This window comes from Oncorhynchus gorbuscha, linkage group LG05 (genome assembly GCF_021184085.1).
Source record: "Oncorhynchus gorbuscha isolate QuinsamMale2020 ecotype Even-year linkage group LG05, OgorEven_v1.0, whole genome shotgun sequence".
Classification (NCBI taxonomy): Eukaryota; Metazoa; Chordata; class Actinopteri; order Salmoniformes; family Salmonidae; genus Oncorhynchus; species Oncorhynchus gorbuscha.
In genome coordinates this window covers 30,091,111-30,163,199 of record NC_060177.1, presented here as the reverse complement: position 1 = coordinate 30,163,199, position 72,089 = coordinate 30,091,111, and the positions used below count along the sequence as shown (strand labels likewise).

General features: G+C 46.4%; 1 protein-coding gene across 1 annotated transcript; it reads left to right on the top strand.

The window, feature by feature from the left end:
- The first annotated feature begins 23,604 nt into the window (after positions 1-23,604).
- On the top strand, positions 23,605-71,231 carry LOC124035813 (malonate--CoA ligase ACSF3, mitochondrial-like). Its single transcript, XM_046349579.1, is given in 10 exon segments — positions 23,605-25,014; positions 26,753-26,908; positions 40,968-41,122; positions 44,422-44,567; positions 47,688-47,785; positions 47,958-48,084; positions 67,761-67,808; positions 67,811-67,894; positions 68,122-68,233; positions 70,513-71,231. Coding segments are annotated over 10 exon segments (1,749 nt in total). The 5' UTR covers positions 23,605-24,309; the 3' UTR covers positions 70,631-71,231.
- The last annotated feature ends 858 nt before the right edge of the window (positions 71,232-72,089 follow it).

The following is a 72,089-nucleotide window of genomic DNA, read 5'->3' as shown; positions in this document are numbered from 1 at the left end:
ATGGAACACTAGGCACATTAATAAATGGAACACTAGGCACATTAAGAAATGGAACACTAGGCACATTAAGAAATGGAACACTAGGCACATTAAGAAATGGAACACTAGGCACATAAGAAATGGAACACAGGCACATTAATAAATGGAACACTAGGCACATTAATAAATGGAACACTAGGCACATTAAGAAATGGAACACTAGGCACATTAATAAATGGAACACTAGGCACATTAATAAATGGAACACTAGGCACATTAATAAATGGAACACTAGGCACATTAATAAATGGAACACTAGGCACATTAAGAAATGGAACACTAGGCACATTAAGAAATGGAACAGTAGGCACATTAATAAATGGAACACTAGGCACATTAATAAATGGAACACTAGGCACATTAATAAATGGAACACTAGGCACATTAATAAATGGAACACTAGGCACATTAAGAAATGGAACAGTAGGCACATTAATAAATGGAACACTAGGCACATTAATAAATGGAACACTAGGCACATTAAGAAATGGAACAGTAGGCACATTAATAAATGGAACACTAGGCACATTAATAAATGGAACACTAGGCACATTAAGAAATGGAACAGTAGGCACATTAATAAATGGAACACTAGGCACATTAATAAATGGAACACTAGGCACATTAATAAATGGAACACTAGGCACATTAATAAATGGAACACTAGGCACATTAATAAATGGAACACTAGGCACATTAATAAATGGAACACTAGGCACATTAATAAATGGAACACTAGGCACATTAAGAAATGGAACACTAGGCACATTAATAAATGGAACACTAGGCACATTAAGAAATGGAACACTAGGCACATTAAGAAATGGAACAGTAGGCACATTAATAAATGGAACACTAGGCACATTAATAAATGGAACACTAGGCACATTAATAAATGGAACACTAGGCACATTAATAAATGGAACACTAGGCACATTAATAAATGGAACACTAGGCACATTAAGAAATGGAACAGTAGGCACATTAATAAATGGAACACTAGGCACATTAATAAATGGAACACTAGGCACATTAATAAATGGAACACTAGGCACATTAATAAATGGAACACTAGGCACATTAAGAAATGGAACAGTAGGCACATTAATAAATGGAACACTAGGCACATTAATAAATGGAACACTAGGCACATTAATAAATGGAACACTAGGCACATTAATAAATGGAACAGTAGGCACATTAATAAATGGAACACTAGGCACATTAATAAATGGAACACTAGGCACATTAAGAAATGGAACAGTAGGCACATTAATAAATGGAACACTAGGCACATTAAGAAATGGAACAGTAGGCACATTAATAAATGGAACACTAGGCACATTAATAAATGGAACACTAGGCACATTAATAAATGGAACACTAGGCACATTAATAAATGGAACACTAGGCACATTAAGAAATGGAACAGTAGGCACATTAATAAATGGAACACTAGGCACATTAATAAATGGAACACTAGGCACATTAAGAAATGGAACAGTAGGCACATTAATAAATGGAACACTAGGCACATTAATAAATGGAACACTAGGCACATTAATAAATGGAACACTAGGCACATTAATAAATGGAACACTAGGCACATTAATAAATGGAACACTAGGCACATTAATAAATGGAACACTAGGCACATTAATAAATGGAACACTAGGCACATTAAGAAATGGAACACTAGGCACATTAATAAATGGAACACTAGGCACATTAATAAATGGAACACTAGGCACATTAAGAAATGGAACAGTAGGCACATTAAGAAATGGAACACTAGGCACATTAATAAATGGAACAGTAGGCACATTAATAAATGGAACGCTAGGCACATTAATAAATGGAACACTAGGCACATTAAGAAATGCCCCTTTAAGAATGTTTACATATTTCGCATGACTCATCTCATATGTATATACTGTGTACTACACTATCTATTCTTTACTGTTTATTGCATCTTAGCCACTCTGTCACTGCTCATCCATATATTTTATACTTATATATTCTCATCCCATTCCTTTACTAGATTGTGTGTATTAGGTTTTGCTGTGAAATTGTTAGATATTAACTGTTAGAATACTGCCGGATCTAGAAGCATAAGCATTTCGCTACACTCGCAATAACATCTGCTAACCATGTGTATGTGACCAATACAAGTTGATTTGATTTGATATATTAGCAAAATACAGGCCCAGATATCTACATCTGTGTACATGGAGTCATGCACACGCTGTATGTGTGCTCTCACACCTGCTTTTACAAGCGCACATTCACATGCACACCACACACACACACAACAACACTAACACATACTCTGTCATTCTGTCTCCTCCTCGTTGTGACGTGTAACTCATCCATCTGCAGTGCTCTCTGGTCTTTTTCTCCTGTCACCATGGGGATCCACATCTGCTGGAGCAGGAGAGGAGATGCAGCATTGCTGCAGAGCAGAGATACAAGAACCTGTGATCAGGGTTGCAAAGGGAGGGTATATTACTAGTAAACTACCAGAATGTTGGTATCTTTCAGGGATTTTATGTAATCTATCAGACATCTAGTGGCCCTTTTGGGTACTTTAGACTATCACAGGTGTCTGTAATTATCTCTGGACCTCTGTGTGGCTGTATCACGTGTGAAATATATTAAATCATTGAATAAGATGATTTGAAAAATAAAAAATGGAATGACAAAGCTGTAAAACCTGATCCTAAATATAAACCATCAACTTAGTGAATACCATCGGTGTTAAATATGAGGGTTTCAGCATTAAATATTCTTTATGTATTTATTTTTTTACAAACATATTTTTTTTACTGTGTCAATAAGAATTTTCTTGTCAAAGTTTAGGCGTCAAACTGGTGACAGTTCTGAAAAAAGTCAATAGTTGGAAGAGATGCAGAATTAAATAAAAATAATGCTATTGTTCAATAGATGCTTTTTTCATTAATTAGGCCATTTTCTCTTGAACCACATGGTCTATCTACTAGAAACTCATGGACAATATGGACACAGATATAAAGAAATAAATACTATATATTAATCATTGAAAAAAAAGTTAAAGTATAAATTGCCAAAGTTAAAATAGATTGCCATATATTTTCTGTTAATTTCCAAAATTACTGACGATTACAGTAATTTTGGTAAATTACCGGTAGAATTGCAACCCTACCAGTCATACACAACTCTGTCTCACCCTTCAAGGTGTGGCAGAGCTGCATCTGACGCTATGTCTGATCTTTATGTCTTATCTTTTCTATTAGGCAGTGAGAATTGTTCATGTATGTGCGAATCAAATCAAACTTTATTTGTCACATGCGCCATTAAATTCTTACTTACAAGCCCTTAACCAACAGTGCAGTTCAAGAAAGAGTTAAGAAAATATTTACCAAAATAAACTAAAGTAAAAAATTATAAAAAGCAACACAATAAAATAACAATAACGAGGCTATATACAAGGGGTACCGGTACCTAGTCAATGTACAGGTTAGTCAAGGTCATTTGTACATGTAGGTAGGGGTGAAAAAGTCAAATTTATGAATTGTTCAGCAGTCTTATGGCTTGGGGGTAGAATCTGTTAAGGAGCTTTTTGGTCCTAGACTTGGTGCACTAGTACTGCTTGTCGTACGGTAGCAGAGAAAACAGTCTATGACTTGGGTGACTGGAGTCTCTGACTATTTTTGGGCTTTCCTCTGACTAGTATATAGGTCCTGGTTGGCAGGGAGCATGACTCCATACGCACCACCCTCTGTAGCGCCTTGCGGTCAGTTGCCATACCAGACGGTGATGCTACCGGTCAGGATGCTCTCGATGGTGCAGCTGTATAACGTTTTGAGGATCTGGGAACCCATGCCAAATCTTTTCAGTCTCCTGAGGGGGAAAAGGTGTTGTCGTTGTTATGCAGGTGAATGAGGACCCAAAAGCGACTTAGCGAAAACAGAGTCTTTATTCCAATAAAAGGCAAAAGTAATAATCCTGGAAAACTCAAGACGAAAACAAAACAGGAAAAAACTTAAATCCACTCGTAGTAACGAGGACAGACTGGAGACTTGACCATTGACTGCAGGTTGCTTCGGGAAGGCACCGACCGTAGCAGACTAAGACACCTGCTCACACGCAGCATCTGAAGGAGACAAGACACGACAGGGCGAGACAAGGACACAGCACAGCGAACATCATACAAGGATCCGACAAGGACAGAAGCGGAAAACAAGGGGAGAAATAGGGACTCTAATCAGAGGACAAAATAGGGGACAGGTGTGAAAAGACTAAATGAGTGAGTTAGGAGAAGGAGGAACAGCTGGGAGCAGGAACGGAACGATAGAGAGAGGAGAGAGAGGGAGGGGAGAGAGAGGGATAGAAAAAGGGAACGAACCTAATAAGACCAGCAGGGGAAACGAACAGAAGGGAAAGCACAATGACAAGACAATATATGACAAAACATGACAGTACCCCCCCACTCACCGAGCGCCTCCTGGCGCACTCGAGGAGGAATCCTGGCGGCAACGGAGGAAATCATCAATCAGTGAACGGTCCAGCACGTCCCGAGATGGAACCCAACTCCTCTCCTCAGGACCGTAACCCTCCCAATCCACTAAGTACTGGTGACCACGTCCCCGAGAACGCATGTCCATGATCCTACGTACCTTGTAAATAGGTGCGCCCTCGACAAGGACGGGGGGGAAGACGAAAGGGGTGCAAAGAAAGGGCTTGACACAGGAGACATGGAAGACAGGATGGACGCGACGAAGATGTCGCGGAAGAAGCAGTCGCACAGCGACAGGATTGACGACCTGGGAGACACGGAACGGACCAATGAACCGCGGAGTCAACTTACGAGAAGCTGTCGTAAGGGGAAGGTTACGAGTGGAAAGCCACACTCTCTGGCCGCGACAATACCTAGGACTCTTAATCCTATGTTTATTGGTGGCTCTCACAGTCTGCGCCCTGTAACGGCAAAGTGCAGACCTCACCCTCCTCCAGGTGCGCTCACAACGTTGGACAAACGCCTGAGCGGAGGGAACGCTGGACTCGGCGAGCTGGGACGAGAACAGAGGAGGCTGGTAACCCAGACTACTCTGAAACGGAGATAGCCCGGTAGCAGACGAAGGAAGCGAGTTGTGAGCGTATTCTGCCCAGGGGAGCTGTTCTGCCCAAGACGCAGGGTTTCTAAAAGAAAGGCTGCGTAGTATGCGACCAATCGTCTGATTGGCCCTTTCTGCTTGACCGTTAGACTGGGGATGAAAACCGGAAGAGAGACTGACGGAAGCACCAATCAAACGACAGAACTCCCTCCAAAACTGTGACGTGAATTGCGGACCTCTGTCTGAAACGGCGTCTAACGGGAGGCCATGAATTCTGAACACATTCTCGATGATGATTTGTGCCGTCTCCTTAGCGGAAGGAAGCTTAGCGAGGGGAATGAAATGTGCCGCCTTAGAGAACCTATCGACAACCGTAAGAATCACAGTCTTCCCCGCAGACGAAGGCAGACCGGTAATGAAGTCTAAGGCGATGTGAGACCATGGTCGAGAAGGAATGGGAAGCGGTCTGAGACGACCGGCAGGAGGAGAGTTACCTGACTTAGTCTGCGCGCAGTCCGAACAAGCAGCCACGAAACGGCGCGTGTCACGCTCCTGAGTAGGCCACCAAAAGCGCTGGCGAATAGAAGCAAGTGTACCTCGAACGCCGGGATGGCCAGCTAACTTGGCAGAGTGAGCCCACTGAAGAACAGCCAGACGAGTAGAAACAGGAACGAAAAGAAGGTTACTAGGACAAGCGCGCGGCGACGCAGTGTGAGTGAGTGCTTGCTTAACCTGTCTCTCAATTCCCCAGACAGTCAACCCGACAACACGCCCATAAGGAAGAATCCCCTCGGGATCGGTAGAAGCCACAGAAGAACTAAAGAGACGGGATAAGGCATCAGGCTTGGTGTTCTTATTACCCGGGCGATAAGAAATCACAAACTCGAAACGAGCGAAAAACACCGCGCAACGAGCTTGACGTGCATTAAGTCGTTTGGCAGAACGGATGTACTCAAGGTTCTTATGGTCAGTCCAAACGACAAAAGGAACGGTCGCCCCCTACAACCACTGTCGCCATTCGCCTAGGGCTAAGCGGATGGCGAGCAGTTCGCGGTTACCCACATCATAGTTGCGTTCCGATGGCGACAGGCGATGAGAAAAATAAGCGCAAGGATGGACCTTATCGTCAGACTGAAAGCGCTGGGATAGAATGGCTCCCACGCCCACCTCTGAAGCGTCAACCTCGACAATGAATTGTTTAGTGACGTCAGGAGTAACGAGGATAGGAGCGGACGTAAAACGCTTCTTGAGGAGATCAAAAGCTCCCTGGGCGGAACCGGACCACTTAAAGCACGTCTTGACAGAAGTAAGAGCTGTGAGAGGGGCAGCAACTTGACCGAAATTACGAATGAAACGCCGATAGAAATTAGCGAAACCTAGAAAGCGCTGCAACTCGACACGTGACCTTGGAACGGGCCAATCACTGACAGCCTGGACCTTAGCGGGATCCATCTGAATGCCTTCAGCGGAAATAACAAAACCGAGAAAAGTGACAGAGGAGACATGAAAGGCGCACTTCTCAGCCTTCACGTAGAGACAATTCTCTAAAAGGCGCTGGAGTACACGTCGAACGTGCTGAACATGAATCTCGAGTGACGGTGAAAAAATCAGAATATCGTCAAGGTAGACAAAAACAAAGATGTTCAGCATGTCTCTCAGTACATCATTAACTAATGCCTGAAAAACAGCTGGAGCATTAGCGAGACCAAACGGCAGAACCCGGTACTCAAAATGCCCTAACGGAGTGTTAAACGCCGTTTTCCACTCGTCCCCCTCTCTGATGCGCACGAGATGGTAAGCATTACGAAGGTCCAACTTAGTAAAGAACCTGGCTCCCTGCAGAATCTCGAAGGCTGATGACATAAGGGGAAGCGGATAACGATTCTTAACCGTTATGTCATTCAGCCCTCGATAATCCACGCAGGGGCGCAGAGTACCGTCCTTCTTCTTAACAAAAAAAACCCCGCTCCGGCAGGAGAGGAAGAAGGCACTACGGTGCCGGCGTCAAGAGAAACAGACAAATAATCCTCGAGAGCCTTACGTTCGGGAGCCGACAGAGAGTATAGTCTACCCCGAGGGGGAGTGGTCCCCGGAAGGAGATCAATACTACAATCATACGACCGGTGAGGAGGAAGGGAGTTGGCTCTGGAACGACTGAAGACCGTGCGCAGATCATGATATTCCGCCGGCACTCCTGTCAAATCACCAGGTTCCTCCTGAGAAGAGGGGACAGAAGAAACAGGAGGGATAGCAGACATTAAACACTTCACATGACAAGAAACGTTCCAGGATAGGATAGAATTACTAGACCAATTAATAGAAGGATTATGACATGCTAGCCAGGGATGACCCAAAACAACAGGTGTAAAAGGTGAACGAAAAATCAAAAAGGAAATAGTCTCACTGTGGTTACCAGATACTGTGAGGGTTAAAGGTAGTGTCTCATATCTGATACTGGGGAGATGACTACCATCTAAGGCGAACATGGGCGTGGGCTTCCCTAACTCTCTGAGAGGAATGTCATGTTTCCGAGCCCATGCTTCGTCCATCAAACAACCCTCAGCCCCAGAGTCTATCAAGGCACTGCATGAAGCAGCCGAACCGGTCCAGCGTAGATGGACCGACATAGTAGTACAGGATCTTGATGGAGAGACCTGAGTAGTAGCGCTCACCAGTAGCCCTCCACTTACTGATGAGCTCTGGCTTTTACTGGACATGAATTGACAAAATGTCCAGAAAAACCGCAATAGAGGCACAGGTGGTTGGTGATCCTCCGTTCCCTCTCCTTAGTCGAGATGCGAATACCTCCCAGCTGCATGGGATCAGTCTCTGAGCCGGAGGGAGGAGATGGTTGCGATGCGGAGAGGGGGAACACCGTTAACGCGAGCTCTCTTCCACGAGCTCGGTGACGAAGATCTACCCGTCGTTCTATGCGGATGGCGAGTGCAATCAAAGAGTCCACACTGGAAGGAACCTCCCGGGAGAGAATCTCATCCTTAACCTCTGCGTGGAGTCCCTCCAGAAAACGAGCGAGCAGCGCCGGCTCGTTCCAGTCACTAGAGGCAGCAAGAGTGCGAAACTCTATAGAGTAATCCGTTATGGATCGATCACCTTGACATAGGGAAGCCAGGGCCCTAGAAGCCTCCCTACCAAAAACTGAACGATCAAAAACCCGTATCATCTCCTCTTTAAAGTTCAGGTAATTGTTAGAACAATCAGCCCTTGCCTCCCAGATAGCTGTGCCCCACTCTCGAGCCCGGCCAGTAAGGAGTGAAATGACGTAAGCAATCCGAGCTCTCTCTCTTGAGTATATGTTGGGTTGGAGAGAGAACACAATATCACACTGGGTGAGAAAGGAGCGGCACTCAGTGGGCTGCCCGGAGTAACATGATGGGTTATTAACCCTAGGTTCCGGAGACTCGGCAGACCAGGAAGTAGCTGGTGGCACGAGACGAAGACTCTGAAACTGTCCAGAGAGGTCGGAAACCTGAGCGGCCAGGGTCTCAACGGCATGACGAGCAGCAGACAATTCCTGCTCGTGTCTGCCGAGCATAGCTCCCTGGATCTCGACGGCAGTGTTACGAGAATCCGTAGTCGCTGGGTCCATTCTTGGTCGGATCCTTCTGTTATGCAGGTGAATGAGGACCCAAAAGCGACTTAGCGAAAACAGAGTCTTTATTCCAATAAAAGGCAAAAGTAATAATCCTGGAAAACTCAAGACGAAAACAAAACAGGAAAAAACTTAAATCCACTCGTAGTAACGAGGACAGACTGGAGACTCGACCATTGACTGCAGGTTGCTTCGGGAAGGCACCGACCGTAGCAGACTAAGGCACCTGCTCACACGCAGCATCTGAAGGAGACAAGACACGACAGGGCGAGACAAGGACACAGCACAGCGAACATCATACAAGGATCCGACAAGGACAGAAGCGGAAAACAAGGGGAGAAATAGGGACTCTAATCAGAGGACAAAATAGGGGACAGGTGTGAAAAGACTAAATGAGTGAGTTAGGAGAATGAGGAACAGCTGGGAGCAGGAACGGAACGATAGAGAGAGGAGAGAGAGGGAGGGGGAGAGAGAGGGATAGAAAAAGGGAACGAACCTAATAAGACCAGCAGGGGGAAACGAACAGAAGGGAAAGCACAATGACAAGACAATATATGACAAAACATGACAGTCGTGCCCTCTTCGCAACTGTCTTGGTGTGTTTTGACCATGATAGTTCGTTGGTGATGTGGACACCAAGGAACTTGAAACTCTCGACCATCCCCACTTCAGCCCCATCGATGTTAATGGGGGCCTGTTCGGCCCACCTTTTCCTGTAGTCCACGATCATCTCCGTTGTCTTGCTCACGTTGAGGGAGCAGGGCCTCTGAATATTTCTGATAGAACCAAATGTAACGGAAGATAGGAGATGCTTTGGATGGAAAGACAAAAGAGAGACGGTTCGGGGTTGATGGAAAATGACGCAAGAGAGAAAGAGGGATGTGGAGGTCTGGAGAAGTGCAGTGTCATGCAGGTCAGTGTAGAGTGTATCATAGGGGTGTGGCCTTGCTGGGCAAAACGCCTCCAACCCCCTTTTCACACACACACACACACACACACACACACACACACACACACACACACACACACACACACACACACACACACACACACACACACACACACACACACACACACACACACACACACACACACACACACACACACACACACACACACACACACACACACACACACACACACACACACAGAGTAATAGGTCTCAGCCTCCAGATGGCCCCCGACCCAACAGGTGCTCCCTGGGCGGGGAGGGCTGAGAGGTCTGACATCTGCTGCCCACTCACTACACTACCCTCTCTGACAGACTGCCTACTCCCACCCACACACCCTGTGTTATCTCTGGACACGTACACTTACGCACCAATCTTCATCCAAACAGCCACCCAGAAACACACACATTGCATGAATTCAAGCAAAACACACAAAATGCCGCCAACTACAACACATAAATAAGCACAATGGATGCCGTATGGTAAAACACATGGCCTAACTCTACGTTCACACAGTGACAAACACGCGGGCGTTTACAGTGTAACACCTCTCCTGCTCACTGAGTCCTGTTTGTATTCTATGGGATCATAGCCCCAGGGCCAGGCATTCTGTCTGTCTGTCTGTCTGTCTGTCTGTCTGTCTGTCTGTCTGTCTGTCTGTCTGTCTGTCTGTCTGTCTGTCTGTCTGTCTGTCTGTCTGTCTGTCTGTCTGTCTGTCTGTCTGTCTGTCTGTCTGTCTGTCTGTCTGTCTGTCTGTCTGTCTGTCTGTCTGTCTGTCTGTCTGTCTGTCTGTCTGTCTGTCTGTCTGTCTGTCTGTCTGTCTGTCTGTCTCCCTCCTCTGGTTTCTACAGCATCATCCAACACAGAGCCAAGGACAATATGGTTTAATGCTCAAAAGGCTGCGGCTGCGTGATACAATAACTCATTAACATGCGTGGCCTTGGATGTTATGAAGGATACAATGAATATGGACGGCATTGGTTTTAACACTGCAAGATAATTAGAGGGCATTGATTCATTTTGGCTGATCTATCACATCAATATGCATTCTGGTCTTTTAGTTCACTGTTGGCTTGTTTAATTGCTTATTCAAGTGAGATATTCAGGAGACACGCTTCATTGATAAAGCCACGATCATGGAGGGAAGTGGTTTTCTATTCCTACTGCAGCAAATTTGGAAACTTATTGCCAATTACTTTCAACATTGATTGGCAACTTGAAATACTTGGACAGATTGTTTTCCCTACATCTGCTCACTCTGCTGCCTTGAATCTGTTTTGGAAGAAAATTGCTCCCTGGTCTCACACATCTTTCTCTTGGAAGTGGAAACAAAGGGATGTGGAAAGGAGGATTTGCACAACCAAAATAACCTTTGAGAATCATCCATGTTTTTCAAACATGCTAGTTGTCAGAGCAATGCTTCATTCTCACATACTGTATGGGTGAAATCACAGTTTCTAATTTTAATATGCAATGGGAAAATACCCCTGTCCAGATTCTGGACATCCAGACAGTGTCCATCTCTCAGATGTGTACAGTACTATGCCAGATCACTGTATAAAACACCATTTTTCAGTTGATGTATTCATTGTGTCATTGACATCCTCTCCTTGCTGTGAGTGACAGTTCTCTGGGTGTGTCCTCATGTAGCAACCCAGGCAGGAGCCAGAGGTTTGGACACACATAAACAGATGATAGTGGCGTGCAGGGCGGGTAGCAGTGGGCGCGTCCTCGTTAGCACCAGAAGTGTAGGGCTAAATTGGGCCCCGTTGTCTCCCCTGATCTGCTCTGCCGTCACACCTGCTCTCCAACCCTGCAGCTGTCAGTCAGCCCTGTCAACACACACACGCTGCCCCCGCCAGGCAAGGGAGAACAATGGAGCCCCGATACAGAGGATCAAATCCATATCTCTCTCTCTGCCTCAGTCTTTCTCTCTCCCTCTCTCTTTCTGTCAGTCTTCTCTCCATCTGTTGTTAAGAAGACTACTGCTGACCTGCTTTACAGTTACCAGGGCTGCTTCCTCCTCCAGCACACACACGGTTAATCCTCTCATTACTGGGCTTCACAGGCTGAGTGGGGACTAGGGAGAGGTGAGGAGGAGGTGAGGAGGAGGGGATTGACAGATGGCATATGGAGCATGTTCTGTCAGGGCAGAGGGAGACAGGGGTGCTTTTAAATAGACCATACCCCTGGCTGGGCAGGGCCTGGGCAGTCTGACTGGGATTACATTAACCAGATGAATACCTCAGCAGCGATGGTCCACCTCATGGTTCCTATGACTCCCCCCTCCAGCTCCGATTGCCACAGTCCCCCTCACACCATGTCACTCTACTGTTACGGGTCAGAATACGGCACGCTAACAGTACATACTGTACTATACAGCCACATACTGTACAGACACTGGCTGTTGAAAATGTGCCACACTGTGGCGCGACAACGTATCTGATGACGTTTTGTTAGTGTGGCAATGTGTTGATATCTGTCCCTATTCAAATAAATCATAAAGAAATACAATTGTGGAGATATTGCCAAATACCATATATTAATATATTACAACTTCTAACATTTGCATTTGATCTTTGTGTGGTGCACATGAAAAGGCAGCAGTAATCTATATTGATCGAAAAACAGATCGCAACCCCTTTCAACTCATTAATCATGGTGTTCAAGTCTCTACATTGGGTTTTTGTATATCTCCCAGTGAGCACTGGTAAGAATGAAAAGACAGACCAGGCATAAAAGAGAGTGAGGTCAAAGGGTCAGTGGGGTCATGACCTTATCTGCCAGTTAGCATGTACCTGCCCTGTCTAGGCACCATCTCTGGTCAACTCCTCTCAGACCATCTGTCTGGTCTGACCACACACAGCTGACCTCCGACCTCTCAGCCGCACCAGGGCATACATTTACATTTGACATTTTCATCATTTAGAAGAGACAGTAGGGTTAAGTGCCTTGCTCAAGTACACAGACACATTTTTCACCTAGTTGGCTCAGGAATTTGAACCAGTGACCTTTCGTTTACTGGCCCAACACTCTTAACCACTAGACTACCAGCCGCCCACCCCCATCGCCCAGCACTCCCCATCTCCCCCTGCTTCCATCCCTGACCGTCTGCCTGTCTAGTTCAGTCTCACGTCCTCTCTCTCTATCCCTGCTCTCTATCCCCCTCCTTCTATCTGAAACAGCGTGACCTCCCACCAGCACACTCACACACTGGCTCCCTCAACAATATTGCTTTTGAACAAGCTCCAATAAATAAACAATTACCAGAGAGGATGACTTATAAGGCTGAATTGCTTCACGATGGCGATGCGTTTCATTTCAGATTTCACAGTCCCCCGGAACAGAAGACAGGAGGCCAAACCAAACATGCTCCCTCTTTCCCAGGCTCTGAGCCTGTTGTGTGTGAGAACGAACACACACACACACACACACACACACACACACACACACACACACACACGCACGCACGCACGCACGCACGCACGCACGCACGCACGCACGCAAGTATGCACGTACAGCCAGCCAGGCAGGCAGGCAGGCACGCACGTACACACCCACTCACCAACTTCCGCACCATGGCTGTTTTGGACGGTCTTGAATTGACTCATAGCCTAATGTCCCATTTTCATGTTAATGTATGGAAGTAACTCATAATGACTTGAAGAGACATTCATCTCTATCTGGGGTTTACATGATCCCATAACTGCCTTGCAAATTAAATTGTTCAATCTACAGCCATATATAATCATTAGGGGGCAACTAACCACAGTTTCAGTACACATCTAAAGTAATGGATTGATAAAGTTGTTATTGCAGTGCCCTGGAGTTAGTAAGTAGTCCTTCACAAGCCTGCCTGACCACAACTCGCCATAACGACTAACATAAAAAATACACTGAGATCAATACGTAGCGAGATAAAACAATTTGAGGGGGATGTAAGTGCTGGCCTCAGGGAGTAGAGTCCTAACAAAGTGTTCATGTTCACCACTCCACCATGGGGATAACACTTCAGACAGCTAGGGTCACATTGTCCTATACTGTAGACGGGGTCAAATGAAACAGCAGAAAAAAAGAGAAACATTGGGAACTTAACTGGTGCAGGACAGAGGAACGTATCAAAGAAAAAAAGAAATGGCCACAACTCTGGCATGGTGATTTAATCAGACGCACAAAAAAGACCACGATCCGAGTTGGATCTTCGCCATACACCACTGTGAAACACGCCTACTTAAATAACCTCTAGCGGAGACAAGAGTCCTTTGGGATACATTCCCTCAACACTGTTTCCAAGAGGAACTAGATATAAAAACTTTTCTATAAAATGTGTTCTACTCACAGGGTTCATGGCTATATAAGACACAGCTTATGTCAATTTGACATCTAAGGTAGATTTTGGGGACGTTTTAGCTAACCCTAAACTTAACCCAAATATCCTAGCCTGCTACGTTAATTCTCCTAACCTGCTTCGTAAGTTCTCCTAACCTCAAATCTCAAATCTGACATAAGCTGTATCCCTTCTAGTCAAAACCGCTCACAGGGTTTCCATTTTCCCTATATAAACACGGTATACAAAATAATTGACACATTTGTCTCACCTGTTTTTAGTCTATTGCACACCTATATTACTTGACATGGATATACAAACCAACACGTATTCATGTTTTTCCCGTATATGTCTACTGTGTAAAATGCATTGTTACGTTAATGTACTATATGTATTCAAATGACTGGATGTGCATGCCTCTAGAGGTTATTTAAGTAGGTGTGTTTTACAGTGGCATATGACCTGACGAAGATCCAACTCGGATCAAAACGTTGACTTTTTTGGGCATCTGTTACAGTCACCATGGGAACATACCAAAGTTGCATTCTAATTCTTTTTCGTGAAATGAATCAGAACATGTTTCCTCCATAGTCTGTGATTACAGTATAGAACTAGGGCACGACTTTCCCCCTTGAGCCAGACAGGTACATCAACTCAGAATACCAGTATCTCAGATATTGCTGCAGGGAGGTGTCCAGACAAAACTCTCGCTTTTCATTTTGTTAGTCGATTTCCGTTTTCAGGCCATCACTGGAGATAAGCCAGTCGTGAAAAACTACAAATGCCATTTCATATTTAATTCTTGTATCGTTTCCTCTGCTCCTGTCATCTCTGCTCTCTGCAGTAACCCTCCATTGTTCTCCTGCTGGTAGTGTTCTGTGGGCTTTGCATCCGCGAGCCATGAGCCATTGTTCAGCGCCATGCCACACAAACAGAGCTCAATTAGGCAGACGTCCTTTCTGTAGCAACGAGATAGTTTTGGGCAGATCTCCATCGAAGCACCTGTCTCACACATGTTCAGCCCCCACTGATGGGTCCATAACTTCCCTCCTCTCAAATGATTACGATATAAATAGCACACGCTGCACACGTCTAGTTCCTAGAAAAAATGACTCATCTCATGAATACTTAAAATGAATAGTTAGATCGAAAAATGGAAATGGCACCCTCTCTTTTGTTGCGTTTGACATTCTATATCCTCACTGAGGATCTGTAATGAGAGAGGGCACGACTGGAGCAGCATGCCTTACACCCCAGGTTTGTAATCCCAGGAAAGAGCACTGTTGTTCAGGCTGTGGCCGGTCCATCTCTGGGTCCAACGGGTGTCCTGTGGCTGGAAGTGGAAGTCCCCAACGGCTAGTTAGTCAGTCTGTGGGTTGGATGCAGGAAGTACAGAGCGGTGATTGCATAATGAAAGCCAGGCAGTGGGCTGGATCCAATCTTCTTAAAGAGGAACCATGTGGTAGTACCTTCCTCAAACACAAATCCACTAAGGGAAAAGCACACACGCATATATACAATAACACACACACACACACACACACACACACACACACACACACACACACACACACACACACACACACACACACACACACACACACACACACACACACACACACACACACACACACACACACACACACACACACACACACACACACACACACACACACACACACACACACAGATTGACTGATTGATTACAAACTCACAGAAATGGTCATGTGCACTCACACACAATAGTACATTATACATGCTACACTGTTGAATTGCAATGTCATTATGTACCTCTATATGGGAACCTATGAGCTCTCCTTGCCTGTTAGTCACTGCTGGAACCCTTTCCTCACCAGTAGGACTGAATCTATGACCCCTGATCCCTCAGTTGCTGCTACATGTCACGGTGCTGTGACCAGGCCGTTACCATGGGACCCTGTTGCCTGTAGGGTGGTGAGATTTAAAAAATGACCTCATTAACCCAGCCCATCAAATATCCATTAATGGCCAATTCATTAGGCCCTTTCAAGCATCTCACCACCACAAATGTCTTAAAAGGGATATTTCAGGATTTTGGCAATGAAGCCCTTTATCTACTTCCCCAGAGTCAGATGAACTTGTGGTTGTGGATACCATTTTTATGTCTCTGAGTGCCTTTTGAAGGAAGTTGCTAACTAGCGTTAGCGTGATTGCTAACTAGCATTAGCACAATGACTGGAAGTATATGGTAACTGCTAGCATGGCTCGCTAAACTACCTCTAACTTCCTTCATACTGGATGCAGAGACATAAAAATGGTATCCATGCGTTTATCTGACTTTGAGAAAGTAGATAAAAGGGATACTTTGGAATGTTGGCCCTTTAACAAAACCAGACAGATAGCAAATAGAGGGGAAGACATGCCTAAGAATGTCATGTTAATATTCATAGGTGCATATTTCTCTCTGTGTGTGTGTGTGTGTTTTTGTTTGTTTGTGAGTGTGCGTGCGTGCAATGTAACAACGCGTGGCTAACACACAAGCATGCCACATGAAAAGCAAAGTTTTTTTTTTGTTGTTTGCCATCACAGTACTTTTAGAGACTATAAATAAATAACTGAACCAGGGTTAGACAGTTTTAAGAGATATCCATATCCATCCAACTGTTGTGTCACATCATAAGGTTAATTAATATGTAATAAGATCGGCCATCACCAAAGGATTTATTGTACCTACTTTTAGAAAAAAAAGGTGCCACTTGGAACCTAAAAGGGTTCTTCAGCTGTCCCCACAGAAGAACCCTTTGAAGAACCCTTTTTGGTTCCAGCTAGAACCCTTTTTTTAGTTCCAGCTAGAACCTTTTTTAGTTCCAGCTGGAACCCTTTCCACAGAGGGTCCTACCTGGAACCCAAAAGTGTTCTCCTATGGGGACAGCTGAAGAACCCCTATGGAGCCCTTTTTCCTAAATGTATGTGGGGAGGACGCAACAACAACGGATCATATGGTAAAAGCCTCATTGTTATTATTTACAGCACAGTTTGGGAGCATGCTGCATATCAGCATTAGAGGATAATTCACCTGACAACACAACAGTCTCCACCTCTTTAGAATGACATACCTTTCGGTTAAGTTTGTGATGGCATATCCTAGGGACACATAATAAGGTATGCTTGTCACAGACAGTTACTTAAGCAATGTGTGCTCAGCTTTCTGTTAATACTCAATCTGTGACTACTTCATGCAGTTTTACAGTACATTACAAATTACACAAACAGACAAAAGCAAACATGAGTGTATTAGAAATGTCACTAATGTGTCTGTGTACGCATAATTCTGTTGAAAACAATTTGTTTTTACCTATTATCTGAAGAGACTTTAAAAAAAGACGTGAAATAAGAAAATATAATTATCATCTGTTTTGATCAACACAACTACTGCTATCTAATTCAACAGGGTCGGCTCTGATGCAATATGTTATCTTGTCACTGAAATCGATACTCTTAATCTGTTCACAAACTTCATGGCTTAAGAACTACAGCTAATTAACCAGACGTTAAAACAGGAATACATTTTAATATTGATTTTCACCGCCCCCTATCTCCCCAGTGCATTGTGTGTGTGTGTGTGTGTGTGTGTGTGTGTGTGTGTGTGTGTGTGTGTGTGTGTGTGTGTGTGTGTGTGTGTGTGTGTGTGTGTGTGTGTGTGTGTGTGTGTGTGTGTGTGTGTGTGTGTGTGTGTGTGTGTGTGTGTGTGTGTGTGTGTGTGTGGGTGTGTGTGGGTGTGTGTGTGCGCATGAGTATGATTATGAATATTTTAAGAGCACATTTAACACGGTGAAGCCATCCTGCCTGAGAGAGGGATTTGCACCCACTCTTCAGCTAATGACCCTGGGCGCTTCCAGCAAGCTTCCTCATATTTTAAAGAAAGTCGATAGCACACCAGCCCAGTCAGCAGCATTAAGATTCATACAGACGCCACGGGACTTGAAAAAATTAATAACACGCGTGCCTAACAATCCTTCCTGCGATTTAGTGGAGCACTGAACCCCTCTGCTTGAAATGCAAAGTGGTAATGAATACACAGACAAGATGAATTCTGAACACGCATCCCCCTCAACGCACACACACTCACATCCTCTACCTACACACCCTCCTTCTCCACCACTACCACCACTCAAAGTACACAGAGGGGAAAAAAAGTTCAGAGCCTCTTTAAGACTTGAGATATGGCGCCTCTGAACAAAAGATTTTCACATTTCACATCACTGCCTCTGATGAATTTTTGAAGACTTCATATTTGCAGCTGTGGGGAGGCATTGACAGGTCCACTCGCTACAAGGTCGACTATTTTCAAGAATCAATCCCAACAGCTCTCTGGTTGTTTACGACAGGCGTGAAGTGTTCACTAGTATAGAGGGCTTTCTGAGGCTCCCTTGTTGAAAAATGGGACAGGTCTGTCAGGAGCTGGCAGCTCACAGAATGAAGAGAATAACAGCTGAGGGTGCAGTCACAGTGCACAGCTACACAGAGGAGTCTCTGTGAGGACACAAAACTAGAGGACAAGGATGAAGATCCACTGTGGGATTAGAGAGAGGCTCTGTAGATACGGTGTGTGACGTTTCTGGATGGCGGGACAAGTTAAATATGTCTGACTGATTATGTCAGATCATTACCAAGAAATCCTGGATATTGATAAGACTATTCCCCTAACAAATATACCCTTGGGTTAACACTACACGGTAAAAAGTTATAATGCTTGATTCCTTGTTAAGCATGTATGAGCCCCAGCCCCAGCCCCAGCTCCAGCCCCAGCCCTAGCTCCAGCCCCAGCCCCAGCCACAGCCCCAGCCCCAGCCACAGTCCCAGCCCCAGCCCTAGCTCCAGGCCCAGCCACAGCCACAGCCCCAGCTCCAGCCCCAGCCACAGCCAGCCACCAGCCACAGCCACAGCCACAGCCACAGCCACAGCCACAGCCACAGCCACAGCCACAGCCACAGCCACAGCCACAGCCACAGCCCCAGCCCCAGCCCCAGCCACAGCACTACAGCAGTGCTGGTACTGTTACATTCTCCCTGGGAGACTAGACAGCATATGGCACTGTCTCTCTGTGAACACACCACCCAAGCAGAGTGCCAGTCTCAGATAGAGGGGGAGAGAGAGAGGGGAGGAGGTGGGTAATGTAATGAGAGAAGAGTGAAGAGGAAGACAGACGGATGTCAAGCTTTGTGCAGAGAAATAGGATAGGGGAAATAAAAACAGTGCTCAGTGTTAAAAGAGGAGGATGTATGTTTCAGGTGATTTATTTCTCTCATGTCCACATAAACCGTAAACGTCATGTATTGCAAACACATGCAATGCCTTAGACATAATAAACACAATCGCTCCATTTGAATTTAGGAAGGAATTTGGCAATTTTCCTTCAATTAGGAACACATTGTGAAAGAGGACGTATATGGATTAAATTAAAGAATCAAAGTTGACATCTGGATGTAATATAACGTTTCCAAGTGCAAACCCCAAACACAGCAGGACATTTTGTGTGGTGGCTTGCGGTGATGCCTCAACTCTAAAAGCGTCTGCTAAACAACATATATCTCTGAAAGTTAGAGTTAGTCTGGGAGTACATTTAGGAAAAGTCCTGATTGTTGGTCCTGCTCCATTGTTTCCATTTCCTTGGAAGGATGTTGAAAGGGAAAGAAGGGAATCTATAAGTCATTAGTGAGAAACCATCAGCCGGTCCATTGCTCTATGAAGTTTATAATAAAGCCAGTGGAGCAAGCCCCTCCCTCGGTGTCTGATTGGTTGAGGATACCTGCTGGAGGAACCTTCACCAGTTATCACACTCCTATTCATCAGACTTCTTACTGTTTCTACCTGGTGAACTAACTGTACAGTCAACATACTGTCACTGTGTGACCCGGAGGAAGCAGCTCCCACCTGCCACAAGGCCATCATCTCAGCTGTGGCCTGGCCTGGCCTGGCGTGAGTTTGGTCACTTTGAATGAGTCCAAGCTCATATACAGTAAGTAGGTAGTAGGCTACAGAGCCATTAATCCCCCATGCAGACGGAGCAGCTCTCCAAGGCCATCAGCAGCTCACATCAGCAGCTCATCACCAGCCTGGTGCTCCATATGTGCCTCACACACCAAGGTCCCCAGTGGGCCTCAGCCCTGTGCAATGATACTGTCTGCATGCCTGTCTGCCAACAAAGGGCATTTTTAAAGTCTCTGCCCTGGCTAGTGAGCTGCATGGCTTGTCTGCCAACCCCATGGTTGTTTGTTGGCCAGGTCAGTACTGGAGGGTGGGGAGACGGGGGTGTCAGAGGTCAGGCACTGAGCAGCTGGGCCAATGACAATGCACACATTATAGCCGATACTAGATTGGCAAAACATCACACACACATAAACATACAAACACATACAGTGCAAACAAAGACAAAGAGAGAGAGATATACACCCCCACCACACGCCCCCATAACCTAATTTTAGCAGTTGCCACACAAAGGAATACCCCTCAGAAGCAGGAGGGTTTTTCCAAATCCATCTCCAGAATGAGTGGGATTCTTGGGGGCCAGCATTGATGACATATGCTGTGGGAAGATGGGCAGACAGGAGATGGGTCCAGTGTCATATCTGCAGTGTGTGTTTCAGAGTCCCGAGTGGTGATAATTGCTTATCCCCCACCACAGCACACATGTTTGGGATGCGGAACAGTTGGACGTGGCCGAGGGCTAAACTGGGTCAGAGCGACACAGATGGAGCCAAACTCCCAGTGGGTCACTATCAGCAGAACACGAAAAATAACGTCCTTTGAATCTTGACAGAAATGATCTATTTGCCTACAAAGTATTATTCGCTGTATAAAAAAAAAACATCCAGAACTAAACAAGCACTTGAAATCCAAATTAGGTCACGTAGCTTGCTAGGGGTGAACCCCCAGGCTCCAAAGTCCTCTGGATGTCTGGATCACTTAAATATAATAGAAGATGTGTTTTTGTCAAAATTTTCTCCCTGATGTCAGGAATCACATATGTGGTTAATGCACAAAAAAAGTTGTTTTACACTTCAATCGAGACTTGAGAGGTTTCTTTTCATGTTACTTTGAAAGAACATGACAGAGTTATCCTGAGAAGAGACACTGTATATCCCTTACAACTGGTGTGAGGACTCTGTAAACACCGAAGGAGATGGAGCTGCTGACGTTTGGAAAGGGGTACAGTAGTAAAGCTCAGGGAATTGCCCCAGAAAGCTAGCATGTGGGCCTTTCATAGTAGATATTTTAATTAACGGTTCAGCATAAACCAAACATGTTTTTGCACAGATGGGGAGCATTAGACATCAGTGAGGTCCCAGTCTAGTCCCAAAGAGTGTATGGAGCACAGCTATCCAGTCATAGCAAAGCATCTGATACAATTCCTCTCCAGACAGCGCTGTAAGAAGATAAACACTGTGTTAACCAAGGAGAGTGTCTCTTGTTCTGTTATTTATTTCCTCTGAGTTGAAAATATTTCTAAGAGCTTTTCTAACAAATGACCTCGGTGCCGCCGCATCGATTATTTTGAAAAGTCTCAAAAGAGAGTGGAAAGGTCATCCATTCAATCGTAATCATTCCTTAGCAAAAGATTGAATGCATTTTTGTCGCTTTGTACAGCAAAATCCTCAGCTGGCTTTTGAAAGCATCAACAACTTCTCCCAACAAGAAAAAAAGCAGTATCTCTGTCTTTCGCTGAGAATAAACCATCACCCAAGGAGACGTATCCCAGTAAGCTTGGGCACAGCCCAAACGCAGTGGTCCCGGCCGTGGTGGTTAGTTTGTGGGTGGTGTGAGATAGTCAGATGCTTACAGTGCTGCATCTCTTGGATGGAAGTCAAGCTTGCAGCTGCAGCTCAGAATAATTCATCGCCCCCTCCACGCCCGGGAGGATCCACAGGTAGTTGATGAAGTGGCAGTGCCAAGCGTCCCAACTGGTGAAGACAAAGCGCAGCTGCTGAGAGTCAACGCGGCCAGATGCCGCTGCCGACGTACCATGTGTTCCAAGTGGGGCAAGAGGGGGAGAGTAGAGGCGCTTGCCAAGATCATTCTCACATGGTGCCAACCTGACACATGTTCTGGCACTCCCGACGGTTTCTTCTCCTAGCTCGCTCCTCTCCTTCCCTCAGATATGAGGGGGTCCTCTCTCACTCTCACACACTATCTCCTGTCTGAAGTCTTGTGCCAGTCCTGTGCCAACCGAAAGGGGAGTTGGCGCCCGCTGCCGGCCAAGTTGCACGCCCGCTCCGGAGCTCCGTCAAAACGGCAGGCGCTGGCTGGCATCCTGAGAGGAGAGCGGAGTGCCAAGCGTCTGTTCGCCAGGTCACCATGCCCCCCATTGTGCCCATCCCAGTGTGTCTCTCCAGAGCAGCTCCATGTGTAGTGCTGAGTGGCTGGAATTCCAGATCTGCCTTATGGTATGTGTCAGCAACATTGCTGACCCCGACAGTCGCAAATAAGCCGTTTTAATCCAAACAAACATGGTATTTGTGACCAAAGTATAAACGTAGAAAACAAAAATATGTATCCACATTCGACAGGTTATGTTGTATCTGTATAGCGGTGTCAATTACTGAGCCAATATTCTGATAAAGGGATGCTCTATGAAGATGATATAGCTGCTGGTGGCATCTTCTCGACTGGCGTTTCCTCTGTGAATGGAATGGCTCTCCCTTTGACGATACTACTTCTGAAACTGGAGGGGAGTTTTTCTGAGACAAAGCCTCCAGTTTCATAGGAACATGCCATCCTCGTTTGCAATGTAGGGGTTCAGGGAAGTGAAAACTTTTTGAATGAGTGCCATGTCTGAACAATTCTTATCTGAGGCCCGCGACTGCCAGCTGGTGGCTGAATGTGCCCGGCTCTGTGAGATGATGCCAAGCTAGTTGGCACACTGGAGAACTGGCATAGAGTGATCTAATGCCAAAACAACTCTGTGTGGTGCATATCCCACTTTCTCTCCTCTTCCATCTCCCTCATGGCCCATGTCTCAGTTTGAATTGACACGTGTTCACAACAGAAGTCTTAGTGAGATTCTCAACAACAGATGCCACCAGGTTGAGGCAAGAAGAGGTGGAAAGAGATTCAAGTTTGCAAACTCCAAACATTGAGATTTTACATAGTTTACATTAATGAATGGGTTACCAATAGTCAGAGGTTATTTTAAGAGGTCAGTGAAGTCTTCTACCACTTGATTCCTCACCACTCTTGATCCAGGAAAACAACCCCCCCCCCCCCCAAAAAAAATAGAATGACCAAATTGCATAAACATAACTCAATTAAATGTACAACAAGGTTATTGGCTCTTTTGTGTTAAAGTGGAGTAGCATCTCCTCCAACTCCACACCTTTTCCTGGACAGTGTAGCCTAACATCATAATAAAGCACAGATACATCTGTGTTTTAAAGTAGTCAAGCATTGCAGAATGAAAAGGACTTGTTTGTACTATTGTTTATATATCCTGCAAATTTAACAAAACCTGGATTTTCAGTCTCAGATTGCATTGTTCCGTGTTTCACAACCAGAACCCTAGAATCTAGCTCCAGTTTCCATTCGGAGTTTTATGGTGACGCACCGTCACAAGAATAACCGATGTTTGGGTAAGGTGAATATTTACATTAGCAGTAGGTTTGAATTACCAGGTTAGCCAACATTGCGCTCTTTGAGAAAATGGATATCGTTTAAACACACTAACATCGCATGTTAGAATGTAAAACACAGTCGGGTTTTCTCGCTAAAATCACAGTCTTCACCAGCATGTTCTAGCTAGCTAAGCTAGCTGCTATTTATGAGCATATTCATTGAGTGGTGTTACGTTAGCTAGCCAGTTAGCTGCACCATTACTCCCATGTCCAAAGTTCAAGGCAGAGTTACGTCACTGTATCTGTAAAAGCTAAACTGTATACCAAAGTGATTGAAGCAAAAACCAACAGTGTGCTCACACCACAAACGGATTATTATTCTGTGCCACTGCCTGTCCCTGAAGGATTTGTCCTTTCAAAATAAACAGCTTGGCATAGCAAGATATTTGCCAGCAGTCTAGCCTGCACAGTATTCATAGAGGTGTCACTGTGGATAAAGGCTAACTGCAAGCCTGTCAGAAATACAGTCTTATCACTATAGCAGGGATAGCGTCTATTCTTATGAAAACAATTTCACTTAGCCTATGTTAATTATGAATCTCTCTCAAAATGAACAGGTATTCCAATGTGACCATTGTGTGGCTTGACATCATGAGGATGGACTTTTTATGAGGATTAGCTTTGAGCAGCATAGTGTCCCATCATGTTGCCAGGGGCAGTACGTCACTCAGTCCCTCTGTGGCGCTCTGCTTTGGCCTCTGGCTGCTTGCAGTGTGAGTCAGGGCCAGGGAGATGGCTGCTGAGACAGGTCCTGAGGAGAGCATACACCTCCACAAGAGCAAGGCAGGCTGCAGCAGGGGACAGTGCCCCTGTGTTTTCCAGAGCCCAAGTGTACAGGGACAAGCTGGCCATAGTGGACGACAGTGGGAGCCACAGCTACAGGGACTTGTACGGCAGTAGTAGGGGCCTGGCTGGGCGTATCAAGGCAGCTCTGGACTGTCCCTCTGGGGACCTGCAGGGGAAGCGCATCTCCTTCCTGTGCGCCAACGATGCCTCGTACACGGTAGCCCAGTGGGCATCCTGGATGTGTGGCGGCACGGCCGTGCCTCTCTACAGGGAGCACCCTCCGTCTGAGCTGGAGTACATCATCTCTGACTCCCAGAGCTCCCTGCTGGTGGCTGGGCAGCCGTACGCAGACACCATGGAGCCCCTCGCCCACAGACTGGGACTGCCCTACCTGCAGCTGCCCCCCACCTCCAGCCTCAGCTCCCTGCTGGAAGCCCCAGAGAACCAACCTGAGCCTGGCATCACAGACTGGGCCCAGCGTCCTGCCATGATCATCTACACCAGCGGCACCACAGGCAGGCCCAAAGGGGTTCTCCACACTCACAGCAACATTCAGGCCATGGTAAATTGATTATTCAGTTGTTATATGCATGAATTGTGAGCATAAGATGAATACTATTGTTATTCTGTACACTGCTTTTTATCATAATGATGTACTGAGGCATGTTGAATATTTGATCAGTCTGAAGGTTGGACTGAATTTTGAAAGTTAAACTTCAGCTTTTTTTCATTACTGATACTAACCAGGTTTCGATCCAACCTTTTCAGGGCTCCTGAGTGGTGCAGCAGTCTAAGGCACTCCATCTCAGTGCTTGAGGCGTCACTACAGACACCGTGGTTCGAATCCAGGCTGTATTACAACAGGCCGTGATTGGGAGTCCCATAGGGCGGCGCACATTTGGCCCAGCGTAGGCCGTCATTGTAAATAAGAATTTGTTCTTAACTGACTTGCTTAGTTAAATAAAATAACAATTTAGAGTAAAGTACGTATCGGATAAAAGAATGTCATGACAGTCCTGATGGAAACATAATACGCTAGACAAGGTATCGGTAAAATGAATAATGCAACAAATGTAGGTGGAAACGCTGATTAAATATTGATATAATAATCATCATATCAAAGTAAACTTAGAGTCATGTGAGGACATGTTGTGTGGTCATCCCACTACAACTCGTTGGGAAACCATGCAGTTTATAAATCTTCAGGTGAAATAAGTTATGATTAACTTCACAGGGTGGTGAAAGTGCAAGGTGATGAGCTTGATGCTGCTTTCAATGCTAAATATCGAGGGTCTTATTCTTCTGACATGATCACCGGAGCTTGGCTGCCGTTTGACAAATCAAAATAAATATCGCTCTTTTTTCCATAATCTCATCTTGTAGGCTATAATGCAAAATGTTTTGAGACAACTGTCAGTAGAGTTGAAAATGCAATGGTAACCCATTTAACTTTATTTTTATTTGGTACAAGGAAATTTAACCTAAAAAAAAACATGTTTATATGTACTTCGTCATCACGCACAGCCTGTTATCTGCAACAGGTCACTTAGATGGAAACACAACTCATATTGTTTTTGTATTTTAGTATTTTTTTATATATTCGCCAATTGGATAGAAACGTAGTTAATGTTAGTATTTTTTAAATGTTTTATTTCCTGGTGTCGGTACTGCGAACTTCAGAGAAGTCTTTTTCTCTTGAAGTATTAATAGGGTTTCTGCTGAGACATTTTTCTGTAGCCCTTTGGTAGTACGTAAGGGTGGGTTGTCAGGGGTTACACATACGACGGACACAGTGTCGTTTTGCTTTTGTTCCACATGAGCTTTCTGAATAATCGGCCAAATTATTTCATTACATGGGGCACTTCAGGCTGTGGAGGATTTATTTTGGTACATTTTCAACCAAAATTGACCTGCATGTCCAATAGAGTGGAAAATTAGATCACCCTCAATTAAGGAGCTTCATTTGGAAATGACAAGCCCAGGGAGGGAGCTCGGTGAGGGAACACGGAAGAGATTGTTCCTGGAAGGTTGAGCGCCTAGGGACACTATCCATTCCCTCTGCTCCTTCCAGCTATCTGGCCCTGCTGACTAAAGACAGGGGTTTACTCTCTTCTTGCACGGTGGTTACATCCATAATTATGTTTGATAAGGAGTGAAAGAAACCTTCAGGCAGGACCACCATGAAAGCTTTTGAGTGAGCTACCCATCATTATATAGAAAGGAATTGTCCAAAGAACTGGAAGGAAAACATTGTATGACCTAATAGCTCAGTGGATCTCTCATGTCTCCCTCTCTCCCAGGTTCAGGGTCTGGTGTCAGAGTGGGGCTGGTCCAGAGATGATGTCATCCTTCACACCTTGCCCCTGCACCACGTCCACGGCATCGTCAACAAGCTGCTCTGTCCTCTCTGGGTGGGTGCCACCACCGTCATGCTGCCTACCTTCCAGCCTCAGAAGGTACATTGCAACTATAGTACACTACTACTGGTACTACTACTTCTAACATGTTGTTTCAGTTGACTCCCACCTCATGTCCTGTCTGTGTGCTGTCAGGTATTCTACTGCAGTCTGCCTTGTGTGTGTTAGTAGTAAGTAGTGCTCTGTAAGGGACTTGCAGGGATCCAATCCACAGACCTGTACAATGGAGACACACCGGGGTGGGAGGCTGGTGGGGAGTAGACAGGGGCTGCTGTTCAACCTTATCGGCTAGTTGTCAGCAATTGGCGCTAATTGTAGCAGGGTTGCTGTGCTGAAAGCACCGGGCCGGTAGTGTCAATAACAGAGCCTGGAGTTGAGCTGACATGGACAGGTCCATGATGCCCCCTCTGCCTCATCCCGCCGGGCCGCTGGGGGTCAGGAGTAGAGGCAGCCAGGCAGGCAGGCAGGCAGTGCTCCCCCCCAGACTGTCACACTAAGCGTTTGGGGCTGGGTGATGGATTGCCCTATGTGGCTTTGTATCTGACCACGCCAACTCACAGCACAGGCTTTAGAGCCAGATCAATCGATGAGGTGACATTGAAGGATGATAGTGCTTGTTTGGAGGGGTGGTGGTGGAGTAGGTAAGGGGGGTGGTGTCAGAGGGGTTTTAAGGTCTAGGAGAACTTAATGGGAGTCAAGGGTATGATTGACAGGTAAAGTCTACAGAGGACAACCAATAAAGAGGAGGTTTACTGTAGTATCAGAGCATTTCACTTTCTTTGTACCTCACCTGACCTTGTGTACAAAATAGACAGCATACGCTTTGCTCTCATCTCTAAGGACGCCTTGTAGATTTTTATTTCATTTTCTTGAAGTCATGATGAGATACAAATCAATATACTGTAATATATTAATGTAGCTCCAGGCTTTTTCTGAGTGACTGTCTAATAGACCGGTTTGACATTTTACTGAGAGTACACTATATTTACAAACCTTGTCGACACCCCTTCAAATGAGTGGATTTGGCTATTTCACCCGCACCCGTTGCTGAAAAGTGTATAAAATTGGGCACACAGCCATGCAATCTCCATAGACAAACATTGGCAGTGGAATGGCCTTACTAAAGAGCTCAGTGTCTTTCAACCTGGCACCATCATAGGATGCCACCTTTCCAACAAGTCAGTTCGTCAAATTTCTGCCCTGCTAGAGCTGTCCCAGTCAACTGTAAGTGCTGTTATTGTGAAGTGGAAACATCTAAGAGCAACAACGGCTCAGCCACAAAGTGGTAGGCCACACAAACTCACAGAACAGGACCGCTGAAACATGTACTGTAGCGTGTAAAAATTGTCTGTCCTTTGTTGCAACACGCACTACAGAGTTCCACACTGCCTCTGGAAGCAACATCAGCACAAGAAATGTTAGTATGGACTTTCATGAAATGGGTTTCCATGGTCGAGCAGCTGTACGTACACAAGCCTAAGATCACCATGCGCAATGCGAAGCGTCGGCTGGAAAGGTGTAAAGCTCGCCGCCATTGGACTCTTGAGCAGTGGAAGCGTATTCTCTGGAGTGATGAATCACACTTCACAATCTGGCAGTCCGACAGACGAATCTGGGTTTGGCGGATACCAGGAGAACACTTCATGCCCAATGCATAGTGCCAAATGTAAAGTTTGATGACATTCCAGACGGTTCTGTACTTCCAACTTTGTGGCAACAGTTTGGGGAAGGCCCTTTCCTGTTTCAGCATTACAGTGCGCCCAAGGTCCATACAGAAATGGTTTCTCGAGATTGGTATGGAAGAACTTGACTGGCCTGCACAGAGCCCTGATCTTAACCCCATCGAACACCTTTGGGATGAATTGGAATGCTGATTGCGAGCCAAGCCTAATCGCCCAATATCAGTGCCTGACCTCGCTAATGGTCTTCCCAGAAGAGTGGAGGCTGTTATAGCAGCAAAGGGGAACCCAACTCCATATTAATGCCCATGATTTTGGAATGAGATGTTCGACAAGCAGGTGTCCACAGACTTTGGTCATGTAGTGTATGATAATTGTGAAAAATACATGCATTATTGCCTCTAATGGACATACCTGTGGTTGGAACTAGATGAAGGATAACCAGTACAGACCAGGAGACAGAGAAGTGAGGCTAGACATGGACATTGAGTGCTGACTGACTGAGGTAGTGTGTGTTTGTGTGTGCAGGGCTTTTTCTGGATCATAATGGGGCAGAGCTGGTGGGTGTGGTTGCTATCCAGAAATTTTAGAGGCCCTCTTGTAGGCCGCAGTGACAAAATGTATCTGTTTAAAGCTAATTTCCGGATATTCTACACATTTTGCCATGAGGCTGAGAATTAAAGCACATTTCCAGCAATTCTACACATCTTACCTTTGGGCTGAGAGAACATTTGAGGTTTTAAAGCTAATTTCCTGCAATTCTACACATTTCACCATGGCTAATGCTATATGAGTGACTCAAACATTATTACAAAATCAATGGGGGCCCCATGCCATGAAAAAAACACTCCCGAATGCATCATTGCATAACATTTTTGATTCTCCCTGATTGTCTAGCTTTTATTTTGGTGATTGTTAGTTCTCAAAGATGATCTTATTTAAAAATATATAGGTCTGTCTTTTCTACATTCTTTATATCTGGTTTTAGTTGTTTAAGTTTACTCTGAAAACATTTTTCCATCCGGAATATATATATATATATTTTTATTTTATTTATTTTATTGGAGCTGGTGGGAGGAGCTATTGAAGGATGCCCTCATTGAAATTGAATGGTGTCAAACATGTGGAAACCACATTTATTCCATTCCAGCCATTACAATAATATATAAATAGTTGAAGTCAGACATTTACATACACTTAGGTTGGAGTCATTAAAACTCGTTTTTCATCTACTCCACAAATTTCTTGTTAGCAAACTATAGTTTTAGTAAGTCGGTTAGGACATCAACTTTGTGCATACAGACAGATTATTTCAATTATAATTCACTGTATCACAATTCCAGTGGGTCAGAAGTTTACATCCAAAATCATGTCATGGTTTTAGAAGCTTCTGATAGGCTAATTGACATAATTTGAGTCATTTGGAGGTGTACCTGTGGATGTATTTCAAGGCCTACCTTCAAACTCAGTGCCTCTTTGCTTGACATCATGAGAAAATCAAAGAAATCTCCCAAGACCTCAGAAAAATAATTGTAGACCTCCACAAGTCTGGTTCATCCTTGGTAGCAATTTCCAAATGCCTGAAGGTACCACGTTCATCTGTACAAACAATAGTACGCAAGTATAAGTACCATGGGACCACGCAGCCGTCATACCACTCAGGAAGGAGATGCATTCTGTCTCCTAGAGATCAACGTGCTTTGGTGTGAAAAGTGCACATCAATCCCAGAACAACAGCAAAGGACCTTGTGAAGATGCTGGAGGAAACGGGTACAAAAGTATCTACAGTGGGGCAAAAAAGTATTTAGTCAGCCACCAATTGTGCAAATTCTCCCACTTAAAAAGATGAGAGGTCTGTAATTTTCATCATAGGTACACTTCAACTATGACAGATAAAATGAGGGAAAAAAATCCAGAAAATCACATTGTAGGATTTTTAATGAATTTATTTGCAAAATATGGTTGAAACTAAGTATTTGGTCAATAACAATACTCCTTAACAGGTGTGCCTGTTAGGTGTACCTGTTCATTTCTTTCCCTCTTAATGCGTTTGAGTCAATCAGTTGTGTTGTGACAAGGTGGGGGGGTATACAGCCCTATTTGGTAAAAGACCAAGTCCATATTATGGCAAGAAGAGCTCAAATAAGCAAAGAGAAACGACAGTCCATCATTACTTTAAGACATGAAGGTCAGTCAATACGGAACATTTCAAGGTACTTTGAAAGTTTCTTCAAGTGCAGTCGCAAAAACCTTCAACCACCACATGAATGGAAGACCCAGAGTTACCTCTCCTGTTGAGGATAAGTTCATTAGTGTTACCAGCCTCAGAAATCGGCCAAATAAATGCTTCACAGAGTTCAAGTAACAGACATATCTCAACAGCAACTGTTCAGAGGAGACTGTGAATCAAACCTTCATGGTTGAATTGCTGCAAAGAACCCACTACTAAAGGACACCACTAATAATAAGAGAATTGCTTGGGCCAAAAAACACGAGCAATGAACATTAGACCGGTGGAAATATCTTTGTGAGACGCGGGTGAACGGATGATTTCCGCATGTGTTTCCCACCGTAAAGCATGGAGGAGGAGGTGTTATGATGTGGGGGTGATTTGCTGGTGACACTGTCTGTGATTTATTTAGAATTCAAGGGGCACTTAACCAGCATGGCTACCATAGCATTCTGCAGCGATACACCATCCCATCTGGTTTGGGCTTAGTGGGACTATCATTTGTTTTTCAACAGGGCAATGACGCAACACACATCCAGGCTGTGTAAGGGTTATTTTACCAAGAAGGAGAGGGATGGAGTGCTGTATCAGATGACCTGGCCTCCACAATCCCCTGACCTCAACCAAATTGAGATGGTTTGGGATGAGCAGAGTGAAGGAAAAGCAGCCAGCATATGTGGGAACTCCTTCAAGACTGTTGGAAGCTGCTTGAGAGAATGCCAAGAGTGTGAAAAGCTGTCAAAGGCAAAGGGTGGCTATTTAAAGAATCTCAAATATAAAATCTATTTTGATTTGTTTCACACTTTTTTGGTTACTACATTATTCCATATGTGTTATTTCATAGTTTTGATGTCTTCACTATTATTCTACAATGTAGAAAATAGTCAAAATAAAGAAAAACCCTTGAATGAGTAGGTGTTCTACAACGTTTGACCGGAAGTGTGAGTGTTACCCTTCAAAAGTTTTTATTGAAACAATAATTGTGTCCTTCAAACTTTGCTTTCGTCAAAGAATCCTCCATTTGCAGCAATTACAGCTTTGCAGACCTTTGGCATTATATATTTGTTAATTTGTTGAGGTAAACTGAAGAGATTTCACCCCATGCTTCCTGAAGCACCTACCACAAGTTGGATTGGCTTGATGGCCACTTCATACGGTCAAGCTGCTCCCACAACAGCTCAATAGGTTTGAGATCCAGTGACTGTGCTGACCACTCCATTATAGACAGAATACCAGCTGACTGCTTCTTCCCTAAATAGTTCTTGCATAGTTTGGAGCTGTGCTTTGGGTCATTGTCCTGTTGTAGGAGGAACATCCCTTTTACCCTGTACAAATCTCCCACTTTACCACCACCAAAGCACCGCCAGACTATCACATTGCCTCCACCATGCTTGACAGATGGCGCCAAGCCCTCCTCCAGCATCTTTTCACGAATGTTCTTCTTTGTGATCCAAACACCTCAAACTTAGATTAATAATAACATGTTTTCCAATCTTCCTCTGTCCAGAGTCTATGTTATTTTGCCCATCTTAATTTTTTATTTTTATTGGCCAGTCTGAGATATGGCTTTTCTTTGCAACTCTGCCTAGAAGGCCAGCATCCTGGAGTCGCCTCGTCACTGTTGACATTGAGACGGGTGTTTTGCGGGTACTATTTAATGAAGCTGCCAGTTGAGGACTTGTGAGGCTTCTGTTTCTCAAACTAGACACTCTAATGAGCCTGTAATCGAACCCACAAATGCTGATGCTCCAGATACTCAACACGTCTAATGAAGGCCAGTTGTATTGCTTCTTTAATCAGAACAACCGTTTTCAGCTGGGGTAACATATTGCAAAATGGTTTTCTAATGATCAATTAGCCTTTTAAAATGATCATCTTGGATGAGTTAACACAATGTGCCATTGAAACACAGGAGTGATGGTTGTTGATAATGGCCTCTGTACGCCTATGTAGAAATTCCATAAAAAATCTGCTGTTTCTTGCTACAATAGTTATTTACAACATTAACAATGTCTACACTGTATTTCTGATCAATTTGATGGTATTTTAATGGACAGAAAATGTGCTTTTCTTTCAAAAACAAGGACATTATTAAGTGACCCCAAACTTTTGAATGGTAGTGTGGTAGTGTATGTATGTGTAAAAAATAAAGGGAACACTAAAATAACACATCCTAGATCTGAATGAATGAAATATTCTTATTAAATACTTTTTTCTTTACATAGTTGAATGAGCTGACAACAAAATCACACACAAATTATCAATGGAAATTTGGATTTGGAGTCACACTCAAAATGAAAGTGGAAAACCACACTACAGGCTGATCCAACTTTGATGTAATGTCCTTAAAACAAGTCAAAATGAGGGTCAGTAGTGTGTGTGGCCTCCACGTGCCTGTATGACCTCCCTACAACGCCTGGGCATGCTCCTGATGAGGTGGAGGATGGTCTTCTGAGGGATCTCCTCCCAGACCTGGACTAAAGCATCCGCCAACTCCTGGACAGTCTGTGGTGCAACGTGCCGTTGGTGGATGGAGCGAGACATGATGTCCCAGATGTGCTCAATTGGATTCAGGTCTGGGGAACGGGCGGGCCAGTCCATAGCATCAATGCCTTCCTCTTGTAGGAACTGCTGACACACTCCATCCACATGAGGTCTAGCATTGTCTTGCATTAGGAGGAACCCAGGGCCAACCGCACCAGTATATGGTCTCACAAGGGGTCTGAGGATCTCATCTCGGTACCTAATGACAGTCAGGCTACCTCTGGTGAGCACATGGAGGGCTGTGCGGCCCCCCAAATAAATGCCACCCCACACCATGACTGACCCACCGCCAAACCGGTCATGCTGGAGGATGTTTCAGGCAGCAGAATGTTCTCCACGGCGTCTCCAGACTCTCACATGTGCTCAGTGTGAACCTGCTTTCATCTGTGAAGAGCACAGGGTGCCAGTGGCGAATTTGCCAATCTTGGTGTTCTCTGGCAAATGCGAAAAATTCTTCACAGTGTTGGGTTGTCAGCACAACCCCCACCTGTAGACGTCGGGCCCTCATACCACCCTCAAGGAGTCTGTTTCTGACCGTTTCAACAGACACATGCACATTTGTGGCCTGCTGGAGGTCATTTTGCAGGGCTCTGATAGTGCTCCTCCTGCTTCTTGCACAAAGGCGGAGGTAGCGGTCCTGCTGCTGGGTTGTTGCCCTCCTACGGCCTCCTCCATGTCTCCTGATGGACTGAACTGTCTCCTGGTAGTGTCTCCATGCTCTGGACACTACGCTGACAGAAACAGCAAACCTTGCCACAGCTCGCATTGATGTGCCATCCTGGATGAGCTGCACTACCTGAGCCACTTGTGTGGGTTGTAGACTCCGTCTCATGCTACCACTAGAGTGAAAGCACCGCCAGCATTCAAAAGGGACCAAAACATCAGCCAGGAAGCATAGGAACTGAGAAGTGGTCTGTGGTCACCACCTGCAGAACCACTTCTTTATTGGGGGTGTCTTGCTAATTGCCTATAATTTCCACCTGTTGTCTATTCCATTTGCACAACAGCATGTGAAATTTATTGTCAATCAGTGTTGCTTCCTAAGTGGACAGTTTGATTTCACAGAAGTGTGATTGACTTGGAGTTACATTGTGTTGCTGAAGTTTTCCCTTATTTTTTTGAGCAGTGTATGTATATATATATATAAGTTTGGACACACCTACTCATTCAAGGGTTTTTATTTGTACAATTTTATACATTGTAGAATAATAGTGAAGACATCAAAACTATGAAATAACACCTATGGAATCATATAGTTAAACAAATCAAAATGGGCAGAGAATCACGGGGCAGTTATCTGTCCAAGAAAATGTACTTCCTAAATAGTTATATGATTAGGGTATAGTTTACTATACTGCGTAGATGTAAATATTGATCACATATATTTGTCCGTCTGAAAATCTTCCCTCCCCTAAAAGGTATGCTATGAAAATAGCTCAAGTCTCTCCAACTCTGCTCTCTTCAAACTACATACAGTGGGGCAAAAAATTATTTAGTCAGACACCAATTGTGCAAGTTCTCCCACTTAAAAATATGAGAGAGGCCTGTCATTTTCATCATAGGTGCACTTCAACTATGACAGACATAATGAGAAAAAAAATCCAGAAAATCACATTGTAAGATTTTTAATGGGGGGGGGGGGCAAAATGCAATTTCAGAATGTAGGGGGGACATGACCCGTCTCCAGTGACAGTTGCGTCCCTGGTTTTAATATATTATCATTAGCAATGGGTATATATAAAAAAACGGACTTAATTAACTTACTGTGTGAAGAAAAAATTACTTCGAAGCTCAACTTAATAGTGGTTGACCTGGTGAGTTAAGACAATCAGACAACCCCAAATGGGCACTTTCCTACATTTCCCCGCAGCAGGCCAGGTACTTCTATCACGTTGGGGGCGATGAAACAACGGAAGTCCACTCATTTTCAATTAAGGAAGCGAAGTGGGCATGGGGACCGTTGGGCGATGCGAGCCTGGGGTGTGAACAGGGCCAGAACCACAGTTGGGGAAAGTTGAACTTTATACTAATACTCAGAGAAATCGTGTTGCTATTGATCAATCGAAGCTCTCTATAGTTTCCAGCCACTATTGGTTTGGCTGTTGATACCTAGCATTACCTAGCCTGCTTGCTAGCACCAACATGAGGGCGAAGCAAGCGTGGCTATCCAAATGTACGTGTTAAAAGGATCTCGCCCATGTCTTCGCCACACACTTCTCCCTTCTTGTCTCAACATTTTAAATCATACTCAAGACACATTATCTTCACACATATTTTTGTTGCTTTTCACCGACAGCCACAACTCATCAACTAGGCCTATTGCCATGTGCACTGCCCAAATTGCAGGCTTCCCAAATAGGCAGAGGCCTATAAAAGCTTATGATTTGAAACAATCCACAGCAAAAAAAAAATGAGGAAGCTGATGATCCTCGACGCTTCTGTGGCAAAGTCATGCTTTCTGGTGAAGTATTTTGAATGATTTGATTTATTTCTGTATAGACTGTAAATAGGCCTATATAGCCTCATTTTGGCAAATGTATTTGCCATTTCCTTCCTGTTCTACTGGTATTCATATCATCTTTATTTTCGTGTCCATGCAGAAGCCAAAAGCACAATCCCAGTCATATTAACAACCCATCCTCGTTGTTGCATCGTTAGATTTCCCCCTCTGAGTTTCTAACTGAGATTTTCATTCCTGTCACATATGGAACAGCTCTCATCAGGTGAACTGTTTAGAAGTTTAGAATGGTGTTTTCCCACTAATTGCATTTTGGCAAATATTTTATTGGCTTCTTCATTACAGGAGTTGCATGTTCTGTTCAGATGAATTACCATGATCTAAATGTGATTTATTTATTTCTGAGCACAGTGGGTAGACACCCTAATTGGTTACACAACCAATTCATATGGGTCCGGTAAATCTCTCAAATGGCCAGTAAATTCAAATCTTCCCGGTCACGTTGTCCGGCGCAACATGTTCCTGACGGAAACCCTGGTGTGTCTGTGGGAGTGGATGGAGGAATGGTTGGAAGTCCCTGTGCATGACTGTCTCTGACCCCAGAGGAAGGAAGGAGTGCTCTGCTCGATTGATCAAGCAGAGGAGTGGGTGTGTGGCTCCAGCAGGCCCCCAGTGTCCGGTCTGGAGCGTGAAATGTCGAGCTCTGCTGGTCGGTACCAAAAGCCCTGGTCTGCCTTAAAAAGCCTATGTAAATTATGATCGCCCCTACAGGGAATTATTTTTCGCAAATTTGCAACAAATCAAGATATTTTTATATTCTGACTACTACATTTGTCATCACATAGGACTTTGTCGGTATATTTAGCGAGTATTCAGACCCCTCTAGCGACACATTTTTTAAAAAACGACTATCGACATGTCTAGCAACTTTTTGTGGTGTTATTGGAGATTTTAGGAGACTCAGGTGAAAGCATGTATCGTTCTTACACTTCTCAATGAGAAGCGGGTGCTGCCGTGGGGCCCACCCCTGTCCCAAAGCACCCACAGGCGGCCCAGTTCTTGCGCAGCAGTCAGAGCAGGAGATGTTCACCCCTGCTTTCTCAGACTCTACTGCTGCTACCCACTTCAAAGTGCACAGAAATGGTGTTCTAGCACCATACTTTCTGAAAAAGTTGGTCGCGGATGTGGGTGACCAGCGTTTCAGCCTCCTCCTCGATGAGTCCACAGATATAAGTGTTTCTAAGTACCTGGGGGTTGTGATAAGGTACTTTAGTGACACCAAGCAGACAATTGTATCAACATTTCTGGGGCTTGTTGAGTTGGAGGGAGAAGATACCAAATCTATAGCACATGCTGTTGTGGCCTAAATCTATGCCCGTGCTTTCCTCGAGAAGTGTTGTCTTAAAAAAGAGAAACTCCTGGGGATAGGGACTGACAATGTCTCTGTTATGATGGGGATTAACAATGGGGTCCATAAAGTGCTAAAGGAGTATGGTCTCAAATATCTGGTTCTTATTCGCTGTGTACCACTCTCTGCAGCTTGCTGTAAGTCATGCTTCCAATGACGCCATCCCCCGTAGTGTGGTGTACTTGGTACAAGAGACTTATAACTGGTTTTCAGTGTCTCCAAAGTGCAGGGAGGCCTACAAGGCCATATATGAGACCACCAACTGTGGGGGGAAACCTTTACAGATAACCAAGGTGTGTGCCACATGTTGGCTCTCCATTGAACCCGCGGTTTCACGCATTTTGGACCAGTGGGAGGAGTGTCAAATGTTGATGTACTCAAAGGGCCAATAGATGGATACATCAGTCCCAAACTGTACCTTGGTTACCTTTTTGAGTCTGAGGCAGCTGAGCTCCACCTTGCGCCTGAGGATGAAACAATGTCCAAAAGCGGCGAGTAGCCTTCACCATCCCCATCACTAATGAGTTGAGGGTGAGACTGCCGGACAATATCGAAGCATTGCAGTACATGTCAGTTTTCAATGTGGAGGAAACTCTAAAGCACAATAAGAGCCTTGGAGAAATAGAAAAGAAATAGCCAAGCTCCTTGGCTCCTCCCCTGCAGAGATAGACAAGATTGTCCATCAATGGCGTGCCATCCATCTTAGTAAATGGAATGAGACAAAAACACACTGGGCTTCTGGAGTGGGATTTGGAAGTTCAGGGATGCAGCTGAAATCAACCCGTCTCAAGAACTTGCCATGGCTGCTGTGTCTGTGTTGTCATTGCCACAGTCGAATGCTGAAGTCGAGAGAGTATTCAGCCAGATGAGTGTGGTAGAAAGCAAACTTAGAAATCGGATGTCCTTGCAGACTCTTAACTCCATCCTGTACATTCGATATGGACTGAAGCTGTTTGGTGAGGCTTCTATGAGCACCAGCTGCCTGATAATGTTTTGCAGCTTTTTGGCACATCAGCTGCTTACTCATTTAAGTCAGCTCCCTCAGTTGCTGAACCTGCCATAGAAAGCCCTGACGAAAATGACGATGGCCCACTCTTTCTGTGAGCCAGCACAGCCTGTGTGTGTATGGAGGAGGGTCTGGAAAAAAAACAATTAACCTGAATTAGGGCCAGATTAGTTAACCTAATTTTCTCACATTGCCATTGACAGTTTTTTTTATTGTCTCTTTTTGGTCCATTTAGATTTTTAATGTAGATTTTATACAAAAAAATGTTAATGTTTTACTGTGACTTGTTGTAGGCTCCTAAGCGGACCATAAGGTTAAAAACCAAACAAAATTAAGAAAACTAAACAAAAAAACAGAAATCATTTAAAAAAAATTAAATAAAAAATGTAATAAAAAAACTAAGTAACTCCGCCAGAGTGTCTCTTTTGGATCACTTTTGCCGGTCCCAAGCCCGGATAAACGAGGAGGGTTGGAATTGTGACATTAAAAAAAACAAGAATCGACAGAAGAAAGTTCATTTGTAGTTCTAAACATATTTAGGGTGTTTTTTACTCACTTTTTGTCTCTCCCACGACGTTATTCCTCTCTCCTACAGCGTCCATCACAATTACATGCACCTGGCCAATTATGCAAATGAGGTGAACATATTAATTAGCGACTTTTAGGACAGCCAATAGCTACTTTCCTTACTTAGGAGTTGGCAACACTACGGGCTGACACAGACCAATTATGGTCCGACAGGCTATGAGGAGGCTCGCGGCAGGTAGCCTAGTGGTTAGAGCGTTGGACTAGTAACCAAAAGGTTGCAAGATCAAATCCCTGAGCTGACAAGGTAAAAATCTGTCAAATCTGTTAACTCAATGTTCCTAGGCCGTCATTGAAAATAAGAATTTGTTCTTAACTGACTTGCCTAGTTAAATAAAGGTAAAACATTTTTTTTAAATAAATGCCATAGACATTAAGGTTGACTCTCTCAGGCAGGATTAAAAGGATTACATCGACCATGATCCTTTGCTAGTTATGGTCACTTTAACCATGATTCTTAGCGACTTTTGGGGGGGTGCCATTCAGCCTCATTCAGCAATATGGCGGGCTTCAAATATTTCCGGCTTCGTGCGCCATCGGGAGATTTCCATAGGAATACATGAATGACGTCAGTGCTAGCACTATCTACTGGTTGTAATGTCAGTGGGCTCCAGCCATGAGTACAGTAGGAGAGATAACAGAACATACCAGGACTGGAATCATGGACCAGAGGCCAGGAGAGCAGAGGACTTGAGGTTAATGGCGGAGAGTTCATGATCCATCCTCACACAACTGAACTGACTGCAACATTATGTGGTGGTGGTGGAGAAAAGGTATTGACTACAGGGCTAGTAGAGAGTAGCTGGGTGCTGCTGGGTTAAGGGCTGTTTGGGATGCAGGCTGCAGCCGAGGGTCTCCAACATACACTCCCCCAGGTGGAGGGCAGCTCTTTGACGGACATAAATTGGCTTTTCCCCCCTCCTGAGTGGCTGCTGGGGGAAGCGCTCCACTGCGCTTGATCGACACGGCCCAGAATGCCCAGAACAGACACAGGAAATAATATTCCCCTCTGAACCCCGCTATCTAGTCTGTCCGTGTGTGCGCATGGTTGTGGATGTGTGTGGCTGAGCAGATAGATAAAGTTTTGTGAGTTTGTGTGAATAGATGGGTCTCTGTGGGATAGTCCACACTTCTGCCTGTTTATTTAATACATAATTTTTAAACCTTCATCTATTTTGATATTGCAATATTTAGAGCTTGATGAAGGGAAGAGGAGCGACGAAGCAGGTAAGTTGAGAAGGGGGAGAAAGCTTAAGGGAGTAGGAAGTAGAATAGGGTGAGTTAAGAGGACAGGGAGGAGGGGAAGTTGAGAAATTGGTGGCAGATGAGGAGGGAATCTGTGTGGGGGGGTGATGGAGTGAGGGACAGACAGAGGAAGACTGATAAGAGTAGGGGCAGTGAAGCAGGAAATTATGAAATGGAGAGAGTGAGAGTGTGAGAGAGGGAGGGAGAATGAGGAAGAATGAGGGAGGAGGTTCTAGGAGGGAGAGACGTGCACATGCCTCCCAAGGGGGACAGAGCCAAGGAGAATCTGTCGTTCACCTTCAATTAATTCACACTGTCCTCCCACTGTGTGTTGGGGGTGCAGCCAGGCGTGCCGGGGGGGTGTATGAGGGACTCATAATATCTGTGTGTGTGTGTGTTTGTATGTGTGCATACTGTGTAAATAGCTTTGTCCTTGCGTGAGTGTATGCGAGGTGCTTATGTATAAATGTGTAGCCATGTATCAGTTATTCTCTGTTTATGTGCATCCGTCTCAGTGTACGACTGAGAAAGAGGAGGAGGGCGACTGCCCCTGGGCTCCTTCACAAATGCTCTTGGAACACATTTGTAAAAAAAAATATGAAAAAAAATACATGTAAAGGGTATTTTTAAAAGGCAAACGTGACCCAGCGTTACGACTGACCTCAATAACATTCCTGTTGAATTCCTCTCTAAGAAGCTGTTAGACTGACCTTTGCCGATCCTGTCAACGTTTTTGTAATAAACTCGCCTGTTGACAGTTTTCATCTTTAGCCAGGCCCTCGCCTCGCTCTTCATTCAATGTAAATAATGTACACACAATACCATGGCACCCTATCCATCTGCTTTACATATTGTGATCTGGATGTGATGGTTTTGTTGGCATTAATATGGGGTGGCTAATCCATCTACGCACAATGTTTCTGACTCCCTCCCTCCCCCTCAGGTATGGGAGGTCCTGCTCAGCTCCAAGGCTCCTATGGTGACTGTGTTCATGGCTGTTCCAACCATCTACTCCAAGCTGATCCAGCACTATGAGCAGCACTTCACCCAGCCACGTGTCCAGGACTTTGTCAGGGCTGCCTGCAAGGAGAGAATCAGGTAACAAGAACCTTTTAGTATACTTATACTAGTATCAATACCACAGGAAAGGAGTAGATCGCCATCAGTAGCAGTATGATAATATTCATATAAGTGGACGAATATCTTTAACAAGCTCATTGCTTATCTATTGTGATGAAATTGCATACTTACAAGACATCTTCAGAGCGAATGGGTTCTCATGAATCTGGACAGTGGTTTCTCATTCCGTCAGAGAGGGAAGCGATAGTTTGAAGGGGAAGGGATATGTGTCAGAGATCAAAGGGATGGGTTTTAAAGAGAGACGGGGCTTTGTAGTGAGATGTGACAGACGCTTTCTCCAAATGTACCAGGGCTTATGCTCAAGAGAGAGAGTGAAGAAAGCAGTGGTAGATGGAATAGAGTTATAAACTCTATATAAAGCCCAGTACTTATGTTACCTCAACCTAAAGTTGCAAAGCTACCGGTCATTTACCAAAGTGACCTGAATCTTCTGTGATTTTGGTAATTAACAGAACATTTAAGGTAACTTTGATAATGTATAATTGAATAACTTTTTTTATTTATTGAAATGTTCATATAAAGTATACATGTTTTTATGCTTCTAGCAGATAGACCATTTGGTTCAAGAGAAAATGGCCTAATTAAAGAAAAAAGCATCTAATCAACAATGGCATTGTTTTTATTGAACTCTGCAACTCTTGAAACTATTTACTTTTTTCACAATTGCCACCAGTTTGGCGCCAAAACATTTACAACAAAGACATATTAACATAAAAAAATAAATAAATATTGCTGCTGAAATCCCTTCTGATTTGGCCTTGATTTTCGATAAGAAATGCAGCGGCACTGACTGAAACAAACCAAACAAGGGTTGGGTGTGGTTTAATGGAGTGGTCAAGGGGTGTGGTTTAATGGAGTGGTCAGGGGGTGTGGTTTAATGGAGTGGTCAAGGGGTGTGGTTTAATGGAGGGTCAAGGGGTGTGGTTTAATGGAGTGGTCAAGGGGTGTCAAGGTTTTTAATGGAGTGGTCAAGGGGTGTGGTTTAATGGAGTGGTCAAGGGGTGTGGTTTAATGGAGTGGTTTAATGGAGTGGTCAAGGGGTGTGGTTTAATGGAGTGGTCAAGGGGTGTGGTTTAATGGAGTGGTCAAGGGGTGTGGTTTAATGGAGTGGTCAAGGGGTGTGGTTTAATGGAGTGGTCAAGGGGTGTGGTTTAATGGAGTGGTCAAGGGGTGTGGTTTAATGGAGTGGTCAAGGGGTGTGGTTTAATGGAGGTGTGGTTTAATGGAGTGGTCAAGGGGTGTGGTTTAATGGAGGTGTCAAGGGGTGTGGTTTAATGGAGGTGTCAAGGGGTGCGGTTTAACGGAGGTGTCAAGGGGTGCGGTTTAACGGAGGTGTCAAGGGGTGCGGTTTAATGGAGGTGTCAAGGGGTGTGGTTTAATGGAGATGTCAAGGAGGTGTTTAATGGGTCAAGGGGTGTGGTTTAACGGAGGTGTCAAGGGGTGTGGTTTAATGGAGGTGTCAAGGGGTGTGGTTTAATGGAGGTGTCAAGGGGTGCGGTTTAATGGAGGTGTCAAGGGGTGCGGTTTAATGGAGGTGTCAAGGGGTGCGGTTTAATGGAGGTGTCAAGGGGTGCGGTTTAATGGAGGTGTCAAGGGGTGCGGTTTAATGGAGGTGTCAAGGGGTGCGGTTTAATGGAGGTGTCAAGGGGTGTGGTTTAATGGAGGTGTCAAGGGGTGCGGTTTAATGGAGGTGTCAAGGGGTGCGGTTTAATGGAGGTGTCAAGGGGTGCGGTTTAATGGAGGTGTCAAGGGGTGCGGTTTAATGGAGGTGTCAAGGGGTGCGGTTTAATGGAGGTGTCAAGGGGTGCGGTTTTTAATGGAGGTGTCAAGGGGTGCGGTTTAACGGAGGTGTCAAGGGGTGCGGTTTAACGGAGGTGTCAAGGGGTGCGGTTTAACGGAGGTGTCAAGGGGTGCGGTTTAACGGAGGTGTCAAGGGGTGCGGTTTAATGGAGGTGTCAAGGGGTGCGGTTTAATGGAGGTGTCAAGGGGTGCGGTTTAATGGAGGTGTCAAGGGGTGCGGTTTAATGGAGGTGTCAAGGGGTGCGGTTTAATGGAGGTGTCAAGGGGTGCGGTTTAATGGAGGTGTCAAGGGGTGCGGTTTAATGGAGGTGTCAAGGGGTGCGGTTTAATGGAGGTTTCAAGGGGTGCGGTTTAATGGAGTTGTCTTTGTGTGTTTGCAGGTGACAAGTGTTTGTACATTCACATTCAAAACAGTACACAGTTGCAGTCACTCACCTTTCTAGATAACTTGAAACAGTCAAACCAGGTCTTGAAGTCACATAGGTTAGCTTGTACTAGACAATTTCTTTCTCCAATTAGCTTCAGCCGGCTGGTGTGCGACGGTGGCAAAGTAGGTTTGACATTGGATAGCCTATCTGTGGGGCTAGTTAGGGACCTTAAAATAAATTACACAATGTGAGTAGGACAAAATTATCATGTTGCACATTAAATGCTTTCAATATTGTATATGAATTTCTACAATTTAAAGTTGGTTTGAGGTTCTATTATTTTAAAATATTGTCCAATGTACATTGTGTAATTTACTGATGGTCCTTCACTAGCCCCATAGGGAACGTCAAACCACATTGGCCATGGGCATTATGATTGGGTCGCGTACAGCTGCTCTCCGAATGAATGATTACTTGCATGCTGTGGGCATTTGGGCAGGATTAAAATAAACCTAAGGAAAACTGGTATAGTAGCCTTCATTCCATCACATACCATTTTATCCCATCATCTCACAAATCTCTGTTTTGGATGAGACTGACTTTATGACCAAAATGATCCTATTTACACTTTGTAGTCAATCTTGACACTGGAATATATGTTTCTGACTCATCAATGCCACTTGGGCTGTTTTCAAAGCGTTTAAGGGTCATTGCTTTTTCATTTTAAAAATAGGCTGCCAGTTGGGGAATCCTGGGATAAAGTTTTCAGCTTTGTCATCTTATTTATTTATTTGACATGTGATAAGGCCACACAGAGGGCCAGAGATCATTCGACACCTGTAATGATCTGAAGTACTCCAAAAGGCCACTAGATGTCATCTTGTAAAATTCACCCAAAAACTTGAAAGTCACCAACATTCTGGTAGTTGACTAGTAAACTTAAGAAGTTTACAGTAATATACCCTCCCTTTGCAACCCTACGCCAACCTGAAGCTACTCCAGTCAATGCTAAGGGCATTGAAAAGAGATGGCTTCATCAGAGCCTGGGGCTTTACTGAGTGTGACCCAGACTGGCCCCTCTGTCCCCAGGCTGATGGTGTCTGGCTCGTCCGCCCTGCCCCAGCCCACCCTGCTACGCTGGGAGGAGATCACAGGACACACCCTGTTGGAGCGCTACGGCATGACAGAGATAGGCATGGCCCTGTCCAACCCCCTGAAGGGTCCTCGCATCCCAGGTACACACACACACACACACACCATTGACCACCACCATTTTCCTTTGTACAGTGATGTCATAACCTCACACACATCCAAAAACTGTATGACAGTGAGACTGTCTTTAATTCATATTACAACATGCAGACAGTTGTTAGGCTCTGTTGGAGCGCTGTCTTTTTGTCTTGTCTGACAGTTGTCTCAGTTGTCTGAGGAACATGGTGTGGATCAGACTATTTCTGTCTGGTTTACCTATGTTCTTATTCCAGGTGGTTTAGTATCAAAGCTCTATGCTGCTGTTGTTGTTGTTTCTGGTTCCATCCTCCGGTGACTGGAGGTTCTGTGTTCCTTTCTTCAGTCTTTCCGTTCCCCTTCTAGTCTTTTGAGTGGAGGATCTTCAAAGCAGCGGTATGACAAGACAGGCTAATTTTGACTGTCTGTAGCCCAGCTAATGCGGTCTCTGTTGTTGTGAGCGCCTGTTTGAAATAAAGAGGCAGGTTCTATTTAATCCTGGGAGGTGGTTATTAAGACCAGCTCTGAGACGCTGCGGTCGTATCGACGTCTTTCCAGCAGCAGTCTATGAGACGCTTGTGGAAGAGCGCATGTGATGCCGTCTCCTTTTTAAAGTAGGTTAAACAAATCAATAACAACCACAGAGCTCTCAGAAAAGAACACTCTTCCTCCGCCGCACGCCGCCCCTTCAAAACAACTGTCAACTGTTAACCAATCAAATAGTGTTTTATTATTCATTTATTTATGACAATCTATTGAAGACATGTATTGTTATTTTATGAGTGAGTATACACACAGTTGTGTAATGATACACAAATAATGGTCATATTTGTATCGTGTTGGTGGTTGTAATTTGATTCATGTTTGGCTTCACACTGAGGAGCAGGCTATACCCTAAAGCTATCTCTCTCTTTAGCTATTCATCTCCATCTCATTTGTATTTTTTCTTTCATCCTGTTCCCCCCCCCTTCTTTTGTTTCCCCCTCTAACACCAGCCCTGGCAGGAGACACATGTCCCCTTTCAGCAGAATGACTTTGAGCATCTCAACCTCCACCCTTTCACTTCACACCCTTTCCCCCTCCCCCTTCTCTCCTCCCCCCTCTCCATCCCACTTTCTCCCTTCCCTATGCTTTGTGTTTAGGGGAGGTTGTGGGGAGGTTGTTGGGGGATTTGAGCAGCAGTGCTCCAGCAGGGCACCAGGGGGCGCAGGGCTGTCAGCTCCCCAGGGCAGTCCAGAGAGAGCACAGTGTGAAGGAAGGCAGCTGAATTATGCATGGGGAAGGCAGGCGTGGAGCTGCACCGCACACAGCTCTCTGCTCCTCTCCCTTCCTCCATCCTCTCCTTTTCCTCCTACTCTCTGCCTGGCTGGTCTCATTTGAAAACTCTAGCTGGCAGGTTGTGTGTGTGGCTGGCTGGCTGGCATGGCTGATGCTGCAGTCGTAATTAGAGGTTCAGATGGGCCCACTGATGGAGCCTTGTTAATGGGCCTCTGTGCAGTCAGGGGAGCCATTGTGTTTCTGACAGGGCTGTCGCCACAGGGCCGGCTACATTCCACTACACACACACACACACACACACACACACACACACACACACACACACACACACACACACACACACACACACACACACACACACACACACACACACACACACACACACACACACACACACACACACACACACACACACACACACACACACACACACACACTCCTACTGTATATCTGTACAGCTATATTAATTCAACTCTGCTTTAATAGGCGTGAAGAAAAGGGCAGTAATGAGGACGTCAGCATAATAAGATGTTATCTTATTCCTAATACCACTGCAATGTTGTTGTTGTTATTGTTTGAATTGATTATTTTTGAGGGCTGCTGTTGGGCGTATCATTTCATTAGTTGTTTCCAGCTGTCACTCAACGACCTTATGTCCCTCTCAGTGCTGTCCTCATTCCCCTGCATGGTTAGTAATTATACCCTGTGTGGAATGTGGGTAGAACATGGCTCTGTAATATTCCTGTCTTCTATTTAGAGTTTCTAGTCACTCGTTTAGCCCTCTTCCCCTTTTTGTAATTCCCCTCCAGTCTTTCTGTTCTGCCTGTAGCCTTTGAAGTGGCAGTCAATCTCAATTCTCAGTAAAGTAACGGTGACCTGAATGTTACATGGCTCCAAAATATGTCTGGCCACCCTCCTGAATGGAGAGAAAAAGCGAGTGAGACGGAGAGGGGAAGAGAGAGAGAGATTGCTCGGGCTCAAGTATAAATGGATTTTGGTTAGTTTTGTGATTGAGGAGAGAAAGCTCTTTTTATCACCCTCGTCGTCGGCAGCTTTCTGCTGTGTTTGGAGGGTGAGGAGGAATGAGGACACGCTGACGATTACCCAGGACACTGGGAAACAACCATGGGAGAAAAACTAAAAGACAGGGACCGAGATGGATGTCATCCTCTCACACAAAAAAAATCAAATGAAGGGGACAGGAGGGATACTACAGGAAGTGACTTTCGAGAGAAGACAGAGATAAACTAGGCTGGTCTGGTTTTGAAACAATGGGAGGATAGTTTGTATCTCTGTGTTTCTCGCTCTGCTGATGAAGTGGAAATTGAGTGTGTTTGATTGGCATTGCCAATCAGGGCTAAAGTTGATTAGATAAATTTGAAGCAGGGAGTTATTTTGTAATTATGGCCTGTCTGCCCTGTTCTTTATTGGGAGAGCAGTGGCCTGTGAAATGACATGGCCCACAGTGTCACACAGAGAGCAGGCTGCACAAAGGTTTCCTTCTCTTATGGCGGTGGCAGTCATTAGAGCTTATCTCTCTGTAGGTCACACAGGCGGAAGGAGAAAATGCCTCAGGAGAGGGGAATCTGTGTGCATTCATATGTGTTGGTGGTCACATGTAGGAGAAGGATTGTCATTAAATCACTATATTTTTATTTTTATTTGTTGATGCAAATATTTTGGGGGTGAAAATGGTTTTATTTACAACCATTAGCATTAATTGTGATAGTGTAATTAGTTCCATTTTGTATACATGATGTGAGTATTTACCGTTGTTTGTGTGTATGTGTGTGTGTGTGTGTGTGTGTGTGTGTGTGTGTGTGTGTGTGTGTGTGTGTGTGTGTGTGTAGGTGCAGTCGGTGTCCCTCTTCCAGGAGTGGAGGTTCGTATTGTCATGACGAACGCAACCAGCACCACCATCGCCGAGGGCAACAGCAGAGAAACTCAGGTATTCAGCAGTCCGAAACACTCACATCCAGAGATACAGTAGGACTCCTAGATTCTGTGGAAAAATATCTGTCTAAAGAGTGTATTCATGTTGTTAAAAAACATATACAGTTAGCATGTCCAGGTCCCTGTCTGTCTTAGCCACCCACTGTAGTGTGTGTGTCTGTCTTTAGGTGCGTCCAGGGTTGGAGGGGAAGGAGGGGGAGCTGATGGTGCGAGGAGACCAGGTCTTCACAGAGTACTGGAACAAACCAGAGGCCACCAGGGAGTCTTTCACTGAGGACGGCTGGTTCAAAACGGGTACAGTACACTGTCTGTCAGGAACACACCGTCATCTCATGATTTATTGACTGGTATGCAGCTTAACAGGCTCATAACTTGAGACTAGTGAATGTTTCACATGACCACCAGGTCTGTGGTGGCTGGGGTTCACCATGTTCTCTCTACTTCACCAATCACACCCAGAACACTGGATGAGGCACGTTGTCAGAACTATGTTTGTCATGACCTCTCTTTCTCCAGGAGCTGTTTTTAAACATTTAGGAAGAAGGCGTCTCGCTCCCCTTCAGTGACTGGCTTGTGATAAATGGAGGATGTGTGTTTTTGGTGCTGGGAGGCATTTCTTCTCTCTAAGTGGTTGTGACTCCTCTGTGGGTTGGGGAGAGGAAGAGCAGAGCTGTCAGTGGTGCAGAGGCCGACTAGGCCCTCTCTGGCCCAGTGCATTCCCCCAAGGAGTCCCGCTTTAGTAGGGGGCTACAGGGAGAGAGGAGCTGCTCAGAGAGAGAGAGAGAGAGATGGGCAGGGATAAAGGATGGAGAGAAGTGGGCAAGAAAGAGTGGAGGATGTACAGATGGAGAGGGGGCTGCAGGGGGAGAGAGGGAGAGAATCAGGGAGAGCTGGCAGGGAGGAAGGAGAGGGGGCTGCAGGGGCAGAGAGGGAGAGAGTCAGGGAGAGCTGGCAGGAAGGAAGGAGAGGGGGCTGCAGGGGCAGAGAGGGAGAGAGTCAGGGAGAGCTGGCAGGAAGGAAGGAGAGGGGGCTGCAGGGGCAGAGAGGGAGAGAGTCAGGGAGAGCTGGCAGGGTGGAGTGGGTTTAATTGGCTTTTAGGGCTGGAAGGACAGAGTTCCAGTGCGCCGCACGCTGCTGTCACACTCCATTAGGCCCACTGGCCGGATAATGAGAGCCAGCACAATCAGCTCCCAGCAGACAAACCAGCCAGCCAGTCAGTCCCATAGCCAGCCACTGCTACTGCCAAGCACCCTGCCTGCTTGCCCACCCGCCTGCCTGCCTGTTCCATCCTACATACAAATGCACATACACACAGTCACACTCACCATCACCTCAGGCAGCCTGCTTGCCATGGCGACCCGGCATCCACCAGCTCCAAAAGCAGCTATATCCTCACTACCAGCTGAGGTTGGTGGGACAAGCAATAGGAGGACAGGCTCATTGTAATGGCTGGACTGGAATTCATGGAACGGAGTCAAACATATGTTGGATTTGTTTGGTACCGTTTCATTTATTCCATTCCAGCCATTACAATGAGCCTGTCCTCCTGTAGCTTGTCCCAGCAGCCTCCTCTACTCACTACAGCACTACTTTACCTTTACGTTGACATACCTTATATGCCCAGGCCTATTCACTATATTCTGCTGCCCCCACCCCCCCCACCCCTTGACACTGGAGGTGTTAGGAGTGTCAGATCTGTTGTCACCTCATCTGAAGGCTTGTGGCCAGTTCGTATAGTTGAATAGGGAGGCTGGAGAATGTGCGCGGAGGGCCTTACTGTAATGATCAACTCATGACACAGTGTCAGTTTTCACAGTGCTATTTCCTGTCCAGTGCCTGGTTCTTTGTTTGTCACTGTGTGTGATCTTGGCTCTGTTGGTAGGCAGGGTGAAAAGGTGTGAGTTTCAAGACTAGTACTACAGTGCCTTTGCGAAAGTATTCGGCCCCCTTGAACTTTGCGACCTTTTGCCACATTTCAGGCTTCAAACATAAAGATATAAAACTGTATTTTTGTGAAGAATCAACAACAAGTGGGACGCAATCATGAAGTGGAACGACATTTATTGGATATTTCAAACTTTTTTAACAAATCAAAAACTGAAAAATTGGGCGTGCAAAATTATTCAGCCCCCTTAAGTTAATACTTTGTAGCGCCACCATTTTCTGCGATTACAGCTGTAAGTCGCTTGGGGTATGTCTCTATCAGTTTTGCACATCGAGAGACTGAATTCTTTTCCCATTCCTCCTTGCAAAACAGCTCGAGCTCAGTGAGGTTGGATTGAGAGCATTTGTGAACAGCAGTTTTAAGTTCTTTCCACAGATTCTCGATTGGATTCAGGTCTGGACTTTGACTTGGCCATTCTAACACGTGGATATGTTTATTTTTGAACCATTCCATTGTAGATTTTGCTTTATGTTTTGGATCATTGTCTTGTTGGAAGACAAATCTCCGTCCCAGTCTCAGGTCTTTTGCAGACTCCATCAGGTTTTCTTCCAGAATGGTCCTGTATTTGGCTCCATCCATCTTCCCATCAATTTTAACCATCTTCCCTGTCCCTGCTGAAGAAAAGCAGGCCCAAACCATGATGCTGCCACCACCATGTTTGACAGTGGGGATGGTGTGTTCAGGGTGATGAGCTTGTGTTGCTTTTACGCCAAACATAATGTTTTGCATTGTTGCCAAAAAGTTCAATTTTGGTTTCATCTGACCAGAGCACCTTCTTCCACATGTTTGGTGTGTTTCCCAGGTGGCTTGTGGCAAACTTTAAACAACATATATTTTAAGAAATGGCTTTCTTCTTGCCACTCTTCCATAAAGGCCAGATTTGTGCAATATACGACTGATTGTTGTCCTATGGACAGAGTCTCCCACCTCAGCTGTAGATCTCTGCAGTTCATCCAGCGTGATCATGGGCCTCTTGGCTGCATCTCTGATCAGTCTTCTCCTTGTATGAGCTGAAAGTTTAGAGGGACGGCCAGGTCCTGGTAGATTTGCAGTGGTCTGGTACTCCTTCCATTTCAATGTTATCACTTGCACAGTGCTCCTTGGGATGTTGAAAGCTTGGGAAATCTTTTTGTATCCAAATCCGGCTTTAACCTTCTTCACAACAGTATCTCGGACCTGCCTGGTGTGTTCCTTGTTCTTCATGATGCTCTCTGCGCTTTTAACGGACCTCTGAGACTATCACAGTGCAGGTGCATTTATACGGAGACTTGATTACACACAGGTGGATTGTATTTATCATCATTAGTCATTTAGGTCAACATTGGATCATTCAGAGATTCTCACTGAACTTCTGGAGAGAGTTTGCTGCACTGAAAGTAAAGGGGCTGAATAATTTTGCACGCCCAATTTTTCAGTTTTTGATTTGTTAAAAAAGTTTGAAATATCCAATAAATGTCGTTCCACTTCATGATTTACATTTACATTTTACATTTATGTCATTTAGCAGACGCTCTTATCCAGAGCGACTTACAGTAGTGAGTGCAGACATATTTTAATATTTTTTCAAACTGGTCACCCCGTGAGAATCGAACCCACAACTCTGGCATGGCAAGCGCCATGCTCTACCAACTGAGCCACACAGGACCCACTTGTTGTTGATTCTTCACAAAAAAATACAGTTTTATATCTTTATGTTTGAAGCCTGAAATGTGGCAAAAGGTCGCAAAGTTCAAGGGGGCCGAATACTTTCGCAAGGCACTGTACTTAAACTCTCCCTCACTTCCACCAACTTCCTCTCACACTCATACCCTTTTCACCCTCACACCTGCTCCCCCTCTTACACTCTCCTCCTCTCCGCCTGCTCACGTCTCCATCTAACACTCCTCCCTCTCTCCCTTTCTTTACCCTCACCTGAACTAGCTGTCTGTCTCTCACCATCTCCATTTTTAACCCTCTCATCTTCCTATTGGATTTTTAAATTTTTTTATTTGACTAGGCAAGTCAGTTAAGAACAAATTCTTATTTACAATGACGGTCTACACCGGCCAAACCCAGACGATGCTGGACCAATTGTGCGCCGCCCTATGGGACTCCCAATCACGGCCGGTTGTGATACAGCCTGGATTTGAACCAGGGTGTCTGTAGTAGAGGTCGACCGATTAATCGGAATGGCTGATTAATTAGGGCCGATTTCAAGTTTTATTAACAATCGGAAATCGGGCGCCGATTTGCAGATTTTTAAATATTTTTTAAACCTTTATAAATACCTTTATTTAAGTCAGTTAAGAACACATTCTTATTTTCAATGACGGCCTAGGAACGGTGGGTTAACTGCTTTGTTCAGGGGCAGAACGACAGATTTTCACCTTGTCAGCTCGGGGGATCCAATCTTGCAATCTTACAGTTTACAACCTTACAACTAGTCCAACGCAATAACGACCTGCCTCTCTCTCGTTGCACTCCACAAGGAGTGTGCCTGTTACGCAAATGCAGTAAGCCAAGGTAAGTTGCTAGCTAGCATTAAACTTTCTTATTAAAAAACAATCAATCATAATCACTAGTTAACTACACATGGTTGATGATATTACTAGATATTATCTAGCGTGTCCTGCGTTGCATATAATGTGACTGAGCATACAAGTATCTAAGTATCTGACTGAGCGGTGGTAGGCAGAAGCAGGCGTGTAAAAACGCTATCACCGCAATTGTGGCAATATCCCACTTTGTCTTGCGTATTTTGTTTTGGCGACATTGGAAAATGTACTGTTTCCATTCATTCAAACAGCACTTTCATGCGTTTTGCCAGCAGCTCTTCGTTGTGCGTCAAGCATTGCGCTGTTTATGACTTCAAGCCTATCAACTCCCGAGATGAGGCTGGTGTAACCAAAGTGAAATGGCTAGCTAGTTAGCGCATGCTAATAGCGTTTCAAACGTCACTCGCTCTGAGCCTTCTAGTAGTTGTTCCCCTTGCTCTGCATGGGTAACACTGCTTCGAGGGTGGCTGTTGTCGTTGTGTTGCTGTTTCGAGCCCAGGGAGGAGCGAGGAGAGGGACGGAAGCTATACTGTTACACTGGCAATACTAAAGTGCCTATAAGAACATCCAAAAGTCAAAAGTTAATGAAATACAAATGGTATAGAGCGAAATAGTCCTGTAATTCCTATATTAACTACAACCTAAAACTTCTTACCTGTGAATATTGAAGACTCATGTTAAAAGGAACCACCAGCTTTCATATGTTCTCATGTTCTGAGCAAGGAACTGAAACGTTAGCTTTCTTACATAGCACATATTGCACTTTTACTCTCTTCTCCAACACTTTGTTTTTGCATTATTTAAACCACGTTTCATTATTTACTTGAGGCTAAATTGATTTTATTGATGTATTATATTAAGTTAAAATAAGTGTTCATTCAGTATTGTTGTAATTGTCATTATTACAAATAAATATCGGCCGATTAATCGGCATCAGCTTTTTTGGTCCTCCAATAATCGGTATCGGCGGTGAAAAATCAGAATCGGTCGACCTCTAGTCTGTAGTGATGCCTCTAGCACGGAGATGCAGTGCCTTAGACCGCTGCGCCACTCTGGAATTTACCCCGTGTGCTCACCCTTTACCATACACACAGTCTCCCTCAGAGAGAGAGAGAGGGGTAAGGAGAGAGGATGAGGGAGATGAAGAGAAAAGAACAGGGAGAGCCAAGAGCTCAACATGGTTTCTGTTTGCCTGGCGGTCTCTTTAATTGGGTAAGTGTGGCCCTGCAGCAGCCTGACTGGCACCTCTATGGATAAGCTGTCACCCTGTTGAGCGCTCACTTTGCGCCCATCTCCACACCATGTTTGTTCCCATTGATTTTCCTCACTTCTCTTTGTGTCAACTCACTCGCTCGGCCTCTCCTCTCTCCAATCTGCCCTGCTTTTAAACATACTCCTCAGTAGCTCCCTTTCAGCTGTCTGTGTCTGCTAGATTACCTACCAGGGAGGGGGACAGAGTGTGTGTCAGTCTCCTTAACTGGCCAGGGGCTCCAGGCCACCTATTGAGCAGATCATTCACACTGGTTTAGAGTTACTGACTGTTTGACTGGGTTCTACCATGCCAATGGCCTCCCAAGTATACAGCACTAATGATGAGCCAGTCTCTGGACATAGTAACTGAAACCTGCCTCCACATCCCTCTATCAGGATCTTAACATCATTTCAACCTCGGGACAACCATGGTGACACACAAGCACCCAGACGGTGTGAGGAATGCTGCCAAGGCCTAACGCCATCATGAATTCATAACCAGCGTTGTAGATGGATCGTTATCTTCGACTCCCTCCATAAAATATTGACTGGTCAGATTTCTTCTGCCTCTGGTGTTTGTGTGCAGGCTGCCTGCCTGTGTGGTTAGGCTCTAACGAATAAGGTTTTCCCATTGTACCAGTGCAGACCTTAAGACTGTCCCTCGTAAACAAGACCATTCATTTTATTAGCCGTAGCGCTGCGGAGATAGAAATGGAAAGGGGGAGAGGTAGAGGAAGAAAGAGGGAACGACTGGGAGAAGTGGGGATCAGCTGGTCTCCAGCACTCTAGCAGGACAGCTGACACTTTTTCCCCGGGAATGGATTATACGCTGAAAAACAATAAATAATTATACCTATCAATAAATAAAGATGACTGGGAGGGAAAGCATTAGCAATTTTCCAAATTCTGCGTGCACATACCTATGAATAATGGAGGGGTCCTAAAAGTTGCCAGTTCTCAGGTTAAGCACTGTTTGGGGACTGCACATTAGCCTTGCTGTGCTCGTAATAACAGGCAGGCTTGGATGTGGGTGTGCAGGCCACTGAATGGAGTGGGGAGAATGCTAACTAGGGTGAGAGGAGAGAAGTGGAGCTCATCTCAGGGCAGAGAGGAGAGCAGAACCTCTCTGCACAGAGCTTCAGAGTATCTGTAGTGAAGAATGGGAGAAAGTCCCCAAATAGAGGTGTGCCAAGCTTGTAGCGTCATACCCAAGAAGACCCAAGGTTGTAATCGCTGCCAAAGGTTCTTCATCAAAGTACTGAGTGAAGTGTCTGAATACTTATGTAAATGGTTTAAAAAATATATATATTTTTTAAATATCTAAAAATAACAGTTTTTGCTTTGTCATTATGGGGTATTGTGTGTAGATTGATGCGATTTAATCCATTTTTAAATAAGGCTGTAAACGATTTAATCCATTTTTAAATAAGGCTGCAACGTATCAAAATGCACTGTAGATACTGTATATTTAATTTGTTTTATGATACTTATATAATATAATCAAAAATAGTGTTGCAATACTCTCGTGTCATTTTCTTTTACCCCGATCACTAGTCTGTGGGCCGTTGATTTTGTGTGTAGTTTGTACTGTGGCCGGATTTTGCATTCAATCTGCAAATATTTTTTACATTTGTGTGTGTGTGCTCAGTGCGTGTTAGGTTTGAAAGTTTTGTCAGTCTTAACCTCTCAGCTGAGGTGAAACTAGTGTCTGCAGGACAGTCAGCAGCCTTATTTTCCAGGCAGGCAGCCATCACTAGTGATTTAAGCATTCCTCCATTGCTCCCGGCAGTGTTCTTTACCTCCCTCTCCCTTCCTCCCGCTCCCCCACCCTCCCCAATGTCACATTTCACCTCCGGTCACAACGCGGCGCCCCGCCAATGTCACATTCCCCTCACGGCTCTACCACCCAGCCTCCCCCTGTTCCATTTCCCCTATGGTAAGGCTACACTTCCATTCCAATGAAGTGTTCCAATCAAGGTGTTGACATGTGGAGCAGGATATGTGGTAAACCACCAGTTCTACATTGAAATGCTATAAACATTCTGTGTGCCCCAAGAAGAAACAAAGACAGCCCACATTAGATTTATTGACCTACTCTACTTTTGGCTTGGCATTGATTTTCTCTTTTTAGTGGAAAGACTGATAGATAAATAGTGAATATTTTCTGAGCTGGCTGTCAACTGTAGACTGATGGCAGATGGAGGGGGAGGGACCTCTGTGCTGTTCTGCTAGAGTTGGCCATGAGATGAGAGGAGAGGATGGAGGTATAGGTAGGATGGACGGAACAGGCTGTAAGTCTTTTTAGACTCACTGATAAGGCAGGATAATGCCTACAGTACATTGATTGGCATACCAGCATTACCGCTACAGTGTAGGCAGTGTGCTGCCATGTTGATCTCTGCTATGTCTTGGCATAAATGGCTACTTTTTAGATTCTAGGGAGCTTCTGCACCGGCTCTGTGTGTCAAACATGGTGAACAGTTCCATGCAAACGGTAGTCTAGTAGTTAGTGTAAGTACACGCCAGATCTCCCGGGAGAGGTTATCAATCGTAAAAGTTTGCTCGCTATCTCGCCAAGACGACAATCAACCGCGAGCAACGTAGTCAGGAACATTAACATAAAGCAATTCTCTCCCTTTAATTGCATTGTACTATACAAATGAGATCACTCATCCGATCACTCATCCGATCACTCATCCGATCACTCATCCGAGTGCCAAGCCGCTTTCTTGTATGATATTAATTACGCAACAAAAAGGAGCTGTGACAAAAGCTAAGGATGATAAATAACATCAGAGCTGGTGATTTTTGTCGGCGGTTGTCTGTTATTCATCCTCATTAGCTGTTCCATTTAGCCGCCTGGGTTTTAATGTTGGCATTAATATTAATGTCTCCCTGCTTTGTGTTGACTGTTGTTCTTAAAGAGAGATGGCTGTGAACAGAGTAGCAGACCCCCCATTCATCCAGCTCCGATAAGGCCTTCTCCTCTTGCTGTGATGCTGGATGTTCTCGCTGAGAACATGGCTACTGGCTTATCTTCATCAATACGCTACTTAGTTAGTTGATGGCGTCTTGTGTGAGGTGAAAATGCTGACTGACTGATACAGGACCAACTTGATGTCTTTAAACTTGCAACTGGCACAGAAAATGTACCACGTGTTCCATGTGTCTCTCTCTTTTAACACCTAGAGCAGCGGCGCCTGGAGTTGACAGGAAGTGTGTGTGACGCTGAGCGTGGCCTTTGTCATTTGTCTCACTCTGCCCTTTCTAGAGTCCCCCCCTCACCAAAACCTCCCACAGTGTAACCTTACCACTGAGTGTGCCCAGAGCACCCAAAGACAAGTGTTAGTGTATGTTTGTGCCTCTGCGTTTTTTGTTTTGGCTTTGGGCAGTGCTGACAGTCACTTCCCTGCCTTTTCCCTGTCTGACTTCCAGCCTGGCTTGAGATCATGGTGGCAGGCAGGGGAGACAGACACTGGCAAGGTGCTGAGAGGAGAAAGGAGAGGAGACACGTCACTGCAGACCAGGAGACTTTCTCTGCGCCACCATCTTCTATTCTATTCCACGTTTTAAAATTTATTCCGTGCCATCCATCGTTTTTTCCCCATGCCTACGAAGGAGATGAAAGCCCGGCGCAAGAAGGCTTCTTATCGATTATCGTTTTAATCGTCCATATCTCCACTCCTCCTCCACTTGTCCTCCACAACAGTACAGAGACTGAGACTGGGATGTCAAATCACAAGTATTCTTCAGTGTGTCCAAAAGCCGCCCTCTCCATTTTTATCAGTGTCTTCTCCAATCACTATTCCCACTGGTCCCTCAATCCAAACAGGCGCTGTTTCTCTCTCCTTATTTTCCCGTTCCTCAAAGATATAAGGTCACAACAGCCATCGTCAAGTGAGCACCAAGTGTGTCAAAGTCAGCTGAAGACTGTTTGACTGTACTGAATGTTAGTAATGTGTCTGTCTGCTGTGTTGTGTAGTCCCCTTTCCCCTCAGACATCATGGAGCCGTAAAGAAGGGTGAAGTGAAAAGCTTTGCATATATTCCCCTCCAACCCCATGGCATCCCACTTATCTGTAGTCATGTAAAACATGTTCTCATTCTACTTTCTATTTACATGAGAACGGGGCTACACGCCTGTGACTAAATTATTCCTGGCTTTTGGGGTTTTCTTCCTTAAAACCGAAGGGAAGGAAGGGGAAACTGTAAATACACTATTACTGATGTTAACACCCATCCAGTTCCTCTGCTCCCCACCTCCTCCCCCAATCCTCTCCTCCCCCGTTGCCCCGGTCTATCAGTGCAGAGCAGTGGTCTGTGAAGAAATTCCCAATATCTAAATTTACACACTGTATCAATCTTGTTTAATAGACTGGAAAGCTTATTGCTCCGGCGCGGAGCCGGGAGAGAGGGCAGCGGTGATAAATTGCGGCGTCCCTGCGACAGCCGCCCGTGATGTATAATGAAATATTTATGATTTATCCCGGCTAATAAACTGAAATGAAGTGCGTGATGTATGGGAACAGATGGGCCCTCTATTGATGCTGTGCTCGGTGGAGGCAGGGAGGAGAGAGAGAGAGAGGAGGGCAGGCAATGGGAGAGGAAGAGACACTGTATGAAGAAGGGGGAGGGGAGAGAGAGAGCAAGAGGAGAGAAAGGGGAGATGGAGAGGAGGGGATGGAGGAGTCGCAGTACTGAAAGAGGAGCGTGCTGAAAGAGGCAGGATGGGCTAGAGGGATGTAGAGAAGAGTTGAGAGGATAGATTAATGTATTTTGGGAGGTTGAGATGATTAAGTGCGCGAGTGATAGAGAGGAGATGAGACTGTAACTAAACTGGTTTTGATTTATGCTTAAGTCTTTATCTAGTATTTCCATACCTTGATACCATATACGATGGCAAGTGTGTACTATGCATATGATAATGTACACTGACATCAGTTATAGAATGTAGAGGTCTGGTAGAAGTGAGACTGAATAGAAGGTAATGTCGTAGTTCGCTTCTCCTGATGCTGTATCTCTAATGAATGAGGGCTGACCTTGAGACAGAGAGAGGCTGGGTGACCTTGTGGATGTGTCAACAGCTGCCTCTTCCACTGCACTCCTCTACCAGTCACCACCCACCAACCCTGGACCAGGCCCTGTTCTCCAGCACCTGCTTAACCCCCCCCACCAAAACACCTACACCTCTCACATACCCCAATACACCGCTACACCTCTCACATACCCCAATACACCCCGACATCTCTCACATACACCCCAATACACCGCTACACCTCTCACATACCCCAATACACTCCCACACCTCTCACATACACCCCACTACACCCCACACCTCTCACATACACCCCACTACACCCCACATCTCTCACATACACAGCTACACCTCTCACATACCCCAATAAACCCACACACCTCTCACACTGCCCAATACACCTCTTACATACACCCCCAGACCTCTCACACACCCAATACACCCCACACCTCTCACATACACCTCGCACACACCCCAATACACCCCCACACCTTTCACATAAACCCCCACACCTCTCACACACCCCCACACCTCTCACACACCCAAATACCTCACACACCCCAATATACCCCCACACCTCTCGCACACCCCAATACACCCCCACACCTCTCACATACACCCCCACACCCCTCACACACCCCAATACACCCCCACACACCCCAATACACCCCCACACCTCTCACATACACCTCCACACCTATGACACACCCTAATACACCCCCACATCACACACACCCCAATACACCCCCAATACCCCCTACACCTCTCACACACCCCAATACACCCACACACCTCACACACTCCAATACACCCCCACACCTCTCACACACCCCAATACACCCATACACCCACACACCCCAATACATCCCCACACCTCTCAGACACCCCAATACACCCCCACACTTCCCACACACCCCAATACACCCCCACACCTCTCACATACACCCCCACACACTCTCACACACCCCAATACACCCCACACACCTCACACACCCCCAATACTCCCCCACACCTCTCATACACCCCAATACACCCCCACACCTCTCACATAAACCCCCACACCTCTTACACCCACACATCCCAATACACCCCCACACCTCTAATACACCCCAATACACCCCTACACCTCTCACACACCCCAATACAACCCCACACCTTTCACATACACCCCCACACCTCTCACACAGCCCAATGAACCCACACACCTCACACACCCCAATACACCCCCACACCTCTCACACACCCCCACACCTCTCACACACCCCAATACACCCCCACACCTTTCACATACACCCCCATACCTCTCACACACCCCAATACACCCCCAATAATCCCCCACACATCTCATACACCCCAATACACCCCCACACCTCTCATACACCCACACACCTCATACACCCCAATACACCCCTACACCTCTCACACACCCCAATACAACCCCACACCTTTCACATACACCCCCATACCTCTCACACACCCCCACACACACCCACACCTCTCACACACCCCAATACACCCCCACACCTCTCACACACCCCCCACACCTCTCAATACACCCCCACACTTCTCACACACCCCAATACACCCCCACACACCCCAATACACCCCCACACCTCTCACATACACCCCCACACCTCTCTCACACCCCAATACACCCACACACCCCAATACACCCCCAATACTCCTCCACACCTCTCATACACCCCAATACAACGCCACACCTCTCATACACCCCCATACCTCACACACCCCAAAACACCCCCACACCTCTCATACACCCCCATACCTCTCACACACCCCCACACCTCTCACACACCCCCCACACCTCTCACACACCCACACACTTCTCACACACCCTAATACACTCACACACCCCAATACACCCCCACACCTCTCACACACCCCAATACACCCCCAATAATCCCCCACACCTTTCATACACCCCAATATACCCCCACACCTCTCATACACCCACACACCTCACACACCCCAATACACCCCTACACCTCTCACACACCCCAATACAACCCCACACCTTTCACATACACCCCCATACCTCTCACACACCCCCATACCTCTCACACACCCCCACACCTCTCACACACCCCCACACCTCTCACACACCCCAATACACCCCCAAACCTCTCACACACCCCAATACACCCCCAAACCTCTCACACACCCCAATACACCCCCAAACCTCTCACACACCCCAATACACCCCCACACCTCTCACACACCCCAATACAACCCCACACCTCTCACACCCCAATACAACCCCACACCTCTCAACACCCCAATACACGCCAATACACCCCTACACCTCTCACACACCCCAATACAACCCCACGCCTTTCACATACACCCCCATACCTCTCACACACCCCACACCTCTCACACACCCCAATACACCCACACACCTCACACACCCCAATACACCCCCAATACTCCCCCACACCTCTCATACACCCCAATACACCCCACACCTCTCACATACACCTCTCATACACCCACACACCTCACACACCCCAATACACCCCCACAGCTCTCATACACCCCTACACCTCTCACACACCCCAATACACCCCCACACCTTTCACATACACCCCCACACCTCTCACACACCCCAATACACCCCCACACCTCTCACACACCCCAATACACCTCCACACTTCTCACACACCCCAATACACCCACACACCCCAATACACCCCCACACCCTCAATACACCCCCACACCTCTCTCACACCCCAATACACCCACACACCTCACACACCCCAATACACCCCCAATACACCCCCACACCTCTCACACCCCAATACACCCACACCCCCACCCTCACACACCCCAATACACCCCCACACCTCTCACACACCCAATACACCCACACACCCCAAAACACCCCCATACCTCTCATACACCCCAAACACCCCCACACCTCTCACACACCCCAATACACCCCCACACCTTTCACATACACCCCCATACCTCTCACACCCCCCCCCCACACCTCCCACACACCCCCACACCTCTCACACACCCAAATACACCCCCACACCTCTCACACACCCACACACCTCTCACACACCCTAATACACTCACACACCCCAATACACCCCCAATACTCCCCCACACCTCTGATACACCCCAATACACCCCACACCTCTCACATACACCCCCATACCTCTCACACACCCCCACACCTCTCACCCTCCCCCACACCCCTCACACCCTAATACACCCACACACCTCACACACCCCAATACACCCTCAATACTCCATCCACATCTCTCATACACCCCAATACAACCCCACACCTCTCACACACCCCAATACAACCCCACACCTCTCACACACCCCAATACACCCCAATACTCACACACCCCAATACAACCCCACGCCTTTCACATACACCCCCATACCTCTCACACACCCCCACACCTCTCACACACCCCAATACACCCACATACCTCACACACCCCAATACACTCCCCCAATACTCCCCCACACCTCTCATACACCCCAATACACCCCACACCTCTCACATACACCTCTCATACACCCACACCTCTCACACACCCCAATACACCCCCACACCTCTCACACACCCCAATACACCCCCACACCTCTCACACACCCCAATACACCTCCACACTTCTCACACACCCCAATACACCCCCACACCTCCCACACACCCCAATACACCCCCACACCTCTCACATACACCCCCACACCTCTCTCACACCCCAATACACCCACACACCTCACACACCCCAATACACCCCCAATACACCCCCACACCTCTCACACCCCAATACACCCACACACCTCACACACCCCAATACACCCCCACACCTCTCACACACTCCAATACACCCACACACCCCAAAACACCCCCACACCTCTCATACACCCCAATACACCCCCACACCTCTCACACACCCCAATACACCCCCACACCTTTCACATACACCCCCATACCTCTCACACCCCCCACACCTCCCACACACCCCCACACCTCTCACACACCCAAATACACCCCCACACCTCTCACACACCCACACACCTCTCACACACCCTAATACACTCACACACCCCAATACACCCCCAATACTCCCCCACACCTCTGATACACTCCAATACACCCCACACCTCTCACATACACCCCATACCTCTCACACACCCCCACACCTCTCACCCTCCCCCACACCCCTCACACACCCTAATACACCCACACATCTCACACACCCCAATACACCCTCAATACTCCATCCACATCTCTCATACACCCCAATACAACCCCACACCTCTCACACACCCCAATACAACCCCACACCTCTCACACACCCCAATACACCCCAATACACCCCTACACCTCTCACACACCCCAATACAACCCCACGCCTTTCACATACACCCCCATACCTCTCACACACCCCCTCACACCTCACCCACACACCTCACACACCCCAATACACTCCCCCAATACTCCCCACACCTCTCATACACCCCAATACACCCCACACCTCTCACATACACCTCTCATACACCCACACACCTCACACACCCCAATACACCCCCACACCTCTCATACACCCCTACACCTCTCACACACCCCAATACACCCCCACACCTTTCACATACACCCCCACACCTCTCACACACCCCAATACACCCCCACACCTCTCGCCCCCCAATACACCCCCACACTTCTCACACACCCCAATACACCCCCACACCTCTCACACACCCCAATACACCCCCACACCTCTCACACACCCCAATACACCCCCACACACCCCAATACACCCCCACACCTCTCACATACACCCCCACACCTCTCTCACACCCCAATACACCCACACACCTCACACACCCCAATACACCCCCAATACACCCCCACACCTCTCACACCCCAATACACCCACACACCTCACACACCCCAATACACCCCCACACCTCTCACACACTCCAATACACCCACACACCTCACACACCCCAATACACCCCCACACCTCTCATACACCCCAATACACCCCCACGCCTCTCACACACCCCAATACACCCCCACACCTTTCACATACACCCCCATACCTCTCACACACCCCCACACGTCTCACACACCGAAATACACTCCCACACCTCTCACACACCCACACACCTCTCACACACCCTAATACACTCACACACCCCAATGCACCCCCAATACTCCCCCACACCTCTCATACACCCCAATACACCCCACACCTCTCACATACACCCCCATACCTCTCACACACCCCCACACCTCTCACTCTCCCCCACACCCCTCACACACCCAAATACACCCCCACACCTCACACACCCCAATACACCCTCAATACTCCATCCACACCTCTCACACACCCAAATACACCCCCACACCTCTCACACACCCCCACACCTCTCACACACCCTAATACACTCACACTCCCCAATACACCCCCAATACTCCCCCACACCTCACACACACCCCAATACACCCCCAATACCCCACACCTCTCACACACCCCCACACCTCTCACACACCCCAATACACCCCCACACACCCCAATACACCCCCACACCTCTCACACACCCCAATACACCCACACACACACCCACACACACACCTCTCACAATACACACTCCCCAATACACCCCCAATACTCCCCCACACCTCTCACACACCCCAATACACTCACACTCCCCAATACACCCCCAATACACCCCACACCTCCCACACACCCCAATACACCCCCACACACTCTCACACCCTAATACCCACACTCCCCAATACACCCCCAATACTCCCCACACCTCACACACACCCCAATACACCCCCACACCTCCCACACACCCAATACACCCCCACACCTCTCACACACCCCAATACACCCCCACACCTCCCACACACCCCAATACACCCCACACACCCCCCAATACACCCCCACACCCCTAATACCTCACACACCCCCAATACACCCTCAATACTCCATCCACATCTCTCATGCACCCCAATACACCCCCACACCTCTCACACACCCCAATACACCCCACACCTCTCACACACCCCCACACCTCTCACACACCCAAATACACCCCCACACCTCTCACACACCCACACACCTCTCACACACCCTAATACACTCACACTCCCCAATACACCCCCAATACTCCCCCACACCTCACACACACCCCAATACACCCCCACACCTCTCACACACCCCAATACACCCCCACACCCCCACACACCCCAATACACCCCCACACCCTCACACACCCCAATACACCCCCACACCTCCCACACACCACAATACACCCCCACACCTCCCACACACCGCAATACACCCCCACACCTCTCACATACATCTCCACACACCAATACACCTCACACACCCCAATACACCCCCACACCTCTCATACACCCCAATTCACCCCCACACCTCTCATATACACCCCCATACCTCTCACACACCCCCACACCTCTCACACACCCACACACCTCTCACACACCCACACACCTCTCACACACTCACACACCCTAATACACTCACACACCCCAATACACCCCCAATACACCCCCACACCTCTCACACACCCCAATACACCCCCACACCTCTCACACACCCCAATACACCCACACACCTCACACACCCCAATACATCCCTACACCTCTCATACACCCAAATACACCCCCACACCTTTCACACACACCCCCACACCTCTCACACACCCCCACACCTCTCACACACCCAAATACACCCCCACACCTCTCACACACCCACACACCTCTCACACACCCTAATACACTCACACACCCCAATACACCCCCAATACTCCCCCACACCTCACACACATCCCAATACACCCCCACACCTCTCACATACACCCCCACACCTCTCACACACCTCAATGCACCCCCACACCTCTCACACACCCCCACACCTCTCACACACCCCAATACACCCCCACACCTCCCACACACCACAATACACCCCCACACCTCCCACACACCACAAATACACCCCCACACACCCCAATACACCCCCACACCTCCCACACACCCCAATACACCCCCACACCTCCCACACACCGCAATACACCCCCACACCTCTCACATACACCCCCACACCCCAATACACCCACACCTCTCACCCTCCCCACACCCTTCACACACCCAAATACACCCCCACACCTCTCACACACCCACACACCTCTCACGCACCCACACACCTCTCACACACCCTAATACACCCACACACCCCAATACTCCCTCACACCTCTCACACACCCCAATACACCCCCACACCTCTCACATACACCCCCACACCTCTCACACACCCCAATACACCCACACACCTCACACACCCCAATACACCCCCTACACCTCTCACACATCCCAATACACCCCACACTTCTCATACACCCCACACCTCTCACACACCCCAATACACCCTAATACACACCCACACCTCTCACACCCCCAATACACCCACACACCCCCCAATACACCCACACACCTCACACACCCCAATACACCCCCTTACACCTCTCACACATCCCAATACACCCCACTCTTCTCATACACCCCACACCTCTCACACACCCCAATACACCCTAATACACACCCACACCTCTCACACCCCCCAATACACCCACACACCTCTCACACACCCTAATACAGCCCTACACCTCTCACACACCCTAATACAGCCCTATACCTCTCACACACCCCAATACAGCCCTACACCTCTCACACACCCCAATACAGCCCTATACCTCTCACACACCCCAATACAGCCCTACACCTCTCACACACCCCAATACACCCCCACACCTCTCACACAGCCTTCATTTCCCTCTCTCTGCCTCAGCTGGGGACTCTGTAATGATCCACCAGAACTCTCGCCTTCTCTCCACACCTCCCCCTCACCACATCTCAGTCCCACACTCATCCTCCACAATGACCCACTTCCCCTCCTCATCACCCCCCAGTCCCAGCTGAGCCCTCACACTCAATAACCAGCCCCTTATCACACTCAATAACAGCCCCTTATCACACCCAATAACCAGCCCCGTATCACACTCAATAACAGCCCCTTATCACACCCAATAACCAGCCCCTTATCACACCCAATAACCAGCCCTGTATCACACTCAATAACAGCCCCTTATCACACCCAATAACCAGCCCCTTATCACACCCAATAACCAGCCCCTTATCGCACTCAATAACAGCCCCTTATCACACCCAATAACCAGCCCCGTATCACACTCAATAACCAGCCCCCACACTTCACACACACACATAAACTCCCCCTTCCACACACCACTCCCAAACAGGCACACCCACACACCCATCCAGTACTCCCCCGTGGTCACACCAGTAGGTGTCTATCATGGCTCTTCTGTCTGAGGTCACAGTATGCCAGTCAGTCAGTGTTCCTCTCTGAGCCCTGGCTGGTAGGTGTGGCGTTTCCACTGAGAGAAAGTGTTACCTAGTGATGAGGTGTCAGGTGGCCTGGATGTCAGCCAGTTCCCAGATATGGTCCACGGATGTTTGTGTTTTCCTATATTATATAGGCTGCTGTTTTTACAGTGCCACAGAGACGGCCCGGCACACCTGAGTCTTGGCGTTGTGCTGCTAATCAGTGGTGGGCATGGGGGAGGTAATTAAGGGGAACTCCAGCTGAGCTTCTCTCTCTCTCTCGCTCTCTCTCTCTCCTCTCAGCTATTTGCCCAGGAGATAGAGGCAAAGCAGGTTGAATGCATCAGCAGCCTATGTGTGCAGCATCCAGTATATTGCCATTCACCTGCTGATTGATGGAGCTCTCCGTCTCAGCTGTTCTGCTATGGTCTGTGGACTGTGGTCTGTTTACTGTGGTTCCTCTGAGTCTCTGACACACTAATGAAGCAGGCCTGTGTTGTGGTACTGTGACTCTCTGAAACACTGAGCGGGCCTGCTTCACTATGCCACCCACCCTCTCTCCCTCCTCCACACACAAGCCTGTGTTACACACAATATGCCAAGTCATGTGACAACCCGGTGGGAGTAGGGGTTGAATGATGGAGTGTGTGTTTTTCAGTGCGTGGTAGATGTGCACACCTATGATAGACGAGGACTGTTAGGCAATTTTTGTTTTTGTTTTGCTGTGTTTCTCCTACGTTGAAGCACAGTCTCCCTGTGCTTGTATGGTGTCCTGCAGGGGACACAGCGGTCTATAAGAATGGAGTGTACTGGATCATGGGCCGCACTCAGTGGACATCATAAAGAGTGGAGGCTATAAGATCAGTGCTCTGGAGGTGGAGCGACACCTGCTAGCCCACCCTGATATCACAGGTAAACACACCCTCTATTGGCTCCTTTATGGTGCTTTTCCACTGCAGGGACTTACACCGGCGCCTGGCCTGAAGACTCAGGCTTTTGTGTTCCCATGGTTGGCACCATTAGACTGGTTGGGTTTAAACAACATTCATAATTTTACTCGTTGAAATATTACACTAGCTTTCAGGATGTATCTTATTTCTGGGTGTTATGCTGATGTGTGATGACCCTTGACCTCTCAGATGTGGCTGTGATTGGTGCTCGGGACGCCACCTGGGGACAGAAGGTGACAGCGGTGGTGCAGCTGAAGAGGGGGCGGAGCATGACCCTGTCAGAGCTGAAGACCTGGGCCAGGTAACAGGCAACACGAAGGACATTAATGTCACACTAGTTTTATAGCACCATAAAGCAGCGTTATTAAAACCATTTATAAACACTATAACTCCCAATAACTGTAGAAGTATTTATTTCAAAACCATTCATTGTACCACGTCCATAAAGGTGCTTATAAATTGTAGATCCACTGTAATACAGACGTGTGCCAGACCAAATTCTAATAGATATTCCATTTATTGGTATGTCTGCTAGCTAGCTGTGCTTTGTCATGCTGCTCCATTCCATCAAACATTTGGTGTTCAGGGTTCTGTGGCTTTACTCTTTGGGAACATGCGACAAACATTAAATTGTGTGTTTTTGAAAATAGAATTGCGTCCACGGCATTTACTGAATTAGAGGAAGACTTCACTGCTCAGTCCCCCGGGGAGTCATCCAGACCTGTTTATAGTAACTGCTGCTGAAGCCTCAAAATCAATAGCAATCTAACTACTGGAGAGACGGAGAGAGAGAGAGACCACTCTCATTTAACTGAAGGGGCCAAGGGCAGATGTGGACTGATGAAGGGAGCTGAGGAGAGAATAGAGAGAGAGGGAGGATGAGGAAATGAGGGATTTTGAATGGGAGGACTGTGTCTGGCAGGCAAGCCGTTGCTGTTTCGGTCTTGGCTTCTTTTTTCTCTAAATGTCACTGTGGTTTATTTTGCCCCCCAACACTGGCAGAAGACACATGTCCTTTTCTGTGGAGTGGCTCAGGGCATCTCTCTCTCTCTCTCTCTCTCTCTCTCCCTCCTTGTGCCCCTCCCTCTTTCACTCGCTGTCTATATTCTTTATTTTTGTCTCCCTCTCTGTCTCTCTCCCTCCATCTGTCTTTGTCTTTCTCTCTATCACTCTCTGCCCACCCGTGTGTGTGTGCTTGTGTGTGTGTGCTCGAGTGTGTGTGCTCGAGTGTGTGTGCTCGTGTGTGTGTGTGCTCGAGTGTGTGTGCTCGTGTGTGTGTGCTGTGGGCTCCATATGGTGTGGGGGTGTGCAGGCCCTACTGCTGTGCCCTGCTGGTCCTGCATGGTGGATTAGCAGCGCTGCCTGTCTGCCAATGACCCTGCCCCCCCACCCACAGGTGCTGCCTGCGGACGGGCAAGAACAGGGCCAAGGCAGGGCCAGCCAGGGTGAAGGAGATGGAGGGGGGGGGGCAAACAAGTGCATGGATGCTCACTCCTCAGTGCCCTGGCTTCAGCTGTCACCCTGTATCTCTGTCAATCGCTGTGTTCCTCACTGGCTAGTGCAGAAACACACTAACACACACACATACATACACAACAGGCAGAGCTTCCAAGAGATGGGTGTGTGAACAAGCCCCATTAGACAGACACACACACACACATATATAGTTGTGTGACACAGTCATGAAGTCATATGTATAGCGAGTAATACAGAGAGAGAGAGAGACAGACCCATCTGCTGCGAGGGACAGAAGTATGATTTATTGATTGACTATTCTCTGTCTATCGCCACAACACAGCCATTAGATAATAAAAACGCTTCAGGCTTCACGACTCAACATAACAACCATGCATTCAAAATGGCAGACATTTAATTAGCTCAGCCTTGTGTTTTTGCCTTGACTATTTTGCTTTTATTTCATGCTGATTACATTGTTTTGTATTAACCAAATAGGAAATGTCTTGAAGCAGTCTGGGGGATATTACCGTGGGAGAGAGACGCTCTAGTGCGTATGAAGGACGTTCTCTTATCTCTCAAACTGACTGCAACACCAGAGGCTCAGCCTTTGTTCCACTGTAATTGTTATTGTGTGTACACTCAAGTAGTGTCTCGTGGCTTTGTGCCTGTGTGTGCCTGCCTATGTGTGCGTGCCTGTGTGTTAAGCAGTAGAAGAGTTAATATGTGCATTCCTTTATATGTGTTTCAGTCCTGTGTGTTAATTGTCATGTGTTGTGTTTCAGTCCTGTGTGTTAATTGTCATGTGTGGTGTTTCAGTCCTGTGTGTTAATTGTCATGTGTTGTGTTTCAGTCCTGTGTGTTAATTGTCATGTGTGGTGTTTCAGTCCTGTGTGTTAATTGTCATGTGTGGTGTTTCAGTCCTGTTTGTTAATTGTCATGTGTGGTGTTTCAGTCCTGTTTGTTAATTGTCATGTGTGGTGTTTCAGTCCTGTGTGTTAATTGTCATGTGTGGTGTTTCAGTCCTGTGTGTTAATTGTCATGTGTGGTGTTTCAGTCCTGTGTGCTAATTGTCATGTGTGGTGTTTCAGTCCTGTGTGTTAATTGTCATGTGTTGTGTTTCAGAGAGCACATGGCTCCATACACCATCCCTACAGGCCTGGTCCTTGTGGAGGAGATGCCAAGGAACCAGATGGGGAAGGTCAACAAGAAGGACCTACTCAAGCACTTCTTCCCCAGCTAACTAGTAGAGAAGCCTGCACCTCCTTCATGGCCCACCTCCTCCACGACACCTCCTTCCAGCAGGAGCAGAGACCCTCCTCATACTACAGTGAACCATTGAGATGAGCTCCAAGTGACTGACTCACCAGACAGTGGTCTGGGGAAGAATGAAGAGACCTCATTGAGGATCCCACTAACTACACCACTGACCCCACTCAGCTCTGAGTTACCGTAGGACTGTTCACTGCTGGGCCTGGAGGCACTGAGCTCAACAGTGCTGTCTTACACGTGATTAAACTGCTGTGGAGATATATTTAGTTTGGCTGCCATGACAGAGAACTGATTTAATACGATAAGGCTGCGGTGCCTTCTTTAAAGACTGAGTGCTGCGATCATTAGCATGACTGGGTATCATGGCATGAATAATTATGCCAACACACAAGTACATTAAGAAACCGTGAAAATGATAAGAGCAGCAAGAGATCCTTGACATTATACACAGAAGAAGAGAGGGGAGTACAGTGCATTCTTAAATTGCTTATAATTACAATCCAGATGGATACCCTTGAATTGGCAATGAAGTTTATTTTAATGTAATAAAATGGATGATGTATGGAAAGGCCGTTTTTGGTGTTTGGTTTATTGATTGCAGCCTTGCTTAATATTCAGCTACTATGTAAGGGGTGACTTATCGAGTGTGTGTGCAGGTAGGTGTGTGCAGCTGTGGTTACACAGGTGTGATGAGAGCCTAGAGGCAGAGAGGAAGGGGTATAGATAGAGAAGTGTCCCACAGCTGGGAATCCTCCACCCTCCTCCCTCTCTTCTCCATTATCCGCCTCTCCCTTCATCTCTCCTACAGGCTACTGTGAGAGATAGTGACTACGCCATTCATTGTTTGCCACCATCATCATGGGTCAAGAAAGATAACTTGAGCATTCCCTCTTAGCAGAATGGTGACATTTTTATACTGAGTAAAAAATATAAACGCATCACGTAAAGTGTTGGTTCCATGTTTCATGAGCTAAAATATCTCAGAAATGTTCCATATGCACAAAAATGTCTCAAATTTTGTGTGTAAATTTGGTTGCATCCCTGTTAGTGAGCATTTCTCCTTTGCCAAGGTAATCCATCCATGTGACAGGTCTGGCATATCAAGAAGCTGATTAAACAGCATGATCATTACACAGGTGTACCTTGTGCTGGGGACAATAAAAGGATAGTCTAAAATGTGCAGTTTTGTCACACAACACAAGTTTTGAGGACACGTGCATTTGGCATGCTCACTGCAGGAAAGTCCACCAGAGCTGTTGCCAGAGTACTTCATGTTCATTTCTCTACCATAAGCTGCCTCCAAGGTCGTTTTAGAGAATTTGGCAGCACGTTCAATTGGCCTCACACCGCAGACCACATAACCACTCCAGCTCAGGACCTCCACACCCGGCTTCGAAACCTGCGGGATCGTCTGAGACCAGCCACCCAGA